The 72,089-nt window shown below is 36.3% G+C and overlaps 2 long non-coding RNA genes across 2 annotated transcripts; one reads left to right on the top strand and one right to left on the bottom strand.

Annotated features, from left to right (window-relative positions):
• Positions 1-36,804: 36,804 nt before the first annotated feature.
• LOC110880817 lies at positions 36,805-38,457 on the bottom strand. The gene is made up of 3 exons (XR_002559466.2): positions 38,416-38,457; positions 37,973-38,064; positions 36,805-36,981 (listed from the first exon to the last, which is right to left on the bottom strand). It is a non-coding gene; the product is annotated as an uncharacterized LOC110880817 (long non-coding RNA).
• Positions 38,458-54,360: 15,903 nt separating this feature from the next.
• LOC110880816 lies at positions 54,361-55,249 on the top strand. The gene is made up of 2 exons (XR_002559465.2): positions 54,361-54,791; positions 54,883-55,249. It is a non-coding gene; the product is annotated as an uncharacterized LOC110880816 (long non-coding RNA).
• Positions 55,250-72,089: the final 16,840 nt, after the last annotated feature.

Below are 72,089 nucleotides of genomic sequence, written 5' to 3' on the forward strand. Positions count from 1 at the left end.
TAGGAGTTCCCCAAGGCGAAAAGCTCGGACGGATGAATCCTTTATCAGACAATTCTTGAAGCTGTTTCGATAACTCTTGCATTTCCGATGGTGCAAGACGATAAGGTGCCTTCGCAACCGGGTTGGCATTGGGTACAAGGTCAATATGAAACTCGACTTGACGAACTAGAGGCAAACCAGGTAGTTCATCGGGAAACACCTCTGGATAATCCCGAACAATCGGAATATCCTGAATACTCTTGCTCTCGCCTTTCTCCTCGGTGATATGTGCCAGGAAAGCGACATATCCTTTTCGCAAATAACTTTGAGCCTTCGTACACGACATAAGCTTCAAACCACCTGATGGCTTCTCTCCACGAACTTCCAGAATATCGCCAGACGGAAGAGGAATACGAACAATCTTATCAAAACAAACCACCTCAGCATGATGTTTGGTTAGCCAATCCATTCCCACGATAATATCGAAACTCCCAAGTTGCATCGGCGTGAGGTCGATGGGAAAAAGATGGTTATCAAGGTTTAACTGACAATCACGAATAACAGAATCGAGCACAAGGGGTTTACCAGTAGCAACTTCGACAGATAAGGGTTTCCTCAGTTTAGTTCTAGGTATCGCAAGCAAAGGCTCAAAAGATAATGAAACAAAACTTCTATCGGCACCAGAATCAAAAAGAATGGATGCAGGTCGATTGTTAACAAGAAACGTACCATTGACGACGAGGTTGTCAGCTCGCGCCTCGTTTGCATTCAGATTGAATACTCGTCCACGAGCGGGATTCGCATTCGCATTGACGTTGACATTCACGTTCGGATTTGCATTCGTATTTGCCAACCTCGGACAGTTGTTGCGGAAATGACCATACTCTCCACAATTGAAGCACGAACCCGGTGGGAATCTAACAGCATTCCCCTGTACTGGAGCTTGATTTTGAACAGTCTGATTCTGACCAAAACGACAGACGTTGGCCAGATGCCCAAGCTTACCACACGTTGCGCATTGCCTACAAGCTTGTTGTGCAACGTGATGACCGTTGCAGCGAGCACAATGGGGTGCGGTACCAGCATATGCTTTCTTTGCAGGAGGTTGAGCTGGTGGGTTCTGAGGGTTCTGAGCAGTTTGTGTAGTTACTGCAAAGTTCAGAGCACCCTTTCGCTTTCTCGACTTCTTCGAAGACTCACCCTTCTTATCCTTACCCTTTTCCTTGTCTTTAACAGAATCAGTTGACTTCAACTTGTCACCCTTGCAGGTAAGTTTACGCTTCCTGACTTGTGACTCAGTCAGGGTAGCAGCCAACTCGATCGCTTGGCGAACAGTAGTAGGATTAACGCCAGTCACAATATCTTGTATGGAGTCGGGTAAACCATCGATATACCTCTCTATCTCTTTCTCCAACGGGGTAACCATAGTAGGGCACAAAAGACTGAGCTCCTCAAATCGATCCGTGTACGCACGGTGTTCTCCCCCATCTTGTTTTAGATCGTCAAACTCTCGTTCCAAAGCTCGAATTTCGTGACGGGGACAAAACTCTCTCATCATGAGAGCTCGAAGCTCTTCCCATGTTTGTGCCAACGCCACTTCGGCACCCCTATCGCGCATCACTCCGTTCCACCAAGTAAGAGCACGCTTCTCGAACACACTTGATGCAAATTCAACCTTACGCCCATTCAGACATTGCACATGTCTGAATGTGTTCTCGATACTTTCGAACCATTGAAGGAGTGCAGTCGCTCCTTGTGTCCCAGAAAACTTTAGCGGCTTAGCAGAGTTGAAACTCTTGAAATTGCATTGTGCATTGTTATTGTTGTTGTACAGCTCGTGGATTTGGGTCACCACGCCTGGAAGCACCACAGTCATTTGCTGAGTGAGAAGGGCTGCGATTTCTTCAGCAGTAAAAGATTGTGCATCACGTCGAGGAGGCATCGTCTAACAGGAAAATATGAGAGACGAGTGAGGTCGACAATAGGGAAAACAAGAGAGGTTTTGAAAATATCGACGAAATATAAGGAAGGCGATCATTTGTTCGTTACCTCAAACAAACAAACAACACGCAGTGACTAATCAAAGTAATGAATCGAAATAATGTATCGCGAAAACATGCTCGCCTATAAGTGAACACTCACCCCAAGAGTTCCCAGGTAAGAGTGACTGGTCCGATTATGTGGATTTGTACGAACACTCTAGCCTTAGACAGAAAACTCAGGGTACAGGCATTCACTCTTCCAGTTTGCACGTGTTCACATTATTTAGACCCAAACTTTGATGAGATTTTGAAAAACTCAGAAGGCACTAAGCCAAAAATGAATCAAACTGAGAGGGTTCAAACCCTAGTAATCAATCATCCTAGAACGGATGATCAATTTTCGAAGCAGATTCGGATTTCATTTTTTTAATCCTAAACGCAAATCAACTTGCGTTGGGGTCCTAGAAAGTTATAGTCTAGGTCGAAATTTTTACTAATAACCTAATTCTCTATAACCATTGGCTCTGATACCAACTCTTCTGTCACACCCCGACCACGTAAAACGACAAATCGTGGCGGAAACGCCGGGGAGTGTTGTAACAGAATTATTGTTTCAAACCAAGGATACGAAGAGTTTCATTTCATTAAATATTAAACATTGTCTTAAGTTAAACAAACAAGTCAAACACAGTCTATTTTCGTTATTAATTTACTAAGGCCTCGTCCGGTCCTAAGTGAGCAAGCTTCCTATTCGCAATCAACACTAAGCAACTTCACCTGAAACATATGTAAAAACAAAGTCAGCAAAGAAATGCTGGCGAGTACATAGGTTTTGCGTGAGTGTTAGATTCATGGCTCGTTTTCATGTCGAAATAACTCGTATAACTTCGTTAATCGACATTAGAAAACCTTGTTTTTGTAAAATATTTGTATTGTAAAATGAATAACCAAGCCAACAGTTTGGTTATAATTTAAACCTCGATGCCATGAATCTTACTCCAAAACATTTGTTTTTGTACACCAAATCGGAGATCGTTCTCGTAATAAAACTCGTATGGTTTATATAGTTTGTAAACATCGTTGTGTGACATTGTTCAACCCGTACTTGTTATAGATCATCGTTCATTTGTTTAAATCATTCGAATCGTGTCAATTGTTCAAATCGTTCTCGTTTTAATTGTGAAAGCTACTTTTGGTCGTCTTGTTAACAACATTCAAACCTTTGTGACTCGTTCATCGTTCCACTTGTTCTCGTATTAACAAACCACCAAAGGGTAAGTTAACAATCATCAGATTCGGTCGTTACCCACCTAACCCACACATAACCATGGGTCCGGTCTGATAACGGGATTTGTCGGATCCTATGGTACCATAACCTAATACTGGTCGGTTTGGCCGAAATTAATGAATGTCATTTGTTATGTAATTACAACCAACAAGCTCGTTCACATTATCGAAATCGTTATTAGTTTAATATAAACCATCGCTAAAACATCGAAATCGTTTTGATACATATGAATCACCCCAAAACATTTGAAATCAGTAAAATAGGGGAACTATGTACTCACCTTTGGGTGCGTTTTTATATGCTAACACAATCCCTCAAATTATTTATTTGTTCTAAATTAAATAAGAATTATTTAATAAACAAAATTCATAAAAATGACGAAGTTTCTCCGATACTTAGAATTTTCACGTAACTTTGAGATTCCTTGAAAAGTTATTATTTTTTATTATTTTGGTATATTCGCGTATATGTACTCAAGCGTAAAACAAATAATCTTGTCATGTATTATCATGTCATCATACGCATATTATAAAACACATAGCACATTGTAACATATAAAATTTTCTCATGAACAACCCATTATAGTTATGTCGAAAAACACTTATTTTAGCGTTTCGGTAACTTTTTTGAGCGTCGGAAGTCACGTATGACTACCAAAAACCAAGTAAACTTAATATAAGTTAAAATACTTATTTTTATACTAAAAATTTCAGTTTGGTTACTGATCTAAAACAGTTTAATAAAAATCCTTCGAAAAGACGATTTTTAACCGTTTTACCGCATAGTTTTGCATCAAACGTTACCCGAACCATCCCTAATCGAAACGACTTGAAATTTTAACATAACCCATGTTATTTACTGAATAAAATAATTGTTTTACTCATGATAGTGCAGGTCTTAAATACAGCATTTAGATCATGCAAATTTCGCATATTTTACCATTATTTAAGAACAAGCAACAATATAAACGAGTATTTAACAACAACCAAACTCAAAACTCATACACACACATATACATACGTATATGTATGGTTATACATGTATATATACACCACCATTTTTTGTAACCAAGACCCATTTCATTTTTAGATTTCAAGTTTAGTGAAAATCCCAAGATTCAAGAGAAACTTTAAATCATCTAAGAACAACTATGAATCAATGGTAAAACATAAGTGTTGTCACACCCCCAAATTACCACATAGGGAGTGTCCCTGTTAGGCGTGTGACATACCAATAATGAGCCACCAATTACATTGAACCCATACAAGTTATAATTAAAATCCCCATTATTATAAAAACATCTTCAACAAGTTTTAAACGAAAATCAACAAGTTCAGCGGAAGCATATAGTAAACGAAATTAAATTGTTTCAAAACCAAAGTATAGTATCAAGAAATCAATCACATAAATCCTTCCTGTCGACCCATGACCACTCCAGCTACTCCAGACAGCAAGTTCCCAAAATCCAAGATACCTAACGACCTGCGAGCATGCAACAAGTGTATCAGACAACGCTGGTGAGTTCATAGTTTTACGAAAACGTTGTTTACCAAGTATGTAGTTAATCCATTGAAGTTAATTCCCGAAGTAATGTCGAAAACAATGTTGATAATACCCCAATACAAGACGGCTTCTGATTATTTTGCCCTTTCTCCAATGCTCCTATCAAAGCATTGGTCATGACTAGGTCATTAGTTCAACACCCGTCCTCCCAGATACGGGGTGAGTTGCCAAACCTAAGTAGCGCTACTAACTAATACCATGTTACCTTCCTGGTAACCAAACAACACGGAGGGACTTTAAAGGTGATAGGAAGAGTATATTATCCATCATTCCCGTTTTTACCCAAAAGACTTATCCCTTCCCGGGATACCCACTGACTGTCCCAACCACTGGGACGCATGCTCAAGAGATGAACTCACCTTTGGTTTGCTCGGTAAGATTAATTACTTGTTCAACAAGACTGGTCAACCAAATCCTAATACGGTTACCGATGACAGTCAGTTTCGTATACATAAATCATACATTTTCAGTATACATACGCAAATAACAAGTAGGGCACATATCATTACTCACGCTACAACAAGTGTTCGAATCATAACTATACTCATGTCATAAGTTTGTATTTCGCCATTGCACATATCCTCTGTTTGATTCTCATTCAAGCAAGTAGGCTAATTCCCATACATGTAATAACCTAATGGTCAGTGCATCACACATTCAAATGCCACTACGACTTAAGTGTGCAGTTCATGAGTTACCCGGCCCCCTTATGGCCCAAATGAAAGAAGAATGCGGCCCAACGTGATGGAGCGGCCCATACTCACTTGTGTAACTCGTTCCATATGTGACCCAGTTTAATGTGAAATCCTAGAACCCATGTGCAACATGTATTAACAATTATACAATTTTCCGTTTCCATTTTATCAACATGAAACATGCGATTTAGCTAGGGTGCAAAATCAATTCATATGAGGGGGCATTATGATATATATGTGTGCATTATAATATACAAGTATGACTGAACTTTATAATATATGTGAGTAGACTTTACATTAGTTAGTGAGTGAATATAATAGTAGATATAGGTGAATCAGCATGTGCAGCTGTTAAATGAAAGACATATTATATGCAACTTTTTACTCCATGTTCTCTAATTAATCAAGTCAAGGTGACCTCGAGCCCACAAAAACACATGTGCTCAAGCTTATGCTTATGATACATAACTGTTTATGCTTAATTAATTGATCCATTACATCTATAATGGAATCGGCCCACTAAGAACAACAGAAAAGAGTTTCGGTCCAATAAACATCACCCAACAGATTTGTCCTTCATGTCATTTAATTTCTCCCACATATGCATATCCAAATTCATTAATTCCAAATACATATGCATGTCAGACTTTATTCAAAATCTAATTGGACCCTTAGAATCACTTAACCATCACTCCATTGGACCCTTAGAATATCATGATTTGATTTTGTTTAATTGTTATTCAAACTTATGTGGCCATCATGCATACGAAATTTTCTAAGTTACTGACAACATGCCAATCTAATTCTTCATTTAAACCGGTTTTAACTTCATTACACCCGCACATCATAGCATGGTTTAATAAACATAATACTCCTTATTATCGATGAACATTTATTAGAGTATCTAGATTATCATTACTATTTACTAATCAAGATGTACCACAACCAAAACAACCTAATAGCAATGAAAGGCACACATCGAATCAGGGAAATTACACTTTGCTTTCATATGCATATCGATATCACACATCATATATATATACATAAGTGAGACAGGGATGAATATACTAACCCGACGAACGAACGAAACAAGAAGATCTAACACCGAAGGGGGGGGGGGGGTTTCTTCAGTCGCACAACCAGGGAAGGGGTAGGGTTTTGTTATGTGGGAAATTGTGATATATAAGGATGTTACGTACATCCAGTTATAATGCCAAATAAAACAAATAGTGGGCCAGTAATCATGTCACGTACAAACTTGGGCCAAGATTACAAGTGTTGGGCCGAAGTCAAAATCTACAAAAATGAGAGCATACAAGAGTGCAATGGGCTCAGGTGACCTATGATGTGGGCTGATACATTGTCGGGTTTTAACGTGTGAAAAGAATACGGCCCAGAAGATGTGCGGCCCAAAATGTCAATACATTATCCACAAGTTATCGTACAAATAGATTTAACGGAATTAGATGAACAGAACGTTTAACACCAAGAAGAGGAATAACTAGGAGTGGAGATCGCAAGATTCAACGCTACTTACCTTGAGAGTTCGGGTTGTCACAAGTGTTATACCTTCAAGTTCAAGTAGGTTGTGGGATGATAGGAAGCTGGTATTCGCTTGACAACACCTTGGGAACACCCTTAGATCTTCACACTAACTTGAAGTTTACTAGAAAGGGTGTTGAATCTTCAAGAACAAGACTTGAAGATATGAAGAAGATTAAGATAGAGAGAGGGAGAGATGGGGACGGTTTTGGGAGGGAGAGAGGGAAGTGAAGATGGAGTGATGGAATGGTGGTATTTATAGACCTTCCATATAGCATATTCCTAGCATATTCCTGGCATATTCCTGGCATATTCCTGGCATATTCCTAGCATATTCCTGGCATATTCCTGGCATATTCTTGGCATATTCCTGGCATATTCATGGCATATTCCTAGCATATTCCTAGCATATTCCTGGCATATTCCTGGCATATTCCTAGCATATTCCTGGCATATTCCTAGCATATTCCAAGATTTGCTGCGTTGTCTGCGTTTTGCAGTATATGCACTGTGTCGCGCAGGAACACACGGTACGCGCTTAAACTTGAAAAATAACGTTTTTAAGCGTTTTAATTTATTTTCCAACACGAACCTGATTAAAATAAAATATTAGTCATAACAGAATATTTGTGGGATTAAATATTATCCGGGCGGTCACCAACGTTTGTTTCGTAATTAGTTCTTTAGTTCAATTAAACATGTTTTCGCCATACCGAATCCTTCGAAACTTATTTCTAAGTTATGTAAGGGATATTTAGGGTATGTTTGGCTTACGTCACAATTCCGGAGTGTACGTCGCGTTAAACTGATTGCGTTTAAGCACCAGTTTGCGTATAACCTTCTAGAAAGTGATTTAAAGCTTGAAATCGTTATCGAATCAAATTGTAAAATTAATAAACACAATTGCACATATAGTAACACCAAAATACACATAATAACACCAAAGCATATTATTTTATTGATAACAGACATTGTTTTACATAATATGATGATTACAGATTGCAGTTGTCACATCCCGGATGAAGATCAAGCTCAATGAAGAACCGAACACGATCAAGATGCAAGATTCCGCACGGTGTTTCGTCGTAACTTTTAAACGATGAACTCAATTACATTACGTTGTATTATTTTTAAATTGTAAAAGTTTTAATAAAACTGTATTTTTATATGGATGTGTACTCGTAAATACACATTTAATTGTCGTTATTTGTACAAAAACCGTTATATAACAGTAAGGGTGTTACATTAAAATCCTTGTGTCCCCAGCAACAGCACCATGAACTTGACGTGCATGCGTATGTATATATTTTTAAGTTATATTTTAGCTCTTTTTACTCACCGATTCAAGTTTTAACTTTATAAAACACGATATTCTACTATCACTCTACACACACGTTAGGGCAAGTGCACTCATCGCAGACGTAATATAGTGATGGCAAGATACCGAGGTCATCCAAGGACACAAGAGCTTTTAATACCGGCTTATCGTTAACTCTATCTAACCAAACTTTGATGAAAAGGTTTTTAAAGCTATAAAAAGATAAACAACAAAAAAAATATATATATATATATATAAGGAAAAACAAATAGATAAGAAGGAATCACTTGGTTCCAACTCCTCTTTTATGTATCCTTTTAATGATTTCCGCACTTTGGACACTTTAAGGGATTATCTTTAAGTTACAGTAGTAAGCTCCCTTCCAGGCAATGTTGTGACACCCCAGGAAAATCAGGAAACCAACGCAACTTAACTAGCTTCCTCAGTAACCGCGTGCTAAATTTCGGGACGAAATTCTCTTAACAGGGGGAGAATGTGACAACCCTCAAAATCCCATGTATTCCGTACAATTTATTAGTGATAATTAAAGTGCTTAATGACTGTGTGGAATTACTTAACTGCTCTCTAATTACTGTGTTATACTTACATGTACTTGTTAACATACTAATAATGTACAGAAAAGTCATTAAATAGTCCGTTATGTTTTCCTGAGTGTTGAAAATTAAAAACGTTACAAAAATATATATGTATGACACTTTACGGATTAATTAAGCGCTTTAATGGAACAACACCGAACCGAACAACCGAACACAAAAATATTGTCAAACACATTATTCCTATTTTTCTGAGCTAGCTAGGTCCCCGAACACCCTAACACACTATATACTATAACCCACCATAACACACTAACTATACCAATTGAAATCTAACTAAAATAGAAACCACCCATTGAAACCCAACCCTATACCCCCCCCCCCACCTCAAAATCGGTCCCCAAGGGTGAGACACACCCTTGTTTCTTTTGATTATTTTATTGTTCATGTTGGTTATCAAGAGGGCATATTACATGGTGGATTTTAGTGGAATTGGTTTATAAAATTACACCTAAGACTACCATCATCTCTCATCACAAACACTCAACACAATTTCTCTCCTCTTCCTCTCCATCACTCACGGCTGCACCCACACTCCACCATATCACCACCATCCAACCTCCACACAAGTGTTTTACATATACTTAAAGGTGCAAGAAATCATACAACCAAGCTCGGTGCTTTCGGAAGTGCAAGAACCTCTCTAGATTTCTTTTATCCACCACATTTACATCTTGATTCTTCCCTAGCCTTGAGCTAGTAGTAAGTGTTCTAAATCACCATCTTGTTCTTGATTTTAGTGGCTAATAGGTGATTTAATGGTTAAAATTATGGAACACTAAAGAACTTGCACTAAAGTCTTGAACATATGGAATAAAAGATGGATAAAGAGAAGATATGTGTGTAAATCATGTAGATCTTGTGTTGTTATGATTGTTGTTGATTTTCTGATGATTTTGCTGGTTAATATTGATGTTTGATGTTGTTGTGATCACTAAACATGTTAACAGAATCAATCGAACTCAAGTTAGAAAGTTAAAAGCTGAAACAGAAAGCTGTTTGGTTTTTACAGCCAACTTCAGTTGGCTGTAACCAGACCGTAACTTAACGAAAAACTGATTTTCTAAAGCCTAGATTTATGTATTATGAAATACAGTTCTAATGGCACTGGAATCATAATTTTTGGACTTTGTTTACTATTTTTAAAGTGATGTTTTGTAACAGCAATTAAAGTTGAGTTTTTACTGCTGAAAATATGCATTCTGTTTTCTCTCATAACTTGAGTTCTGTGTAAAGTTAGATCATGAAATTGGTACTGTAGATGGACACTGATGCCGTAGTAATTGTCCCACTAGAATTTTATCAATCCGATTTACAATGATTTTTTAACGAATTATTCCATGGACTGCAGTTAGAAAAAGATAAATCTGAGTGTAGTCCGGAAAATGATTTTTTATAAAATATTGGCAATGAACTGGACCCCGATATTTTTACACAATAAAATTTGTATCGTTTAGCATCTTCTGTAAAAACTTGGGAATTTTTGAAATAAGATAACATTTTATTAAAATACTCGAAAACAGCCCAGTTTTGGATATTTAAGTTGAAATGGCATAAGTAGTAATTTGCGTGTCTAAATGTCGAGTATGCTATCTATGAATGATCTAACATGTTATGTGTCGATAAAAGTGTTATGTGCAATGTCGTATGTTTATTTGTGAATGGGAATAGATGGGGAGGTTACATGGGCATAAACCGTTAAAGTAATGCATGTTATGTGATAGATACGTGTAGGAACTATGTGCTCTATTTGAAAACCACTAAATGACTAACTGGTAATCATATTAGGACGTGATTGACCGACCTTGACTGTTAGCTATATTTGAGAATCTAACCGAGCAAACCGTGGTGAGTTCACACACTTTCTAAGGCATGGGATTCCCGGTGGTTTGGGAATGGGTTAAAGAATTAAAACGGAATCTACATATCTTGCTTAGGTAGGATATGTACGGCCATCCTCCTCGGGTAGGATGCCAGTATTAATCATGCGTATTCTCCTTGGGAGAACTACGTACGTTCGTCCTCCTTGGGTAGGACAACAACCTTAAGACTTACTAGACAAAACTCTATCATAAGTCCCTCATCTTATATCGACTTAATCGCCAAGGCCAATGGCGAGCGGGTCATTAGTTAATAGCGCTATTAGGTTTAACAAACCTCACACCGTGCCAGTCGGACGGGCGTGTACTAATGGACTATGGCAAACCATCAGTGATGATAGACACTGATGTAGGGCACAACTTACTTGCGTAGTAGTCGATATCATACGGTCTAGTAGTTCACATGGGGAAGCCCCCACTAATCATGGATATGGTTTGGGTAATAAAGAATGAACTGGTTAATCATGCTTTCAACTACGGGGTAACCCCCATGGTAATTACGCCAACAAAAGACAAACCACGTTTTCAGAAACAACTTAAAACTAATCAACCAAACGTGAACTCACTCAACTTTGTTGTTGACTCATTGTTACATGCCTGGCAGTTCGTTAAATGCTTGGAGCTTGTACGAGGGAGGAGTCGTTGTGGAGTACGGACTGTTATGTCCCGTGTTTAATATTTAAATCCTCATGAACTGATTAAACTTACTGTTTGAACTTTAAACTTATAAACTATGGACTTATGTTTTTGGATTTACATTTATGCTTCCGCTGTTTAAACTAAACTTAGATAACTAGCTTTGGTCATCAATCGTATTGTGGTTGATTTCATTTACTTAATTACATGGTTCAATATGATTGGTGGCTCGATCCTGGTCACGTCACGCCTCCAAGCGGTGGTACTCCGCATGGTGGATTTTGGGGGTGTGACAGATTGGTATCAGAGCCATTGGTTATCGTGAACTTGGTTTTAAAAAGGGAAAAGCTTTTTGGTAAAACCAGACTATAACCTGTACAGTGCTCAACGATCCACAACGACGCTTCGCTCCACGTGCAAGACTCGACACAATAGGTGGTATGATCTATGTTATATTGTCGGTTAGATAGTTACACTGTGCATTAGATAATGTGATAATTGCTATTTGAACCTTGTGTGCTTACTCTCTCCTGTCGTCCCACACTTACGCACTTTCGCGACACTTTCCTCATTTACGTTGCTTCGTTATGAAGATCATGAGCAGACGCGGAAGATGTATCAACCTAACTCAAGCCCAGCTGACGGCTTTGATCAACGAACGAGTTGCTGAGGCACTCGCAGCTGTTCCTGCAGGAGGTATAACCTGCCATATCAACCCATCTTAGGATGTTTAGAATCTTACCTTCGCAAACCAACCCTCATGCTTAAGCTTGTCTTTTATTCTCGCGCCACAGGTCAACATGCTCAGCCTCCTGTGTGCACGTTCAAAACCTTCATGGATTGCCGACCTAGTACTTTCAGCGGCACAGAAGGAGTTGTAGGCCTTCTTCACTGGTTCGAGAAGCTTGAGTCTGTTTTTGAGATGTGTGAATGCCCCGAGGATCGTAGGGTGAAATATGCCACTGGAACACTCGAAGGTGCTGCGTTAACCTGGTGGAAAGCGCAGGTTCAACTGCTTGGGTTGGCGGTTGCTAATGCCACCCCATGGAACGGTTTCAAGGAGCTGATCAAAGAAGAGTACTACAGTCGTGACGACATCCACAAGCTGGAGGTGGAATTTTTCAATCTAAATATGACAGGATCTGAGATCGAGGCATACACGAAGAGGTCAAACGAGCTAGCTATCCTGTGTCCCACTATGGTGGACCCTCCCGTCAAGCGAATCGAGCTGTACCTTAAGGGCTTGGTGCCAGAAATTCAAAGCCACGTAACCTCAGCTAATCTTGGCACCATTCAGCAAGTCGTCAAGTTGGCTCATCGTCTCACCGATCAGGCAGTTGAGCAGAACAGGCTGCCCAAGCGTATTAGCGCTACTACTTATGATACTCCCAATGATAATAAGTGCAAGTGGGATGGAAATTTGGGCAAGGGTTCTGCTTCAGCTCAATCCCAGCAGCGAAAGACAGACGAGTACAGGAGCCCCGGTCAGCAGTCTTCTGGGAATCAAGGTCAAGGTGGGTACAAGGGAAACCACCCTAAGTGCAATCGATGTAATTTGAACCACAGCGGGCAGTGCAACAAGGGACGTTGTCAGAGATGTCACAAGCTGGGTCATGAAGCTAAGGATTGCAGGAGCCCACGCCCTGCGAATCAAAATCGCCAACAACAATAAGCTCCACAGAAACACCAGCAGCAACATCAGCAGGGCAATAAAGGATGCTTTCAGTGTGGCGCTGAAGGCCACTTTAAGAGGAACTGCCCCCAGCTGAACCAGAATCAGAACAACAACCAAAGAAACGGGAACCACAATGGAAACAACAATGGAGGTAACAATAATAGTAATGGCGCCCAAGGTCGTGTGTTCGTGATTGGTCAGGGTGAAGCAAGGAACGATCCCAACATTGTGATGGGTAAGTTTCTTCTGGATGATTTCTTTGTTACTGTTTTATTTGATTCGGGTGCCGATACTAGCTACGTGTCCTTAAAAGTTAGTCAGATGCTTAAGCGTACTCCAACACTTCTGAAAACCAAGCACATTGTAGAGTTAGCAAATGGTAAAAGTTTAGAGGTTACACATATAGTTAAGGGTTGCAAGCTTGTCCTTGCTGATCAGACCTTTTCTATCGACCTCATCCCTATCGTTCTGGGTAGTTTTGACTTTGTCAATGGGATGGATTGGTTATCTCAACACCAAGCGGAGATTATGTGCAAGGAGAAAATCGTCCGTGTCCCTCATTCTGATAAAGAACCCCTCGTGATTCATGGCGACAAGAGTGGTGCTGTTGTAGGCATCATCTCTTTCCTTAAGGCCCAGAAGTGTTTGCGAAAGGGCCACACCGCTATTCTAGCCCTCGTTTCTGATACATCCGTGGAAGAAAGGAAGATAGAAGACATTCCTATTGTGCGCGACTTTCCGGAGGTATTTCCTGATGAATTACCTGGTCTTCCGCCTCATCGCCAAGTTGAGTTTCAAATCGAGCTAGCTCCTAGAGCAGCGCCCATAGCTCGAGCACCGTATCGTCTAGCTCCGTCAGAACTTGAAGAACTGTCCATGCAACTACAAGAACTCTTGGAAAAGGGTTTTATACGTCCTAGCTCTTCGCCTTGGGGAGCTCCAGTGTTATTCGTGAAAAAGAAGGACGGTACCTACAGAATGTGTATTGACTACCGCAAACTCAACAAGGTGACCGTGAAGAATCGTTATCCTCTTCCACGCATTGACGATTTGTTCGACCAGTTGCAAGGGTCGAGTTATTACTCTAAGATTGATTTGAGATCGGGCTACCATCAGTTGAGAGTCCGAGAGGAGGACGTCTCCAAAACATCATTTAGAACTCGTTACGGCCATTACGAGTTTCTTGTTATGCCTTTCTGATTAACGAATGCACCTGCAGTCTTCATGGATCTCATGAACCGAGTGTGCAAGCCTTACCTGGATAAGTTTGTCATAGTGTTCATTGACAACATCCTGATCTATTCTAAGAGTCAGGAGGAACACGAGCAACATCTGAGGCTTATTCTGGAACTTCTTCGAAAAGAGCAGTTGTATGCCAAGTTTTTGAAATGTGACTCCTGGCTTCGCGAAGTCCACTTTCTAGGCCACATGGTAAACAAGGAAGGGATTCATGTTGATCCATCCAAGGTTGAATCGATCAAGAACTGGCCTGCACCCCGTACACCAACAGAAATCCGCAATTTTTGGGTTTGGCAGGGTATTACAGAAGGTTTATTAAAGATTTCTCCAAGATTGCGCAATCTCTCACTTCACTGACTCAGAAGGGTGTCACCTATCGTTGGGGTGATGCACAGGAGTCCGCATTTCAGCACTTAAAAGATATACTTTGTAGCGCGCTTATCCTCTATTTGCCTGAGGGCACAGATGATTTTGTGGTCTACTGCGATGCTTCCATCCAAGGACTTAGTTGCGTGTTGATGCAACGTGACAAGTTCATTGCCTACGCATCGCGTCAACTTAAAGTTCACGAAGGGAACTACACTACGCACAACTTGGAATTGGGAGCAGTTGTTTTCGCGCTTAAGATATGGAGACATTACCTGTACGGTAGCAAGTGCACCATTTACACCGATCACAAGAGTCTCGAGCATATCTTCAAGCAAAAGGAGTTAAATATGCGACAACGCTGATGGGTCGAACTCTTGAACAATTATGAATGCGCTATCAAGTACCATCCGGGCAAGGCCAATATTGTGGCTGACGCCCTCAGCCGGAAGGATACTATACCTATGCGTGTACGTGCGTTACAGCTTACCATCCAATCTAACCTTCCCGCTCAGATTCGCGATGCTCAGCTTGAAGCATAGAAGGCAGAGAACATCAGGGATGAGTCATTACGAGGATCGAGGCAGCGGCTAGAACGGAAGGAAAACAGCGCCTACTATGTTAACAGACGCATCTGGGTTCCACTTTATGGAGACTTACACGAGCTTGTTGTTAGGACCGGTTTTGACTACGAAACGATTGCGTAACCGAACGTATGACGTGCGGAATCCGTACACGAATGAGACCGAACACACGAGACGTAATATAATCTGTGATTCTATTAACAGATTTGAAATCGTACAACACCTGAATCATGATGTCACTTTCTCTCTCTAGTTTCTCTCTCTAGCTCCTATCTTCTCCAAAACTCCAAATTACCAAAGTGACAAAAGTTCTAAATCCTAACCCTAAGGGTTCTATTTATAGGCCAAGGTGATAAGGAAGGTTTCCTTATTTACAGAAATCCCACCTTGCCTTTTAGTAACTAGATATTACAATATAAGCACTAAATTTTTACAGTTTCAACTACGGTTTGAATTGACGGAGGCGATAGACATTAATGCACCAACAGACTCCCCCTTGGATATTGCCGCAGTCAATCCATAGATAAACTCGTAGCGACTTTTCTTTCTCTCTCTCTTGAGTCTTCTTGAAGCTTTAACACGTATTCAGTAAACACAGACTCCCTCTTGCTTGAACAGAATCCCGGTGGATCTGTCTTCAGCTTCAGCTCCCCCTTTCGGTAAACTCTCCAGGCTCCCCCTTTCGTCAAGCTTCCGTGCTTTGGGATCGAAACCTGGATTTCCGGTTACAAGCTCTTCCAGGAACGATACCTGGCTCCTTGCACGCTTCCCCTTCCATTGAGCTCGTCTTCAGACTCCCCCTTAGACTCGGTTGTCGGGATCGTAGTCTGGTATCTGCAATTTCTCAACCATTTATAAGTAAAACATTTCAAACATTTTGAAATTGTCCAGAAATCGTATTCTGGTTCTTTTAAACTTTCTAAATCAAGATTCTCGCTTTAAAGATATAATAATATGAATATATCCAGAAATACTTGATTCTCTCTCCCTATCAACAAACTTCATAGATTTGGCAGTTTCAGCATCCAAAATCGAAAACTGGCTCTTTTACAGATTTTAACAATATGAACATCCAAATCCTTCACGGTTAATCATCCAAGTCCAACTTAATGACCTTGGAGATATCACAAACTATTTTTGACTTTTGATTTTAAACTTCAAGTTTCAAATTAATGAACTTGTTTATTTTCAGAAACACAATCAGCATACTTAGATTTTGAAACTCAGCACTCAGACATTAGATGTCAAAAATAAAGCAGAAATCAAAATATTTTTGAATTTTTCTGAAAATATAAAGCAGTAAAGAAATATATACAAACATATTTAAAGACAATATTTTTGTTTGAGTATGCGTCAGAGGATCATATCAGTTTTTGACAAGTCACAAGTATCGTTGAGCTTAGTTACACATTAAGAATTAAACAATTCACTTAGATTGTCGATATACTGATCCACTTAATTTTTCACACAAATTTCAACTGATTCAGGATACGAATTAGGTGTTTTAAGAACTTAAACTCATTCATGTGTCCCACCTCTTGAATATACTCCCGTATCCAGATCCCAATATTCAGTCTTACAGGTGAATATACCTAGATGATATCTGTAAGGGGTTAAATGCGAAACCGTGAGAGCTCAGGTCAGAACTTCCGTTCAGCAGAGAGATGACGGTTCGACTTTAGGTGTGTCCCCTTTAGAGGATCTTTTTTACAATAGCAATGATTATCAATTTTATTGTTTCATCAATTTGCTGAGGGCGATGCTATGTTTCAAGCAATGCGGAAAGTATTATTCGGGGACTAGGTCAGAACTTCCATTCAGCAGAAGTCCCGGAATAATACCCCAGATATGACTAAGCATAAAGACCTAGTATCTCAGAAAGAGGGACCTTTCAAACGAGATTTCAGGGGTTACCTATATATCCAAGTAGTGTTCCCCACGAAATAGGCAAGTTTGAATTTAGGTTTATATCCCGAAAAAAGTTTACTAAATGTATAAAAACCTATCGGCATATCAGCAGTGAGACTGTTTAACGCTATTTAATCATTACATTTCTTTAGCATACTGTAACTGTCTACTGATGTACTATCATTTCCTTTTTTTACACAAAAACTCAATTTTTTAATTTTATCATGTTTTTGGCTTTTTCAAATTTTCTAATGTTTTTGTATTTTCTGAAAATTTTTTTACTCCCCCTAAAATTCAAACATTTAAAGAAAATTTGAAAATCCGATACTGATAGCTGTGTCTCGCCATCAATTTTCTGCTTCTTATGCACTGATTTGTAGAAAATTTAACGTACCCCCATGATTTACAACACATTGATTTTTTACAGTTTGAAAACCGTTTTTCAATCTTGTGAAATTAATCATGTGTGTTCCGCCGTGAGGGTTTCGACATATTCAAGTAACACATATTTTTGTAATTTTCTATTTTTGACAAAATTGAAAACAAACATATTTTTGGTTTTTCAAATTTTAACAAACTAAAAACATATTTTTGTGTTTGTTTTTTTTTTATTTTCAAATTTTTAGAGTTTTGAAAATATTGTTTATTTATGTACAGAAAACAAACAAACTCCCTATTTCAACCAACGCAGGGATCAACAGCCTCCTCTTCCCATGCCAGGCTGCCCCGACATTCTTCTTGTTGACATTCAGATTTCTTGAGCACCTGCACATTCAACTATTCAGTTACTTAAACAATTTAGCCCACGTCTGTTTGACCTTAGGCATTTCAGCACAATATGATTCATTCAACTTCGGAAAATCTTTGTCATTTTTCACAAAGACTTTTTAAATTTTAACTTCAACTTTTTCATCATTACCGAAGTCATTTGTTTCTTAACACTCCATGTTTGACCTTTTGGTGTACCTCGTTTGTAAAAATGTGTCTCTTTTTGATCACTTTGATTTTGAACAACAACTTTTGGTTTCCAAAACTGTTGGGGTTTTGTCATATCAATTGTTGTTTTCCAACTTTGTGTTGTTCTTAATCTGGGTGTGTGAGAATTCCAGGTTTGTCTTGAATCTAACCTGCTTGGGTTTGATTTCCAATTTTGATTTGAAGCAAACTTGTTTGTATTGTACCTCCAAGTTTGTTTCGAATCAAATCTGGTTGACCTTTGTTTCACGTCCTCAGAATTTTGTTTCTCAACATTTTCAGATTTCTTTTTGTCAACATCAACAGGTTTCAGATTTGGACACTTTCGTGCAAGATGTCCTTTTTGATCAATTTGAAACATGTTCTCATGGACACATCTTTGACCTGTGGTTGTTGCTTTTTCTTTTTAGCAAAGAACTCATCATTAGACTGTCTCAATTTGAGTTCTTTTTCTTCTGCTAAATTGTTTCCTTGAACAAAAATCATTTTTGCCTGATAATTTGGCGTTTCATTTTTGTTTTAATTCTTTTTCTTCTTATAACCCAACCCAGCCTTCATGTTTTTCTTCTTGAAACCAGGTTTGTTATAAAAAGTTTTGTGACACTTTACAGCAAACTTTGGAATTTCAGATTTTTCAATTTTAACCATCTTGAAAACTTTATCAACCTTTTCTGAAATCACATTCTGAATCGGGAATACAACATCTAAGAATAATTTGTCCGGTCCAATCATGGTATAAACCAATCCCTTTGAATCATCATTCAAATTTTTCTCAGATTTTGTGTTTTTCAGATATCCATCATGAAAATTACCTTCGTTTTCATCCTATGATTCAGAATTACCTGTATCAACTGACTCTTCTTTCAACACACTTTCAACGACCTTACCTACCACCTCTGAATCACTAGAATCATCAGATTTGGAATAGGTTACGTCAATGGTATCTGGCAATTGATCTACCATGTTGAAAGCCTTTTCGACCTTCTCATCATCATCATAAAACACTAACTTTTCCGGTGATGGAACTTGATGAAACTCTGAGCCAATACCTTTTGTGTTTTGCTCAGACTCTTTCCCATCCGGTTTTATGTTGAAAATACGTTCAAGCACATATAACGACGCGTGATAACTTTTTAATTTGTTGTTATCCTGTTCTAAATCAGCAATCTTACGCTTAATTTTAGCAACATCTTCAATATATGAATTCACAACTTGTTGTTTAATTTCATACATTCGTTTTAGTGCATTTGTTGTTTAGAACAGTATTTCAATCTTGATTGAGCAAGTTTAATTTCACTTTTTATTTTTTCATATGATTTTTTTGTAATGTGATAAGCCAATTTTATTGAATTATATTCCTTTTTCATTTCTTGGCAAATATTTTCTTTTTGTGAACATTCTTCTGTCATTTTAGAAACATTTTCTTTCAAAACTTCATTCTCTTTTTCTAATTTTTTACATTTTTCTGAAAGCATTTCATTATTTTCTTTTAAAATCTTTTCATTTTCAAACATTTCTTTGCACTTGCTCTTGAAAACTTCTTCAAGTTTGTGAAATCAAGATCTCTTATTCTGATCTTTTCATCTTTATCAGTACAATCACTGCACGTTTTCATGCATTTCTTACACTGTTCAACAGTTTCGATTAAGACTTCAGAATCAGATTTTACCTCAGTGATTGGCACTTCGGTGTTGTTTACTTCAGTTTGATCAGCTTCACTCTTCTTCTGTTCTTCTTCATCAACAGCTTCATCAACCTTCACTTTTTCTTCAACCTTTTCTGTCTCAACAACTTTCAAAACTTCCTCTTTCACCTTTTCTTCAACCTTGACCTCCTTAGCAGCTTTCTTCAAATCATCAACCAGATTCCTAATGTTCTTCTTCATTCTTTCTTCATTTCTCTTCCTCAGCTTTGTTGTCATAGCATCTCTGATGATTTTATCCAGCCTTTTCACATAAGTCTTGTCTTTTGCAACATTAGAATAATATTCGCTGGATCGAGGAATTACAAGAAGAACATCATCATGAACTATGTCACGTCTGGGAACAACCGGTTCACCTTGTTTGTTGAAATAACATTCTTGTTTCTTATCCCATCGTTTGTTTGCAACAGCATTCTCATATTCTTCCTGCATTTTCTCAAGTCTGCACCCCACAATGAATCTTTCTCTTTCAGTCTTCTCTTTCAAAATCTCTTCTCAAGTTTTCTCTTTGATCTCAGCAGCAACATTTTCTTCTTTGTTTTCTTCAGGAATTTCAGCAACAAGAACATGATGCTGGGCTTTTGATGCTTTTCTGCCATGAGTTGTTATAGGACGATCTTCATCTGGAAGAATCTGACTCCAATCATATCCTTCATCATCATGGATTACTGCATATGCTCTTGACTTTTCTTTTGGAGTATTTTCAATCATTTTCGGCACTTCTTTGCTACGGTGGTAAATCGCCTTTCGATAATAATCATCATTGAAAGGTCTCTCCGATTCAGCAACTTCAGAGTTTTTGCATTCTCTTTTGAAATGACCTTTTTGCTTACATCTGAAGTAGGTCACTTTGGATTTGTCGAATCCAAGCTTCGTTGACGGACCACCTAACGATTGCTTCCCAGTAATCTCCATATACCTCTGCGCTCTTCGAATGCAACTTGCTAAACACCAACGAATGTCTATAAGCTCCATCTCTTCCGGATCAATCTAGTCGTAGTCTTCTTTGGTCAATTCAGAGTTTCCAATTTTGCCAGCTACTAGACCTTCATACGATTCCAAAACAGATGCTAGAGAACTCATTTGCTGTTTAGCTGCATTGATGCTCATTGACGGAGAATTCTTCAGTTTGAGAGTAATGTTGCACAGTATATCCTCTGATTCTTCAGGACTTGATTTTGAAGATGAATGATATCCAGAATGATAACTTGATGAACTTGTTTGTGGTTCCTTCATCTTCTCACCACTGAATGCTGTCTTTGGTGAACTGACACCTTTCTCCGAAGGTACATTGCCTTTGTAGTATAGACCAACATACTGATGATGGTATGAACCACTCATCTTGTTTTGCTTTTGCAGCTCCAGGTCATGACTCTCAATCTTTTCTAACAACGCATCAAGAGTAATATCATCAAATTTATCATCATTTTTCAAGATAAAAACAAACGTTTGCCACTGATCAGCTCGTGGTAACGCTTCAATCACTTTGTCAATTATCTCTTCTCTTGTTTTCAAAATTTTAAACCTTTCTAGTTCAATCTTTAAATGGCAAAACCTCTCAATCATTTGCCTCACCGTCTCTCCCTTTAAACTGTCAAACAATTCAAATTCTTTTTTCAATAAAGCTATTTTGTTTTTCTGGATTTGTTTACCCCCCTTAGCTTTAACCTTTAAAGCTTTCCATACAGATTTAGATGACCCATCATGAATTAATAATGAAAAGATGTCATCACGAACTGATTGCTGAATCAAAGCAATCATCTTCTGTTTATAAGAAAAATTCTTTCGATCATCTTCTGAATAATCTTTGATCAGAATCTCTTCTCCTTTGTCATTTGTTGGGCTACTGTATCCAAACTTCAAACAAAACCAACTCTCATGTTCATACGCCTTTGCCCAATTGATGAACCTCTCTTTCCACCAGACATAATCTTCAATGTTATCCAGCTTTGGAGGTTTTGAATACGTTCCATAAAAGTTGTCATGTTTGATATTTTCTTTGATCGTCTTGATTATAGCTTTGGGTGTAACCTCTGAAGATTCTACCGTATCCGACGTAAACGCATAGTAGAACATGTTGAAAAATTCTTCAGACGGGAGGTTGATCGATCGGACAGGGTGTTCGATCGGTCAGAGATGCTAGCCGATCGGCTGACTTGTTCGATCGATCGGGGTAGCCGAACGGTTAGGTTGCTCGATCGGTTAGGCTGGCCGAACGGTTAGGCTAGCCGACTGGAAAAACTACACAACAATGAATCTTGAATCGGTTGGCACTTCAAACGACCCTCTGTTCGATCGATCAGCACTACACGACAAATAGGTTGTCTGATCGGCTGACGATATGACTTGAATAGAGTGAGTTGTTCGATCGGCTGGCGCTACACGACAAATATGTTGTCCGATCAGCTTGCACTTCAATCAATGGCACTAAAAGACAAATCTTGACCGATCGGTTGGCACGTTGATGCTGTTCGTTGGATATCACAAAACGACAAAATTAATAACTCAATCGGCTGACATCATTGACATCATGTAATACTCTCATTGGACCCCTTATATCAAGAGTTGATTTTAATTTGACCAAATATCATAAGTGGCCGACAAACTCTATGTCATGCAATTCATGTGACATCTGTGTCACTTCAGCCTTCAAACAAATACCAAACCAATGAAATATTGTATTTCATAGTTGGGATTTGTAAAAATATGTGTATCATTTGCACGTATCAAATCTTGTTCGATTTCGGGCTCTAAATCGCTTTCTGGAAGGTTATACGCGATCTGATGCGTAAATATAACCAGTTTAATGCAACAAACATTCCAGAATAGTGACATAGGCTTAACATACCTTAAATAACCCTTACATAGCTTAAAAATAAGTTTTGGATGGTTTGGTATGCCGAAATCAAGTTTATTCGCTTATAGGGACTAAATTCGACAAACTGCGAAAGTATGTCAATTTGAACTGTAATGAACATTCCGGAACTTGACCATAAGTTAAACATACCCTAAATATCCTTTACATAGCTTAGAAATAGGCTTTGAGAGGTTCGGTATGCTAAAATAAACTTTATTGATCAATAGGGACTAAAAGCGTCAAAAAATGCACAAGTTTTCATTTTCACGCATATTTTACGTTCTGAATATATCCGGATATCCAAAAATTCATGTAATCATTAAAATATTATGTTTTAGTGTGTGGCATGATAAAATTTCATTCGTCGCTTAATTTGGATCGTTTTTGCGTTCGTTACGACTTCCGTCGTAATTAACCGAACAACGCAACCGTACGACCAAACGAACCGACATCTGAGATATTTTTTAGCATGTTTTGAGTTCCCTATACTTTAACTTCATTTTAGAGCCTTGAAATGAGGTTAACGGGGCTTAAACGTGTCAAAAATGAGCCGAAATGCAAGTTTCTGATGTGCAGGGACCTGTTTTGACAATCTTCTAAAGTTGGCCAGGCGGCCCACGTAAGCCAAGCTTAATTCTTACGCAGGGCGCGAGAGCTTGTCAGAAAGAAACTTCAGATTTTGCAATCTGGGTCGAATTCAGGGGTTTTAATACAATTTTTGCAATACCATGGGCTAAATTTGATGGTTTTCTTGTGCCCCATTGTTTAGCAATACCATGGACCCAAGTGGAGGGTCTAGATCGAAGCTCGTTTCCTGATAAACGATCCTAACGGTTCTAGCTCTCCTATAAATACCCACCTTCATTTCATCCATTCCTCATTTGAATTCTGAGATTTTCTCTAAGTTGGAGTGATTATCACTTCATACCTGAGAAATACTTGGAATTCAATCTTGCGGGGACCCTCTATAAGTATTCTTTCGCGTTTTTCATTCGTTTTAGCGTTAAAGTCAAACTGCGTTTGACTTTCTGCATTGACCAATTTATGGTCAACGCGAAGTTCGTTTGAACTTCATAACGTGAGCGTAATCACGATGGTTGTAGTCCCTAGTGACTATACCTACTGATTACCACGTTATCTAGGCTCAGTGACGAGTCGTAGTTTCGGCCAAAATGCGTTTTCTCGCGTATTTTGTAACCAAACTACTCTAGGGTATTAAAACCGTTTGTTTTAATACCAAACCTGTTTTCTAACTTTACTAAACATGTTCTAGCATGTTTAGCTCGTCGCTTTTAAATTTGTGCTTGTTTAGGGTCGTAAAGGTAAGCGATCTAATCAATCGCTTATACTTTCGAACCCGACCCATTTGGTCGATCATTAAGATCCGACCAAACACATTAGGTGACCATAGTTGTATAGGGAATAACCTTCCGAGGTTATAACTTATGGTCACGTCGTTTAAGTAGTTGTATGATAGGTAGTTTATATGCCTTAGATAAATTACCAAAATACCCTTTTTACGCAAAAATTCATTTTAAGCATATGTAACCTAAATTTTGACATCTAAACTGATTAGGTAACTATATTAGACATGTTAAGGCATATTTTACTTGTCATAGGACTAGTTAAGCGGTCCGAACGCGTTTCACGCGAACGGCGCGTTAAAGTAGCATAAGCTACCTAAACGGGTCGTAATGGGTCGTAAGCACTTAGGTTAGGTTTCATTTTAGTATGTAGGCCTTGTTTAACCATATCATATGAGTTCCAATACTCATTTGGTTTACGAAACCTCATACTATCCAATCTCCCGATTTAGGTCCGGTTATTTATGTAGTTATCTATATAGGGTGCCGTTTGATTCCGTGATCCCTTTAGCTTTGCTTGGTAGTTGTTCAAGACTTCTAAGCACCCTCAAGTGAGTACAAAGACCCCTCTTTTACTGTTTTTCAAACGTTTTGGGGTGAAACACATGTGCCTACTTGTTACTTTCGTGCTTTTCATGTTTTCATATCATATACTTGCTATGTTCATTAGTACACTATTAGTACATGATTTCATTATGTTTTTGCTATGTATGTCCATTGTGTGCATACTTAGTACATCGTTTTACATGACATTTTATGCTATGTATGTTCGTTTAGCGCATACTTAGTACATTGGTTTACATTACCTCTTCATGCTATGTATGTTCATCATACTTAGTACATTTGTTTCACATCACATGCTATGTATGTTCATTTGTTGCATACTTAGTACATTGTTTTCACATAACTTGTTTACATTTGGTTTGTTTAACGGTTCTTTATTGCATTCATTAACACCGATCATGCCGCTCGGTAGTAGGTTGTGGTACCATAGGACTTGACAAATCCCGTTCCTAAAATCCTAGGTTTGTTTGGATGGATGGAATGACCGAATCCGAAAACATTTCTTTTTGATAACCTTTACTCTAAGGTTATCCTGCTGTCTCAAGGCTTGGATGTATGCGTTAACTCACCACATAAATGTTTGTATCATTAAAACATGTTTTTACTTTGCAAAGCATAACTTTTTGATTTACTCAAAATACTTTGTTTTGGTTCATTTTTACTTATGGTTTAAGTAGTCTCATTTTTACTTACCATACATAACTTTTGTTTACACATACATAACTACATGACTACATTTTGGACTTTTAAACATTGACAATGATTTATACAAGAGCATTTGATGGTTGGTTTAAACATGAACTTTATACTTTGGTGGTTTGTTTAAAGTGATTTAAGTAACGAGGTGTGTGTAATATGATACAAGCATGGTGGATACGCCGCTGGTACTTCCTATATATAAGTGTTTGTATGATATTACATATCACAGCGTTGTTTAAATCATTTCAGTTTAGACATATTTTTCACAAGACATTGTTTTACAAACAACTTATTTTAAACAAACTCATTTTTACTTGGTTATTCAATTAACCCTACATTACTCTTTTACATATCATCTACCTTATTATCGCTTTTCAAACGTTTTATAAAAGCAAACACTTAAACTGGATTCATGACAAGTTTTTGGTTAAACATTTTCTTAAACCTAAGTCATGAATCCTATTTTTCACAAAACCTATATACTCGCCGGCATTTTTATGCTCATGTATTTTCACATGTGTTTCAGGTACAGTAGTTGATGATATTTGATGATGATATTGATGCATGCTCACATAGGATTGGACGAGGCCTTAGTGACAATAAAAGATGCAAGACTAGTTAAATTTTGTTTTACTTCTTTGTTTGTTAAGACATTGTAACTCTTTTAATCAATAAAACAACATTTTAAATTTTCCATGTGTTATGAAACAATGATTTTGTTACAACACTCCCCGACGTTTCCGCCATGTTTTGTTGTTTTACATGGTCGGGGTGTGACAGAAAAGTTGGTATCAGAGCTCATGGTTATAGGGAATTAGGTTATTAGTAATGCTTTGACCTAGTCTATAACATTCCTAGGACCCTAACGCGAGTTTCCTTGCGTTTAGTCATGAAACAATACCGTCACCTATCCTTAGGCGACAACCACAACAAGAACACAAAATTCAAATCCGCTTTGAAAACTAATCATCTGTTCTAGGATGATTGATTACTAGGTTTTGAACCCTCTAAGTTTTCAAATCTCGTCAAAGTTTGGGTCTTATAATGTCAACACGTCCAAACTGGAAGGGTGAATGCCTGTACTCTGAGTTTTCTGTCTAAGGCTAGAGTGTTCGTACAAATCCGTAGTATCGGACCAGTCACTCTTACCTGGGAACTCTGAGTTTTCAATCTACACGTATACACCTAAACATAGATTAATTCGTTCTATTTATTATCATAAAACCAGATCTGATAGAATTTGCAACCATCCCTATGATCATGTTTCTAACCTAAACATACAACACTTATTCATATATCATGCATGATCAATACAATCCCACTAATATCAATCATATGATGGAAAGAACATACCTATCGAAGAATTACAAGTAAAGGAGAAGGTTACGGGGGGGGGGGGGGGTTTCTCCTGTTGTACGTAAAGTATGGAAGGAGGTAGGGTTTTGTTTTGGATCTTGTGATACACTTTCACATGTCACGTACACGTATCATACAAATTAGGCGGTTCACTATTTGGCCGAGAGAATGGGCTTAAGCCCAAGTGAATGGGCTGCCAAAACCCATTGGCAAAGTAGTCAAGTTTAATGGTCAAGGGACGGGTTCGGACTTATAGTATAGACATGGCCCAACCATATTATCGATACAAAGATCAACCCATTTAGTCCTATGATATGTAACATATACCACCATGTTTTACGTTTTTCGTTTAGGGGATTTATTAGGGTTATGAGTGTTGTGCGTAAAGAATAACCTACTTACATGTAACGAAGTTATAACGCCCTACTACGTTTCACATTGAAAAGAGGAAAGGGAAAGTTAAGGTCAATAGATTAGGCGACACTAACTTCGGAAGTTCGGGTTTTCACAGTATTGACCTTATTTGATGAATTAATTATTTGTATAAGATAGTAATACAAACTTCACCGACAAAAACATATTTAACACATTGTAAATGTGAATCTGATCAACAACATGTCAACTTCATTGGCCGCGGCCCAACGCGCGCAGGTGAATCTTCTAGTATCTATTAATTTCTAACACTCAGAGGAACAGTATTTTGGGTTTTGTCTTTTCTTTCTTTCTTTCTTTATTTCTTCATGTACACTAAAAATTCCTAACATGGTTTTTTTTTGTTTTTTTTTTATTTTATTTTTTTGTGTTTTGTTATTTCTTTCTTTCTTTCTTTTTTTTCTCTACGTACGTTAAACTTTAATATTTTCATTTTTAATAAAATTTTGGTCTTGTTAGATTTATTACGTTTTTCTCGGGTTTGGTTGTCGTCTAGTTGTTACTTACCACGGTATCTGATAGTCACATTTAGCCCCTCATAGTCACTCAATGTTAAAAATTTGTCATTTTGTTTTACACTTTTTCCGATTTTGGCTGCCGTTTGGTTGCTACTTAGCACGGTTTATGCCTTCGTCCGCAACGCGGGGGGTTAAGACTAGTTAATATATATTATTATTACTATTACTATATATTACTATATATTACTAAACGAATTGAAATGAATAGTGATTTTAATATTATAATAACATATAGTTTTTTTAATACTTTTATTATTTTAATATTACTATATGTTACTAAACGAATTGATATGAATAGTGATTTTAATATTTTCCTTTTTTTAATATCAAGGGTTGAGATAAGTTTGGTGTCAACCGGTTCGAACCAGTACTGGTATCGAAAATACAAAAACGGTCCTGTTCGGTATCAATACATGAAGGTAAAAACCGGCACTAATACAGAAAACGCCAAAAGTTGGTGCCGAATTGACACTGGAAATATTTTGGTTCGAGAAATTCAGTGCTGCTACCCGGTACTATTTGCTCATCCTTGATCACGGTTACCGTACGAACAACGGTATCATACAACTTTTTTTGTTGATTTTATTCAACTTTAATTTTTTCTTTCTTTAGTTTCAGGGGTAGGGATGAGCTCGGTGCCAACCGATACAGAACACCGGTTACGGTACCGATATATGAAGGTAAAAAACGGTTGTGAACCGGTACCAGGAACGCCAAAAGGCGGTACCGAATTGGTACTGAAGATCTTTCGGTTCGGCAAATTTGGTACCGGTACCCTGAACAATTTGCTCATCTCTGACCACGTGTTTCATACGAACAACATCGTTACCATACAACTTTTTTGATTTATTTTCTTATGGTTATCTTTTAGTGTTTTTTTCTACATTTCTTTTTATTCTTGTCAGCAGTTCTGTTCGCAACACGCTTGTAGTGATTTCAAAACACATGTAAAAACAGACTAAATAACAAAATAAATTCACCGCAACGCGGAGAACTTCTTTAAACCTAGTTTATATTTTTTTTAATATAAATTTAGTGGTTAGAGATAGTTGCGTCATATAATGTGAAAGCTAAAACATATATACACTTAATAATACTAAGTTATACAACACATTTATTAATTATACAAGTATATCACAAAAATAATTATTTCTCATGTTCCATTATCTAGATGTCTCTTTATATGTGTTTTGAAGGTAACCTCAGGACTACATTTATTCTGTATAATATATATATATATATATATATGTGTATATATATATATATATAGGGAAGGGTTTAAATGAGAACACTAAATATTGCGAGAACCGTGAGAACAAATAAAAAAAACACGAGAAGTTGGTCAAAAACAATTCAAATTCAAAAAATCTTTTTACACTTATCATTATTATTTATTATTATTTGAATATAATATTAGGAATTAAATTTACACCTTCAAATTTACGTGAATTCGTAAATAAAGAAAATTTACACATGTGTAAGTTTGCCATTTACACATGTGTAAATTTGTTATATTTACACATGTGTAAAAAATCTAATAAGAGTGATTTTGAAAGGAGAAATGAACTATTTGATGTTGTTATTTCTTTTTTTGATGTTGTAACTTAATTACAACGAGGGTTGTATTGAAAAAAAAAAACGGTTTTGATTGGTTTTTTCATTCGTTCTCACGCTTCTCGCAATATTTAGCATTCTCAAGATAACCCTCCCCTACATATATACCATCCCCTACATATATACCGTTTGCCATTTACACATGTGTAAATTTGTTATATTTACACATGTGTAAAAAATCTAATAAGAGTGATTTTGAAAGGAGAAATGAACTATTTGATGTTGTTATTTCTTTTTTTGATGTTGTAACTTAATTACAACGAGGGTTGTATTAAAAAAAAAACGGTTTTGGTTGGTTTTTTCATTCGTTCTCACGCTTCTCGCAATATTTAGCATTCTCAAGATAACCCTCCCCTACATATATACCATCCCCTACATATATACCATCCCCTATATATATGTAGGGGGGGTTATCTTAAGAACGCTAAATATTGCGAGAAGCGTAAGAACGAATGAAAAAACCAATCAAAACCGTTTTTTTTTCAATACAACCCTCGTTGTAATTAAGTTACAACAACAAAAAAAGAAATAACAACATCAAATAGTTCATTTCTCCTTTCAAAATCACTCGTATTAGATTTTTTCACATGTTTAAATATAACAGATTTACACATGTGTAAATTTTCTTCTTTTTACGAATTCACGTAAATTTAAACGTGTAAATTAAATTTCTAACATTGTATTCAAATAATAATAATAATAAGTGTAGAAAAAAATTTTGAATTTGAATTGCTTTTGACCAAGTTCTCGCGGTTTTTCATTTGTTCTCACAATATTTAGCGTTCTCATTTAAACCTTCCCCTATATATATATTCGAAACCAACTATTCTGTTTATTTTAACCCAAACCAATTGTTAATCGATCAATGTTTTAGGGATAACTAGTTGTAATTATTTTATTTTTATTTTCTAAAAAATGCATGTTTCTCACTCCATATGTGGTGGAATTTACTAAAATTCAAGGTAAATTGTCAATATTAAGATTACCAATGAAAACAAAAAGATGTGCTTAAAGAATTAAATTATATTGTATGATATCATACAATATGTTATATCACTTATAGGCGTCTTTTATTTACAAAGACATTAACATTTTTAACATAAATTATTGGTCGGTTTACCTTAGACATTATGTCTAAAATACATTTTTTTTGTTAAACCAACTATTCTGTCTATTTTCATCCAATCCAATTGTGAACCAAGTAATGTTTTACCAATATAGTTGTAATTAATAATTTTATTTTGTAATAAATGCATGTTTCTCACTCCATATGTGGTACAAATGGTTAAATTGAGGTACATTTACCAATAATAAGACTACCAATAAATACAAAAAGATGTTTAAAGAGTTAAATCAATTTATATGATATGACACTAAATGTTATATCAGTTGTTGTTGTCTTTCTCAGATAGATGTTTATATTTTTTTTAAAATAAATTTAACGGTTATTTAGAGTGACATTATAATATATGTTATTTAAAACATATATACATATAATACTTTGTCACACATGACATATTTAATAATTATATAAGTATGTCACAAAAATTATTATTTCTAATGTTTCTATATCTAGATATTTATCTTTATGTGTTTTGAATGTTACCTAATAGGACTGCATCTATTCGGTCTAAAGTACATTTTTTTTTGTGAAACCAACTATTCTGTCTATTTTAACCCAAAACAATTATGAACTGAAAAATGTTTTAGGGATAATTGGTTGTGATTAAATTTTTTATTTTCTAGGAAATGCATATTTGTCACTCCATTTGTGGTGGAATTCATTAAAATCCAAGGTAAATTTGCCAATATTAGGATTAATAGTGAACCCAAAAATATGTGCTCAAAGAGTCAAATTATTTTGCATGGTATGACACTAAAAATTCTATCACTTACTGGTGCCATTTATTTATAAAGATGTTTACATTGTTTAACATAAATTAATTGTTGGTTTACCTTAGGAATTACGTCTAAAATGCATTTTTTTTCTCAGAAATGCATGTTTCTCACTCCATATGTGATGGAATTTACAAAAATTCAAGGTGAATTTGCCAATATTAGGATTACCAATAAAAACAAAAAGATGTTGATAAAGAATTAAATTATATTGTTTGATATCACGCAAAATGTTATATCCCTTATAGGTGTCTTTTAACATAAATTATTGGTCGGTTTACCTCAGGTATTATGTCTAAAATACATTTTTTTGTTAAACCAACTATTTTGTCTATTTTCTTCCAAATGAATTCTAAACTAAATAATATTTTAGGAAAAATAATTGTAATTAATATTTAATTTTGTAATAAATGCATATTTCTTACTCCATATGTGGTGCAAATCATTAAAATTCAAGGTAAATTTACCAATAGAGTTAATTACACAAATGGGTCCTGTGGTTTATACATAATTTCGCCTTTGGGTACTAACTTTATTTTTTAACAGATTTAGGTTCTGTGGTTTCAATTTTATAACACCTTTGGGTACTAACACCAAAATTAGTTAATTAATGGCTAAAATACCCCAGCATTTTTTTAAGTTTATGAATGTAACGCATTTGGGTACTAACACCTAATTTTATTTAAACTTAAATCAATTTTACAAAATCTATTTATATGTAGGGGAGGGTTATCTTGAGAACGCTAAATATTGCGAGAAGCGTGAGAACGAATGAAAAAACCAATCAAAACCGTTTTTTTTTTTCAATACAACCCTCGTTGTAATTAAGTGACAACATCAAAAAAAAGAAATAACAACATCAAATAGTTCATTTCTCCTTTCAAAATCACTCGTATTAGATTTTTTCACATGTTTAAATATAACAGATTTACACATGTGTAAATTTTCTTCTTTGTACGAATTCACGTAAATTTAAACGTGTAAATTAAATTTCTAACATTGTATTCAAATAATAATAATAAGTGTAGAAAAAATTTTTGGATTTGAATTGCTTTTGACCAAGTTCTCGCGGTTTTTCATTTGTTCTCACAATATTTAGCGTTCTCACTTAAACCTTCCCCTATATATATATTCGAAACCAACTATTCTGTTTATTTTAACCCGAACCAATTGTTAATCGATCAATGTTTTAGGGATAACTAGTTGTAATTATTTTATTTTTATTTTCTAAAAAATGCATGTTTCTCACTCCATATGTGGTGGAATTTACTAAAATTCAAGGTAAATTGTCAATATTAAGATTACCAATGAAAACAAAAAGATGTGCTTAAAGAATTAAATTATATTGTATGATATCACACAATATGTTATATCACTTATAGGCGTCTTTTATTTACAAAGACATTAACATTTTTAACATAAATTATTGGTCGGTTTACCTTAGGCATTATATATAAAATACATTTTTTTTTGTTAAACCAACTATTCTGTCTAATTTCATCCAATCCAATTGTGAACCAAGTAACGTTTTACCAATATAGTTGTAATTAATAATTTTATTTTGTAATAAATGCATGTTTCTCACTCCATATGTGGTACAAATGGTTAAATTGAGGTACATTTACCAATAATAAGACTACCAACAAATACAAAAAGATGTTTAAAGAGTTAAATCAATTTATATGATATGACACTAAATGTTATATCACTTGTTGTTGTCTTTCTCAGATAGATGTTTATATTTTGTTTAAATAAATTTAACGGTTATTTAGAGTGACATTATAATATATGCTATTTAAAACATATATACATATAATACTTTGTCACACATGACATATTTAATAATTATATAAGTATGTCACAAAAATTATTATTTCTAATGTTTCTATATCTAGATATTTATCTTTATGTGTTTTGAATGTTACCTCATAGGACTGCATCTATTCGGTCTAAAGTACATTTTTTTTGTGAAACCAACTATTCTGTCTATTTTAACCCAAAACAATTATGAACTGAAAAATGTTTTAGGGATAATTGGTTGTGATTAAATTTTTTATTTTCTAGGAAATGCATATTTGTCACTCCATTTGTGGTGGAATTCATTAAAATCCAAGGTAAATTTGCCAATATTAGGATTAATAGTGAACCCAAAAATATGTGCTCAAAGAGTTAAATTATTTTGCATGGTATGACACTAAAAATTATATCACTTACTCGTGCCATTTATTTATAAAGATGTTTACAATGTTTAACGTAAATTAATTGTTGGTTTACCTTAGGAATTACGTCTAAAATGCATTTTTTTTTCTCAGAAATGCATGTTTCTCACTTCATATGTGATGGAATTTACAAAAATTCAAGGTGAATTTGCCAATATTAGGATTACCAATGAAAACAAAAAGATGTGGATAAAGAATTAAATTATATTGTTTGATATCACGCAAAATGTTATATCCCTTATAGGTGTCTTTTAACATAAATTATTGGTCGGTTTACCTTAGGTATTATGTCTAAAATACATTTTTTTGTTAAACCAACTATTTTGTCTATTTTCTTCCAAATGAATTCTAAACTAAATAACATTTTAGGAAAAATAATTGTAATTAATATTTAATTTTGTAATAAATGCATATTTCTTACTCCATATGTGGTGCAAATCATTAAGGGTCTTTATGAATCCGTTACTTTGACCCGTTTAAGGGTCTTTAGTGAAATATTTCACTTTTAGCAACTATTTCTTTTGTTTTCAAATTTATTGATTCGGTTCAGCTATACCGAATCTACCGCTTACTAGCAAACCAAATTTCTTGATTTGAATTGGTGACCTTAACCGGTCTCATTAACTAGTCTTATTAGTTCAGTTACTTTTATCGCTCGCTTGGTTATAACGTGATTTTACTTCACATTACATTTCCTAACCATGATCGTGTCACATCGCGTTTAGTTTACATCAACCTTTTTTTTATTTTGTTTTCAAAAATAACACTTTTCGAATATGTCGTCTTGCGCCTATCAGTGTCAAGACTTGTATTTTTCATGCTTATTATTTAAATTACTATCAGAATTTATGTTTGTAAAACGTTATTTCTTACTAAAACCGAAGTTTTAGTTTTAGGATCTTCTCATTAACCTTTGTTCATTGTCCATACCAGGATATTGACAGTCCATAATTTATTCTTTTACAGTCTTAGTCTTATGCGGGGAATCACAACTAGTTCCCCTTACTTTACACTATTGACCCGTAGATTCTTTCACTTAGCCCCATAGGCTATTTCTTTAAGTTTTTCACCTTCTTAAGGTGAGATATTAACAACTCGTTTCCCTCTCTTTATGACCCGAGGGTCTTTTTTTTTCCGTAGACCTTAACACTGTGTTTAATCCCGTAGGTTATGATGATCCCGTAGATCATCTTTTATTCTTGTCTATATTCAAATGCATATATACACATATAGCTTCCAGGCATTTCTTATTATGTTTGGAATCGTTTATGTTCACCCTTGAACTTCAATTGACCTTGACCGCAGTCTAAGGTTTCATTTGTTTACTTCCGGACTAATCCTTCCGACTTTATGACTTTTGACGTTATTTACGCGTCAGTTTGTTCTTATGCTTACTGTTATTTGATTTGCATATATTCTTATTTGGTTATATCCCATTATCGGGCTTATTATTCTCTTGCATTGAACGCTACCTTTATCTGGCTAACGTTCATTAGTGCCATTCGGCGTTATATTGTATTCAACTTGTTTGACCTATTAATGTGAAATCCATCACTTATAATAATCAACTTTATTCTTTATTCAACCCATTCGACTTCGAATAGTTGAACATATTTACTCACAATTTCTATCTACGAGATTTTATAGTCATAACTCGTAATCCGAGTCTTTTGACTTTAAATTCGTGTTCCCGTTTCTCGGTTTACGCATGTGTTTAAATCCTTACCCATCAACCGGGTACTTTACCGAAGTCATTATTAGTGCAAGCATTCCGGTATACATCAAGTTTTCGTTTTAATTTGTTTGGTTCTCTTAGCGGAAGCCCTCGCTTTTATTCAACCAAACCTTTATTCTTTATTTGACCATCCTTGACAGTCCTTTAAACTATGAATGATGATTATCATCGTCATCATTTCTTTACTACGACCAAAGTCAACGATTTTGATCATTTTTCTCGTGTGGGCAATACCTTTGTTTCTATGACCCCGCGGGTCAGTTATACTTTGGTTTTACAATGCCCCCCCCTTTTTTTTTGTCTACCATGGTTTTTGATCGGTTTTTCCCATGTGGGCAATACCTTTGTTTCTATGGCCCCGCGGGTCATTTATACTATGGTTTTACAATGCCCTTTTTGTCTACCATGGTTGTTTCGTCAAAATGACTTATGTCACGAATTTCCTTGGGTCTTTTATTTCTATGTGCGCCATACATCGTTTTTATGGTTCCCGCGAAAACCATTTATACGAGTATGCCCATAAGATTTCTTGACCCTAAGGATCCTTTAAATTTTCATTCATCTTGACCTTACTACATCGGACATGACTGCGCTCATTATAAGAAGCTCATGCTATCATGTGTTCACTACTTACTTGGCCAGAGTAAGCGATCAACACGTGGTACGCGTGACCTTATTATAATTACCACATCACGTCCCATGTAAGTAACTCCTCAAATTATCTCCATGTTTATGGTTTCATTTGGTAAAACTTTATTTAATTGTTAGTTAACAATTATTAGTTTTAGTCGTTTATCCTTGAACATGTACAATGTCCCTTTTTATAAACATTTATTCACATTCATTGATGTGATCATTACTTTTCTCAATAGGATTTATATTGAGAATACTTACTTGGATGATCACTCTCGTCCAAGTTTCTATATAAACAAGTCTTGTTATTCATTTGTTATTCATCATTGTGAATAACATATTTCCTATTAAATTTCTCTTGGAAATCAGGTTTTCCAAGTTCTATCATATGTGTATGCAACCGTTATTACTTACGTGTTTGTTGCATATAACGACTCGTGCGATTAAATTTAAATGTGTGCACCTGGTAATGCTTGCCCTAACGGGCTTCTCTTGTCATTAGTCTTGTGCGCGACTGTTACGCGATTTTGGTCCTCGGTGAGCATGCTCCTCTCGTCATACTTTGGACCGTTCCATTATCATATCCACAATTCATTTGACTCTCGTCGTCTTCAAACGCGGGTGTCCCTCAATTAAAACATTCACAAAGTTAGTAACGTCAACTTCAATAATCGCCCGTATTATAATACAAGACTTTTTCTACTATACGCGTCAACATGCTTATTTTCGTCAACTATATCAATCATTTTAATTGGGGTAACGTGTATCACACGATAGCCCTATGTGTTGTTTACAACACTTTAGCATGCTAAACTATTAACATACTTGTACTTACCGGATTTGCGATCAAGCCTCGAACCGAACACTTTATTCTTCTAACCTTGAGCTCTGATTACCAACTTGTAACACCCTAGTTATTATTTAACATTTTACGTATAATTTAAACTCATAATCATGTAATTACAATCAAAATTATAATGAAAATACGGGCTTGTTAAAAACTTTTATAATTTAAGCGATATACATAATGTGATTTAATTCGCCGTTTAGAATAACGACACAACAACGTTGCGGAAGCTTTATTAAACATGTGTTCGGTTCCTCATCGAGCTTGACGCTTGATCTTCATCCGGGCTCTCAGCATACACCTGTGTTCAAAACCAACTCAACAGTTAGTTTTGATACTTTAAATAACGGTACCAATCAAGATAAATGATAATGGAAAGAAATCCCAAGGATAATCTCTTGATCCAAAACATTGCATTTCAAGTTTGCCTCCACCGTAACTTACGGTGGCACCGTAAGTTACGGTGGTCTCTGTTTAAGACTTTCCCCACCGTAACTCAGGGGGAGACTGCCGTAAAGAGTTCAACTCCACCGTAACTTACGGTGACACCGTAAGTTACGGTGGTCCCTGTATTCAGCCTTTTCCATTTGCCGCTTAATGACACGAAAACTTCCGTAGCTTTCTAATCGTTAGTCTGTTTGACCTACCGTTTCTTCCTACGTGTTTGTAATTTGATTCTCCATCATATGGAGTTAAAATCCGACATTCGGCATAGCAAAACTTAAGACTTTTAAGTCTTCAGCTTATTACCCTTTTTACCAAATATTAACCCGTTCATGATTTTATCACACCAACTTGCTTATTTGATCTTTAAAATCATGAGGTTCATTATATCAGTATCTCCTATCATATTACTCTCAAACCCCGGGTTTCTTATATAATAAAATCCCGTTTACACTTAATTGCTTATTTTGACCCATTAAGAGTATTTAAGCACTTTTAGGCTCACAATCGCTTTTATTCTATTCTAGCATTGTAACCTATATTTCTTATATAGTATTCTTCCATCACAACTAATTGTGTGTTGGATTTAAAGTAGATATCTATGTGTTCCGAATTATACCTCTTGGAATATCATTTTACGGCAAAGACTCATGAGGAGTCTTTCGACCCAAGATTTCTAAGCTTTTGTTTAATCATAAGACTCGTTTCCAAACAACCTCTAAGGGTTGTTTGTTCAATTTAGCCTACAAGGGCGTTTTGGTCGATTTTGGTCCTTCTTTTACAATGAAGGACTCGCACCAAATATTCGACCAAAATATCACTTTTAACTACAACATAAATATGCGTACCTGGCTCGGATCAACGAATAGACCCGATTTATGCCTCGCTTTTATTATCACACCATCAATGATGACGCAACTATCCGATTTGCTAATTAGTCCTGTTAACATAAGACTTGACGACCACATTAGTCGATATTGTCAAATGGTGTTATCACCACCATTCGACCCGTTTGGACTATATGCCCAACATTGTCTATTTAAATCAAAACACCGTTTTTGATTTCCAATTTGTACATCATCCCATCCCGGGTTTTATAACCATACCCTTTTTCTTTTACACTCTTTTCTTGCAGTTTCAACCCATTTCGGCTTACGCCATGGGTATCCTTTTAACCATGATTTACATAAGTCAACACTTGACAATTTTCCAAATTTCCAATATTATTTTTTTCACGTTTATAAGTATCGAAATAACAAGCATTTTACATAAGTGTGTAAATTACACTTACCTTGCATCCGAGCTACGCTTTTCTTCTATGCTTGACTCGTTTGACCCGCTTTCACTCCAAGCTTCACCTAGCTTGTTTAAGCGCCAACTATTGTTCATCATTTACAAGGTGGTTCGATTAGTCATTAACAATCACGACTATACCACTTTACTTATTTTCTTAGCCGAAACCACTTATTCGACTTCATCACTAGTTAGTTTGACTTTCTAAAGTCAACTACATTTAATCATATAATATGCACGATTAAGGCAAATCAACATTATGATTAGAACCCGTTTTATCCCATGTCTCATGTAATTAGTCAAGCTTGTCAATTACGCGTTTCACTTGAATTTCAATACTTTACTTCTCATTTAGGCATTTTAACAAACACCTAATGGGCATCATTCTACACTTTTGCTAACTAGTCCGTAATTAGTCATTTTTAGCAATATTAACATCAAATTTCAACCCTCTATATCTAGTGTTCATGAACTACATCAAGAACTTATATCATAACTGTCACACCCCCAAATTTCCACCTAGGGCATGTCCCTAATGGAGATGCAACGATCCAACAAAGAGCCACCAATCATATCAAACACAAGTTATAATGTATTGAAATACCCAATTGAAAGAAATGTATCGTTTAAAAAGTTAAACCAAAACCAAAGTATTGAGCGGAAGCATAAATGTATAAGCGTATAAATGTATGAAAACCAAATCAATATAATTGTTTATTATGACCACAACCACTCCAGCAGCATCAGACGGCAAGCTCCCAAGTTCCTTCAATAATTACCTACAAGCATGTAAACAAGTGTGTCAGACTACGCTGGTGAGTTCAAGTTTTGTGTTTGTTTACCAAGTTGTGTTACCGATCATGTGAGTAAAACAGTTTACAAGACGATATGTTGTTTGTTGTTATGATGTTTGATGTTTCGATGTTGTTATTACTCGATTACCGAATGGCCATATGATATGTGATTGCCAACCCCAATGCCTCTATCAAAGCATTGGTCATGTTTTAAGGTAATTAGTTCACGCCCGTTTTCCTTGAACGTCGTGAGGGTGCCAAACCTAATAGCGCTATCAACTAATAACCCCCGTTGCCCTACAAGCAACGTGCCGGTAGATATTGTGGTCTTACAATGATAGAAAACTGAGTACGATAACCAACATCCCATTACACATGCATTCCCCCTCGGAACGTTACCCATTATCCCTTCCCTGGGATCCATGCTTGAGAAAGAGCAATGAACTCACCTTTGGTTTGCTCGGTAAGACTTAGTTAATTGTTTGTCAAAGGATTACACACGTCCTACCACAGTTACCAACATAATCAGTTTTGGGTGCCCAAAATCCTCATGTTACACGTACAAATAGTTCATGCATTCCTTATTCACATAATGTACCATTATATTACATATAGCACGCACGTGTAACTCATGTCATACTAGTTAACCTATCAACCCAGTGTCACCAACTATTTACTTAGTAGGAACTCAGTTCATAAGGGGATTCATCTCCTAGTTTTATATTTACAAAACATTTAGCACTTAACTCCACAACACAAGAACATGCCAATTAATAAGATTAATAACTTCCAGATTACTATGCCATTTAGGCTTGGTACAGCCCACTTAACAAATGAGACCCAATAACAAATGAGACCCAATGTCCATTTAATTAAAAGAAACAATGAAATCAAGTAATTCAAAATAAAAAAACGAAACAGTTTAGTTTTGTTCGTGTATTTGTGGCCCAAACGACCAGGCCTGCTATAGCATCTAGTAACCTGTTCGTCCCATTCCTAAATCAGTTAGACTCCTTTTGCTTATTAGACACAAAGTTCAAATAGAAGTCTAAAGGAGTATAGCTATAAAGCCTTATGGTAGTTCAAAACTGGAAGCATCTAGTAATGTATTTAACCAGATAGTGTTCTATACTGACTTGTTAATGTATCAAAATAATGAAATTCGATACATTACTGATATTCGATCCCGGGCACCCCAATACCCGGCCCACCTGCTGTACAGCCCAACAAAATAGAGAAAAAAATAAAGTGCACTAAATCATTTGTTCTAATTGGACCCCTTAAATGGCAGATTATCCTTATGTTATTGGACCTTTGTTTTAATTGGACCACTCAACTAATTTATTCATTAAATTATCATCTATTGATGCAGCATGATAATATTACTAGATTGTAGGAAGTCAATTAATATTCTACCTATTTGTGTTTAACCAGAACTAGTTATCAAGTTCAACAAATAATCGCCAATCAATCATTCGTACAATCATATACCCACAATACTCATCGCATCTATGGTTATATCAACAACAATACATCATCATTTAATGCCTTTTCTATTAATATCTTGGACTACTTCTGACACACACATGGCCGTCACGTTCAATGCCAAACATATCCATCCTAACCAAACCATTATTCTACAAATCCAATGAACCGACATAATCTGACAACATGCAATATTAACAAGAAGAATATTCAACCATCATATTCAACAACAAGAATATTAACACTAACCGATATATTGACGAATCAAGGTGCTATCTCGATCGGGGGGGGGGGGGGTCTTCTACCAAGATCGTGCGATCAGGTAAGCAACAGGGTTTGTTCGTTGGTTATAAGTTAATCCAATTATAAGGGAGTAGGTTACGTATACTTGTTAGTCAAGGAAGTCTAATAGCCAAAGTTTTGGGGCGGTTTAGGTTGCTAGCCGAAGGGATGAGCAAGTAATGGGCTCAAGCCCAATCCATTTAATCCATCGAGGAATCAGGGAGGGAAGTTGTGTGATGCTTGGGAATTATGAAGTTATAAATAAAATGCACATGCTATCAAGTTACAATTCAAGGCACATGGTTGTTCGATTCTAAAATACAATCCGAAGCTCAGGTTGTCTAGTGATCGACTACAGGTGCGGCCCTAGATTAGTGGCCCAATACTAACAACGTTATTATGTGTTACCTAGCCAAGTCATTCTATAATTAGCTTAACGAAGTTATCATAAATTAGAATATTAACGCGAAGAAGAGAGATAATAAAGAGTTAAGATCACAGTATTCAACGTTGCTAACCTCAAGGGTTCGAGTTGTCACATCATCCCCAACTTGAAAGAAATTTCGTCCCGAAATTTGGCAAGTAAGCACAGAGAAATGAGGTGAGAAATCAGGATTGTTGCGGGTTCTGCTCGGTTGTGACATCATCCCCAACTTGAAGAGGAATCTCGCCCCGAGATTCACCAGTTTTGCTTGACTCGGCTTTGTCTTTGGGAAAAAGGTGGGGATACTTGAGCTTCATCTGATCCTCGCGCTCCCACGTGAACTCCGGTCCACGTCTTGAGTTCCAACGAACTCTAACGATGGGAATACGACTGTGTTTACGCACTTTGACCTCACGGTCCATGATCTCGATGGGTTCTTCAACAAACTGTAACTTGTCGTCGATTTTTAACTCTTGAAAAGGTACCGCTAATGGGTCGTCAGCATAACACTTCTTTAACTGTGATACATGAAATACGTCGTGAACATTACCCAGCTCAGTAGGTAACTCCAACCTATAAGCCACCTTACCGATACGCTCAAGAACTTTAAACGGCCCAACATAACGTGGGTTCAGCTTGCCACGCTTCCCAAAGCGTACAACCCCTTTCCACGGTGAGACTTTCAGCATGACGAGGTCATTTACTTCGAACACTACCTCTTTGGCACGCTTGTCCGCATAGGCCTTCTGGCGGTCACGAGCAGCTGCCATACGTTCTCTGATTTTCACGATCATAACTGAAGTTTCGAGTACCATCTCAGGACCTGTGATCTGACTATCACCCACCTCAGCCCAGCAGAGGGGTGAACGACACTTCCTCCCATACAGTGCCTCAAATGGTGCCGCTTTGATACTGGTGTGGTAGCTGTTATTGTAGGAAAACTCTACCAACGGCAAGTGCTTCTCCCATCCTTTCCCAAAATCAATAATGCATGCCCGCAGCATATCTTCTAGTGTCTGAATAGTGCGCTCACTCTGACCATCCGTTTGTGGATGATAAGCCGTGCTCATATCGAGACGTGAGCCGAATGACTTATGCATGGCCTGCCATAACTCTGAAGTAAAACGAGGATCTCGATCAGAAATAATAGAACTCGGCACCCCGTGCCTAGAAACCACCTCTTTAAGGTACACTGCTGCGAGCTGCGAATACTTATCTGTCTCCTTGATTGCTAGGAAATGTGCTGACTTTGTGAGACGGTCGACAATCACCCATATAGTATCGTTCCCTGCCTGTGTTCTAGGTAACCCCGTAACAAAATCCATAGCGATCTGTTCCCATTTCCACATAGGTATCTCCGGCTGCTGAAGTGGTCCCGAAGGCTTCTGGTACTCTGCCTTGACCCTAGCACAGGTCAAACACTTACTCACGTAGGTGGCAATAATAGCTTTCATGTTCGGCCACCAATACAAAACCTTGAGGTCCTGGTACATCTTATCAGACCCTGGATGAATAGAATATCGTGACTTGTGTGCTTGGTCCATCACAAGTTCCCGAAGATCACCAAATGAAGGAACCCATATCCGTTCCATGAAGTAGTAGATATTGTCAGACCGTTGCTTGAACTTCTTCTTGTGTAGCCCTCGTAATCCTTCGGCTTCGATATTTTCTTCCTTTAACGCTTCAATCTGAGCTGAACGAATCCGGGCAGGTAAATCAGAGTGAATAGTAAGCTGTAGGGCACGAACACGCTTCTGTTTCGGTTCCTTGCGACTAAGGGCATCAGCTACAACATTAGCTTTACCCGGATGATACTTGATAGCACACTCATAATCACTAAAAAGCTCGACCCAACGACGTTGCCGCATATTCAATTCCTTCTGGTCGAAGATATGTTGAAGACTCCTGTGATCGGTATAGATGGTACACTTGGTACCGTACAGGTAATGCCTCCAAATCTTCAAAGCAAAGACTACGGCTCCTAACTCCAGGTCGTGTGTCGTATAGTTCTTCTCGTGTACCTTCAACTGTCGAGAAGCATAAGCTATCACCTTGTCTCGCTGCATCAACACGCAGCCGAGACCCTGAATAGACGCATCGCAATAAACCACAAAATCTTCAGTACCCTCTGGTAGAGATAAAATCGGCGCGCTGCAACTTCTGCTTTAAGAGCTGAAAAGCTTCTTCCTGGTTCGATCCCCAAGAATAAACAACTTTCTTTTGAGTCAGGGCGGTGAGGGGTTGAGCAATCTTAGAAAAATCTCGAATAAACTGACGATAATATCCCGCAAGACCAAGAAATTGACGCACCTCCGAAGGATTCTTTGGTGCCGCCCAATTTCGAATAGCATCGATCTTGGCAGGATCCACATGAATACCCATTTCGTTAACGATGTGCCCGAGAAAGTGTACTTCCCGAATTCAGAAGTCACACTTAGAAAACTTTGCGTACAACTGCTCCTTCCTCAGGAGCTCCAAAATAAGACGAAGATGGCGCTCGTGGTCTTCCTTGTTCTTGGAGTAGATCAATATGTCGTCAATGAAAACGATAACGAAGTCGTCAAGGTAAGGTTTGCACACGCGGTTCATGAGATCCATGAAGACCGCTGGTGCGTTGGTCATCCCAAATGGCATAACCAGAAATTCATAGTGGCCATACCGCGTTCGAAAAGCTGTTCGAGGCACATCCTCCTCTCTAACCCGTACCTGATGATATCCTGACCTCAAGTCAATCTTGGAATAGAAACTTGACCCTTGCAGCTTGATCGTCACCTTGTTGAGCTCGCGATAGTCGATGCACATACGAAAAGACCCGTCCTTCTTCTTCACAAATAATACAGGGGCTCCCCAAGGAGAAGAGCTAGGACGAATGAAACCCCTGTCTAGTAACTCTTGAAGTTGATTCGATAATTCTTGCAACTCTCCTGGTGCAAGACGGTATGGAGCACGAGCAATCGGTGCTGCTCCTGGCTGGAGTTCAATCTGAAATTCTACCTGACGATGTGGAGGTAAACCAGGGAGCTCTTCAGGAAAAACATCAGGAAACTCTCGAACAACCGAAAGGTCTTCGAGTTTCCTCTCGTCAGTCTGGGAGTCAGTAATAAGGGCCAAGAGGGAAGGATAGCCTTTACGTAGACAACTTAGAGCCTTCATGGCTGAGATAATACCTACTGTAGCACCGCTACGATGACCCTGAACCGATAAAGATTCACCACTAGCAAGGGGAATACGAACGACTTTCTCCTTGCAGAGAATTTCCGCCTGATATTTGGATAACCAATCCATTCCAACAACTACATCGAAGCTTCCGAGAGTGACAGGAAGTAGGTCAATGTCAAATACTTGACCTAAGAGATCTAATTTGCAACCCATGAGGACATGAGACGCTTCAATAGTTTTACCATTTGCTATTTCCACTACATGCTTAACAACAAGAGGTGTAGGACTCAATCCTAGACGACTACTGAACCCCGTAGACACATAACTCCAATCGGCACCCAAATTAAATAAAATAGAAGCAAAAACACCATTCACAGAGAACGTACCAGTAACTACATTGCCGTCGTTCCGAGCTTCACCAGCTCCAATAGTAAATCCACGCCCACGCGCCACGTTGCCCCCATTGTTCCCATCATTGTTCCCCGCGTTGTTACCACCTGTATTCTGTTTCAATTGTGGGCAATCCCGCTTCATATGTCCCTCAGCCCCACACTGATAACATCCTTTTCTAAACCCCTGACCCTGCTGAGATTGCTGCCCTTGCTGTCTCTGGTTCGGCTGAGTCCGTTGCTGCTGCTGTTTTGGCTAAGGAGCCCTACAATCCTTGGCCTCATGGCCTACCTTGTCGCACCTGCGACAAACTCGAGCACACTGCCCATAATGATGAAACCCACATTTGCTACACTGAGGCTTCTTTCCCACATAAGAACTCTGATCTTGATTCACTGAGGATGTTTGGCTAAAGCTGCGAGTACTGCCAGTGTCTGTCTTCTTTTGGGGCTGAATCGAGTGGGACGCCTTGTCCATGTCACCCCACTTGCGTTTACTATCAGTGACAAGAGTAGTGGCTGTGGTGGTGGCAGCAGTAGCTTTAGAAACACGCGGTGGTAGCGAGTTGCTTTCCACCTCCTGATCAATAATCTTGTGAGTCAACCGGACAATCTGGGTTAAGTTATTGAGGTTTGCAGCAGTAACCAAACCCTTCACTCGTGGAGGCAACCCCTTGATGAATAATTCAATTCTTCGAGACATAGGTCGAGACAAATTCGGACACAAGTCAGCCAACTCATACGACCGCTTCACATATGCTTCAACCTCAGATCCCACCAGTTTCAGATCGTAATACTCGTTTTCTAACTTCTTTATCTCATCACGAGGACAGTACTCCTCCCTCATCAATTCTTTAAAGTCGTCCCAAGTAGTAGCGTTTGCCGCCTCGATACCCAACAGCTGAACCTGGGCATTCCACCAGGTCAGGGCACCATCCTCGAGAGTGCCTGTAGCATATTTCACGCGGTCTCCCACGGGACAGTTGCACATAGCGAACACTGACTCAGCTTTCTCGAACCACCTCAATAGTCCCACAGCCCCTTCAGTCCCACTGAAGGTCTGTGGCTTACAATCCATGAATGTCTTGAACGTGCAGGCAGGCTGGTTGTTCGGGTGCGCTGGGTGAAAGAAGATACAATACAGGAGTAAGAGTTGTGTACACGATACAGGATTAAAAGTGTTTGGTACAGTTCATACCAGCTTGGTAGGCTGCCAGAGCCTCAGCCACACGTGTGTTTATCAGATTTGTTAACGCAGCCTGAGTCATGTTGATGCTACCACGTCCGTGTCCTCGTCCACTCATGTTTCTATATATGGAAATGAACTAATTTAGGAGTCGAAAACGAGGAAAGTGTTCAGGTTTATCACGTTAGGAACGATTAACTACCATGTTCATACACAAGCAGGGAAGAACCCCTCTTACACTCGTTAAGCCTCATTAGGATTTGCATGCACCACGCGTTATTATTATGTGTGCACCCATGATAATAAGGCGGTTTGCATGCTCCTCTCGATGCTTCTTAACTTATGTTTGAAGTTTCTCCCACCCCAATCAACACAAAATATGCACTACCAACAAGATTAGGATTTACTAGATGCAAGTGTTATGTTACACTATCAATGTGTCATGATGCCTACCATGCCGTATCGTGTATGCTATAAATATAGTTACGTTTACTAGGCATATAATGCGTAAACTAATGAGGAACGAACCTTGCAATCTGAAGCTGAGTGTCATGGTCATCGTTTGGATCAATTAGGTTATAGTCTGGTTTTATGAAAACATTTTAAAACCGAGTTCTCTATAACCAGTGGCTCTAATACCAAACTGTCACACCCCCAAATTTCCACCTAGGGCATGTCCCTAATGGAGATGCAACGATCCAACAAAGAGCCACCAATCATATCAAACACAAGTTATAATGTATTGAAATACCCAATTGAAAGAAATGTATCGTTTGAAAAGTTAAACCAAAACCAAAGTATTGAGCGGAAGCATAAATGTATAAGCGTATAAATGTATGAAAACCAAATCAATATAATTGTTTATTATGACCACAACCACTCCAGCAGCATCAGACGGCAAGCTCCCAAGTTCCTTCAATAATTACCTACAAGCATGTAAACAAGTGTGTCAGACTACGCTGGTGAGTTCAAGGTTTGTGTTTGTTTACCAAGTTGTGTTACCGATCATGTGAGTAAAACAGTTTACAAGACGATATGTTGTTTGTTGTTATGATGTTTGATGTTTCGATGTTGTTATTACTCGATTACCGAATGGCCATATGATATGCGATTGCCAACCCCAATGCCTCTATCAAAGCATTGGTCATGTTTTAAGGTAATTAGTTCACGCCCGTTCTCCTCGAACGTCGTGAGGGTGCCAAACCTAATAGCGCTATCAACTAATAACCCCCGTTGCCCTACAAGCAACGTGCCGGTAGATATTGTGGTCTTACAATGATAGAAAACTGAGTACGATAACCAACATCCCATTACACATGCATTCCCCCTCGGAACGTTACCCATTATCACTTCCTTGGGATCCATGCTTGAGAAAGAGCAATGAACTCACCTTTGGTTTGCTCGGTAAGACTTAGTTAATTGTTTGTCAAAGGATTACACACGTCCTACCACAGTTACCAACATAATCAGTTTTGGGTGCCCAAAATCCTCATGTTACACGTACAAATAGTTCATGCATTCCTTATTCACATAATGTACCATTATATTACATATAGCACGCACGTGTAACTCATGTCATACTAGTTAACCTATCAACCCAGTGTCACCAACTATTTACTTAGTAGGAACTCAGTTCATAAGGGGATTCATCTCCTAGTTTTATATTTACAAAACATTTAGCACTTAACTCCACAACACAAGAACATGCCAATTAATAAGATTAATAACTTGCAGATTACTATGCCATTTAGGCTTGGTACAGCCCACTTAACAAATGAGACCCAATAACAAATGAGACCCAATGTCCATTTAATTAAAAGAAACAATGAAATCAAGTAATTCAAAATAAAAAAAACGAAACAGTTTAGTTTTGTTCGTGTATTTGTGGCCCAAACGACCAGGCCTGCTATAGCATCTAGTAACCTGTTCGTCCCATTCCTAAATCAGTTAGACTCCTTTTGCTTATTAGACACAAAGTTCAAATAGAAGTCTAAAGGAGTATAGCTATAAAGCCTTATGGTAGTTCAAAACTGGAAGCATCTAGTAATGTATTTAACCAGATAGTGTTCTATACTGACTTGTTAATGTATCAAAATAATGAAATTCGATACATTACTGATATTCGATCCCGGGCACCCCAATACCCGGCCCACCTGCTGTACAGCCCAACAAAACAGAGAAAAAAATAAAGTGCACTAAATCATTTGTTCTAATTGGACCCCTTAAATGGCAGATTATCCTTATGTTATTGGACCTTTGTTTTAATTGGACCACTCAACTAATTTATTCATTAAATTATCATCTATCGATGCAGCATGATAATATTACTAGATTGTAGGAAGTCAATTAATATTCTACCTATTTGTGTTTAACCAGAACTAGTTATCAAGTTCAACAAATAATCGCCAATCAATCATTCGTACAATCATATACCCACAATACTCATCGCATCTATGGTTATATCAACAACAATACATCATCATTTAATGCCTTTTCTATTAATATCTTGGACTACTTCTGACACACACATGGCCGTCACGTTCAATGCCAAACATATCCATCCTAACCAAACCATTATTCTACAAATCCAATGAACCGACATAATCTGACAACATGCAATATTAACAAGAAGAATATTCAACCATCATATTCAACAACAAGAATATTAACACTAACCGATATATTGACGAATCAAGGTGCTATCTCGATCGGGGGGGGGGGGGGTCTTCTACCAAGATCGTGCGATCAGGTAAGCAACAGGGTTTGTTCGTTGGTTATAAGTTAATCCAATTATAAGGGAGTAGGTTACGTATACTTGTTAGTCAAGGAAGTCTAATAGCCAAAGTTTTGGGGCGGTTTAGGTTGCTAGCCGAAGGGATGAGCAAGTAATGGGCTCAAGCCCAATCCATTTAATCCATCGAGGAATCAGGGAGGGAAGTTGTGTGATGCTTGGGAATTATGAAGTTATAAATAAAATGCACATGCTATCAAGTTGCAATAAAAGGCACATGGTTGTTCGATTCTAAAATACAATCCGAAGCTCAGGTTGTCTAGTGATCGACTACAGGTGCGGCCCTAGATTAGTGGCCCAATACTAACAACGTTATTATGTGTTACCTAGCCAAGTCATTCTATAATTAGCTTAACGAATTATCATAAATTAGAATATTAACGCGAAGAAGAGAGATAATAAAGAGTTAAGATCACAGTATTCAACGTTGCTAACCTCAAGGGTTCGAGTTGTCACAATAACAATCAATATTCATCAAATTAACACTCCGATCCGAGTGTTCATCATAACATACAAAAACCCATTTAGCACATAATAGGGTAATTATCAAATCCATAGTTTTGACAACAATTCATCAAATTTTCTACTAGGGTTTGTTTCTAAACCAAGATATAATCATAATAACACTCATAGAATCAATATTCATTCCAGAATTTCGATTATGATTATTCATCATAATCTCAAAGTATCACCAAATCATAATTTTTAACATACCTTGTAATCCCCATGACTAGGTGATCACGAATTTGTGTTCATGCAATGATTTGGCTCTTGATTTGGGCTTCAATTTGAGAGATTCTTGAGGGATTAGGGTTTTGAGCAAGAGAGCCCTTCTTGGCTCTGGTTGAAGTCGCAGACACACACACGTATGTGTGTGTTTTGTTTATTAATTTGTTTAATTGAAACTTTAATTCAATTGTCCATGTCTAGTCCCTTCACTTTACACAAGTTATTTAAAGGGTAGCTTAACCACATTAGTTCTATTTTGTCAAGACATTAACTAACTAGGTTAATACTCCTAGTTACTTGGTGGGTTCCGGGAGCTAAAAACCCGTTTTATTTTAAGTCCCATTGACTCGGGTTCTTATAAACTCAATTCCTTAATTCTTTGATTCGCTTGTATTTAAATTATTAGGATTTCTTATTAAATCCAAATATTTACCGGGTTATCTTTACTGCTAACGGTTCTTTACCCGTCTTTTGGTATTAACGGGTATGATTACCAAACTCGTTTTAGGGGTGTTACAGGTATTATGTCTAAAATACATTTTTTTTGTTAAACCAACTATTTTGTCTATTTTCTTCCAAATGAATTCTAAACTAAATAATATTTTAGGAAAAATAATTGTAATTAATATTTAATTTTGTAATAAATGCATATTTCTTACTCCATATGTGGTGCAAATCATTAAAATTCAAGGTAAATTTACCAATAGAGTTAATTACACAAATGGGTCCTGTGGTTTATACATAATTTCGCCTTTGGGTACTAACTTTATTTTTTAACAGATTTAGGTTCTATGGTTTCAATTTTATAACACCTTTGGGTACTAACAACAAAATTAGTTAATTAATGACTAAAATACCCCAGCATTTTTTTAAGTTTATGAATGTAACACATTTGGGTACTAACACCTAATTTTATTTAAGCTTAAATCAATTTTACAAAATCTATTTATATGTAGGGGAGGGTTATCTTGAGAACGCTAAATATTGCAAGAAGCGTGAGAACGAATGAAAAAACCAATCAAAACCGTTTTTTTTTTCAATACAACCCTTGTTGTAATTAAGTTACAACATCAAAAAAAGAAATAACAACATCAAATAGTTCATTTCTCCTTTCAAAATCACTCGTATTAGATTTTTTCACATGTTTAAATATAACAGATTTACACATGTGTAAATTTTCTTCTTTTTACGAATTCACGTAAATTTAAACGTGTAAATTAAATTTCTAACATTGTATTTAAATAATAATAATAAGTGTAGAAAAAATTTTTGAATTTGAATTGCTTTTGACCAAGTTCTCGCGGTTTTTCATTTGTTCTCACAATATTTAGCGTTCTCATTAAAACCTTCCCCTATATATATATTCGAATCCAACTATTCTGTTTATTTTAACCCGAACCAATTGTTAATCGATCAATGTTTTAGGGATAACTAGTTGTAATTATTTTATTTTTATTTTCTAAAAAATGCATGTTTCTCACTCCATATGTGGTGGAATTTACTAAAATTCAAGGTAAATTGTCAATATTAAGATTACTAATGAAAACAAACAGATGTGCTTAAAGAATAAAATTATGTTGTATGATATCACACAATATGTTATATCACTTATAGGCGTCTTTTATTTATAAAGACATTAACATTTTTAACATAAATTATTGGTCGGTTTACCTTAGGCATTATGTCTAAAATACATTTTTTTTGTTAAAGCAACTATTCTGTCTATTTTCATCCAATCCAATTGTGAACCAAGTAATGTTTTACCAATATAATTGTAATTAATAATTTTATTTTGTAATAAATGCATGTTTCTCACTCCATATGTGGTACAAATGGTTAAATTGAGGTACATTTACCAATAATAAGACTACCAATAAATACAAAAAGTTGTTTGAAGAGTTAAATCAATTTATATGATATGACACTAAATGTTATATCAGTTGTTGTTGTCTTTCTCAGATAGATGTTTATATTTTTTTTAAATAAATTTAACGGTTATTTAGAGTGACATTATAATATATGTTATTTAAAACATATATACATATAATACTTTGTCACACATGACATATTTAATAATTATATAAGTATGTCACAAAAATTATTATTTCTAATGTTTCTATATCTAGATATTTATCTTTATGTGTTTTGAATGTTACCTCATAGGACTGCATCTATTCGGTCTAAAGTACATTTTTTTTGTGAAACCAACTATTCTGTCTATTTTAACCCAAAACAATTATGAACTGAAAAATGTTTTAGGGATAATTGGTTGTGATTAAATTTTTTATTTTCTAGGAAATGCATATTTGTCACTCCATTTGTGGTGGAATTCATTAAAATCCAAGGTAAATTTGCCAATATTAGGATTAATAGTGAACCCAAAAATATGTGCTCAAAGAGTTAAATTATTTTGCATGGTATGACACTAAAAATTCTATCACTTACTGGTGCCATTTATTTATAAAGATGTTTACATTGTTTAACATAAATTAATTGTTGGTTTACCTTAGGAATTACGTCTAAAATGCATTTTTTTTCTCAGAAATGCATGTTTCTCACTCCATATGTGATGGAATTTACAAAAATTCAAGGTGAATTTGCCAATATTAGGATTACCAATGAAAACAAAAAGATGTGGATAAAGAATTAAATTATATTGTTTGATATCACGCAAAATGTTATATCCCTTATAGGTGTCTTTTAAGATAAATTATTGGTCGGTTTACCTTAGGTATTATGTCTAAAATACATTTTTTTGTTAAACCAACTATTTTGTCTATTTTCTTCCAAATGAATTCTAAACTAAATAACATTTTAGGAAAAATAATTGTAATTAATATTTAATTTTGTAATAAATGCATATTTCTTACTCCATATGTGGTGCAAATCATTAAAATTCAAGGTAAATTTACCAATAGAGTTAATTACACAAATGGGTCCTGTGGTTTATACATAATTTCGCCTTTGGGTACTAACTTTATTTTTTAACAGATTTAGGTTCTATGGTTTCAATTTTATAACACCTTTGGGTACTAACACCAAAATTAGTTAATTAATGACTAAAATACCCCAGCATTTTTTTAAGTTTATGAATGTAACACATTTGGGTACTAACACATTTGGGACCCATTTGCGTAATTAACTCTTTACCAATAATAAGATTACGAGTTAATACAAAATGATGTATTCAAAGAGTTAAATTGAGTTAAATTATATCGTAGTATGATATGACATTAAATGCTATATAAGTTATTGATTTCTTTATCTATATAGATGTGTGTGTATATATATATAACATATATTTAACGGTTAGTGAGAGCCAAATCATATTATACGATAGGTAAAACATATATACATATAATACTTTGTCACACGTGACATATTTAATATTAGTACAACTGTATAAAAAATAATTATTTATATATCTATATTTATGTGTTTTAAAGCTTACCTCTGGACTACACCCTATTCTGTCTAAATACAATTATTTTATTTGTGAATCAACTATTTTGTCTAGTTTGACCCAAACCAATTGTGAACCGAACAATGTTACATGGATAATTACCAATAGAGTTAATTACACAAATGGGTCCTGTGGTTTATACATAATTTCGCCTTTGGGTACTAACTTTATTTTTTAACAGATTTAGGTTCTATGGTTTCAATTTTATAACACCTTTGGGTACTAACACCAAAATTAGTTAATTAATGACTAAAATACCCCAGCATTTTTTTAAGTTTATGAATGTAACACATTTGAGTACTAACGCCTAATTTTATTTAAGCTTAAATCAATTTTACAAAATCTATTTATATGTAGGGGAGGGTTATCTTGAGAACGCTAAATATTGCGAGAAGCGTGAGAACGAATGAAAAAACCAATCAAATCGTTTTTTTTTTCAATACAACCCTCGTTGTAATTAAGTTACAACATCAAAAAAAGAAATAACAACATCAAATAGTTCATTTCTCCTTTCAAAATCACTCGTAGTAGATTTTTTCACATGTTTAAATATAACAGATTTACACATGTGTAATTTTTCTTCTTTTTACGAATTCACGTAAATTTAAACGTGTAAATTAAATTTCTAACATTGTATTCAAATAATAATAATAAGTGTAGATAAAATTTTGAATTTGAATTGCTTTTGACCAAGTTCTCGCGGTTTTTCATTTGTTCTCACAATATTTAGCGTTCTCATTTAAACCTTCCCCTATATATATATTCGAAACCAACTATTCTGTTTATTTTAACCCGAACCAATTGTTAATCGATCAATGTTTTAGGGATAACTAGTTGTAATTATTTTATTTTTATTTTCTAAAAAATGCATGTTTCTCACTCCATATGTGGTGGAATTTACTAAAATTCAAGGTAAATTGTCAATATTAAGATTACCAATGAAAACAAAAAGATGTGCTTAAAGAATTAAATTATATTGTATGATATCACACAATATGTTATATCACTTATAGGCGTCTTTTATTTACAAAGACATTAACATTTTTAACATAAATTATTGGTCGGTTTACCTTAGGCATTATGTCTAAAATACATTTTTTTTGTTTAACCAACTATTCTGTCTATTTTCATCCAATCCAATTGTGAACCAAGTAATGTTTTACCAATATAGTTGTAATTAATAATTTTATTTTGTAATAAATGCATGTTTCTCACTCCATATGTGGTACAAATGGTTAAATTATATACTAATACAATTAGCAACTTAAGCTGCCATTACCGAACCATCGCATCATTTCGTTGGAACGCACCCTCCCATTTAAAAAAGAATACCAACATCATGCATATCCCCACTTCAAAATTAATTAAAATACCCTACTGATATTAATTGTATATAATACTATTATTTCCTGAACGTTCCTTTCCTACTAAAATGTATCAGCCGCATCTTTTCCCTAACCGGCACAACTTTCGGTTCTTCAAAATCCTTTTTATTCCTTCAACCGCCATATCATTCAAATCTCCAAATCTTAAACGTTCGTCAACTGAAACGAAATTTATATCCCATTACTATCTCCTAATTTCGTTCTCTGTTGTTCAAATTCATTCTGATATTGCAGCCCTTCACTCACGCTCGAATTCGACATCGCTTCACTCACGCTCGACATCAAACGTAACATTTTAATATTGTGTTTCATTACGGTTTTTGATAGTGATTATTAAAGAAAATGCATTTGATAGAATTTATTTAACATTAATTGCAGAAATTAGAACACAATTGATTGCGATTTGCATATGGCGATATCAGAGGCCAATTTTACGGCGATTCACGTAGATCAATTGATGGCGATTCGAAGAGAAAACAGGGCAATGTTCCTAATGGTTTGTAGAGGCGAATTTGTTTTTAACGAATTCGAAGAAGAATGAAGAATGATCAATATGCTTCAACTATCGATGGTATATGAAGTTGATCTAATTATAAATCCATGATTCAATCTACAATGGTAGACTATTAAATCATCTGCGTTTTCTGTTTTCTATAATCCCCGTTCTTTTTCTCTTGAGTTGCAATTAGTGTAACAATTTCACGATTCAGACGATTGAATTCTATGCAGAAAATTTCAATTGAAATCAAGTAAGAATCAAATTTTCAATTGAAATGAACTCTTTTTTGAATGATTAAAATAATAGTTAGAATCAAGATCTAAAATTTTAAAGAAACCAAACACATTGAGATATATACATGCGTAACATCATGTTTAAAATCTGACATTTATACATGCACAAGATATGTTTAAATCTGGAAATAATTGAGTTTAAAATTCATATGTATATCTTTAAACTCTTTGATAAATGTATTAGACTTGGATAAGAAAAAATGAAGATGAGTATATTCCAACAAATAATCATTAAATGAGGAAGAAGAAAGATGGAATTGTAAGGTTGTGAATATGATTACATGACTTGAGGGAGAAAAATGAAGACGAGTAAACAAAAAGTAGATTTTGAAAGGATTTTGGTTGCAACATATTATTATCAATGAGTAAGTAGGTGTTATTATCCATATATTATATTAGAAACTATAAATAAACATGTCTTTCTGATTATTGTATTCAAAGAAAATCTTAGTGTGAAGATTACCGTATTCAAAGAAAATGTTAGTATTAAGTGTGAATGGACTTGGAAAAAGGGGCATGAAATATCATGTGACGGTCATACATCGCCATATCATCAACAACGTTTGCCCCACGCCATGAAGCCCATGACTCTTGCCCCACGCCACCTCATGAAACATAATCATGTGACGCTCATAATCAAAATCCCGCCGCAACGCGCGGGTAATATTAACTCGTTGAGGTACATTTACCAATAATAAGACTACCAATAAATACAAAAAGATGTTTAAAGAGTTAAATCAATTTATATGATATGACACTAAATGTTATATCAGTTGTTGTTGTCTTTCTCAGATAGATGTTTATATTTTTTAAAATAAATTTAACGGTTATTTAGAGTGACATTATAATATATGTTATTTAAAACATATATACATATAATACTTTGTCACACATGACATATTTAATAATTATATAAGTATGTCACAAAAATTATTATTTCTAATGTTTCTATATCTAGATATTTATCTTTATGTGTTTTGAATGTTACCTCATAGGACTGCATCTATTCGGTCTAAAGTACATTTTTTTGTGAAACCAACTATTCTGTCTATTTTAACCCAAAACAATTATGAACTGAAAAATGTTTTAGGGATAATTGGTTGTGATTAAATTTTTTATTTTCTAGGAAATGCATATTTGTCACTCCATTTGTGGTGGAATTCATTAAAATCCAAGGTAAATTTGCCAATATTAGGATTAATAGTGAACCCAAAAATATGTGCTCAAAGAGTTAAATTATTTTGCATGGTATGACACTAAAAATTATATCACTTACTCGTGCCATTTATTTATAAAGATGTTTACATTGTTTAACATAAATTAATTGTTGGTTTACCTTAGGAATTACGTCTAAAATGCATTTTTTTCTCAGAAATGCATGTTTCTCACTCCATATGTGATGGAATTTACAAAAATTCAAGGTGAATTTGCCAATATTAGGATTACCAATGAAAACAAAAAGATGTGGATAAAGAATTAAATTATATTGTTTGATATCACGCAAAATGTTATATCCCTTATAGGTGTCTTTTAACATAAATTATTGGTCGGTTTACCTCAGGTATTATGTCTAAAATTCATTTTTTTGTTAAACCAACTTATTGTCTATTTTCTTCCAAATGAATTCTAAACTAAATAATATTTTAGGAAAAATAATTGTAATTAATATTTAATTTTGTAATAAATGCATATTTCTTACTCCATATGTGGTGCAAATCATTAAAATTCAAGGTAAATTTACCAATAGAGTTAATTACACAAATGGGTCCTGTGGTTTATACATAATTTCGCCTTTGGGTACTAACTTTATTTTTTAACAGATTTAGGTTCTATGGTTTCAATTTTATAACACCTTTGGGTACTAACACCAAAATTAGTTAATTAATGACTAAAATACCCCAGCATTTTTTTAAGTTTATGAATGTAACACATTTGGGTACTAACACATTTGGGACCCATTTGCGTAATTAACTCTTTACCAATAATAAGATTACGAGTTAATACAAAATGATGTATTCAAAGAGTTAAATTGAGTTAAATTATATCGTAGTATGATATGACATTAAATGCTATATAAGTTATTGATTTCTTTATCTATATAGATGTGTGTGTATATATATATAACATATATTTAACGGTTAGTGAGAGCCAAATCATATTATACGATAGGTAAAACATATATACATATAATACTTTGTCACACGTGACATATTTAATATTAGTACAACTGTATAAAAAATAATTATTTATATATCTATATTTATGTGTTTTAAAGCTTACCTCTGGACTACACCCTATTCTGTCTAAATACAATTATTTTATTTGTGAATCAACTATTTTGTCTAGTTTGACCCAAACCAATTGTGAACCGAACAATGTTACATGGATAATTACTAGTAACTAATTTTTTTTTTTGTAATAAATGCATGTTTCTTACTTCATTTGTGATGCAAATCATTAAAATTAATGGTAAATTTGCCAATTATAAGATTACCCGTGAATACAAAAGTTGTGTTTAAAGAGTCAAATTATAGTGTATGATATGACACAAAATGTTATATCAGTTGTTGGCGTCTTATATATATATATATATATATGTATATATATATATATATATATATTCTAACATAAATTGACAGTGAGTGATAACCATATCGTATTATATATGGTAGCTAAGACATATATACACGTAATACCTAGTCGCACGTGACATGTTTAATAATTATGCAAGAATATAACAAAAATAATTATTTCTCATGTTTCATTACCTAAATATCTATCTTTATATGTTTTGAAGGTTACCTCAGGACTCCACCCTATTATGTCTAGACTCCACCCTATTATGTCTGATATACAATTGTTTGTGTGAAACTAACTATGTTATCTCTTTTCACACAAACCAAATGTAAACCGAACAACGTTTTAAGGATAATTATTTGTAATTAATTTTTTATAATATATGCATTTTCTCACTCCATATGTGATGTAAATCATTAAAATTCATGGTAAAATTGCTAATAACAAGATTAACGATGAATACAAAAAAATGTGTTCAAAGAGTTAAATTATGTTATATGATATGACACAGTGTCATATCAGTTATTGGCGTCTTTTTATATATAGGATTATATATTTTTAACATACATTAACGGTTAGTGATAGGCACCTCACATTATATATATATATATATATATATATATTATATGATAACTAAAAGCCTTAAACATATATACACATAATACTTAGTCACACATGACATATTTAATAGTTATATGAGTATATCACAAAAATAATTACCTCTCATGTTTCATTATCTAGATATCTATCTTTATGTGTTTTGAAGGTTACCTCTTGATTGCACCTTGTTCTTTCTAAAATACATTTTTTTTGAATCCAACTATTCTGTCTATTTTCACGCAAACCAATTGTGAAGCGATCAACGTTTTAGGGATAATAAGATGTAATTAACTTTTTATTTTTTAGTAAATGCATGTTTCTTACTCTATCTGTGGTAGAACTCATTAAAATCCAAGGTAAATTTGCCAATATTAAGATTACCAATAAGATGTGTTCAAAGAGTTAAGTTATATTGTATGAGATGACATTAAATGTTATATCGGTTATTGGCCTTTATATATATATATATATATATATATATATATATATATATATATATATATATATATATATATATATATAACAAGAGTTAATAGTTAGTGATAGCCACATCATAGTATATGATTGCTAAAAATTATTTTACACTACTACCCAAATATTAGTATTGTGGAGAATTCACAAACATAACATTAATATAACTTTATTGCTGTCATGAAACAATTAACATGGTCAAATTTCTTATTCCCATGCTCCTCTATACGCCCATGATGGATCATCATATGGTCTAACTTCTTTTGATAAATAATACCCATCTTGTTTTAATAGCCAATAAACATTTGTTATATCAGCAAAAGCCTCGTCATAAACATATTGTGCAACATCATTGTCATAAACATGAAAATGTGCCGATCTTGAATTATCGGCAAAATCTCCTATGAAAAGAGTATTTCCAAAAATATTTGCACAAAAATGAAAATGATACGCAAGATTGAAAGTGATGTTGTGATGGCCGAGATCGTCGTCTCCGGATTTCACATGAACATCGATTGTTGAAGTTGGGATTCCGTTGAATATATAAACAGTAACAGAACTAGTGAAATAACAATCGGCAATGACAAAGCACGTGAAATAGCTCAATACAATGAAAAGGGAAAAAAGCTTCTTTGTAACGGAAATGCTCATTTTTTCAAGTTTCGAAAAGTGAGTATTCTAATGTGTTGCTCTACACATGCATTTATATAGAATTCATGGATAAAAAAATGTATTTTATTCTAAAATGTATTTTAGTCTAAAAATGTATTTAGACCAATGGGGTGGTGGTCCATTGGCAAAGACAAAACCTTTAAAACACCTAGATTGGGAAGGGGAAGGTTTTGGGTTCAAGTCTCACAGACGACGGGGAATTAAAGAAATTAGCCTTTCAAAAAAAAAAAGATCCTTGATCACATCATTTAATGATTAATATTAATTTGGTAGCATTTCAATAATTAAAAATTAAATGGTAGTTTGTAAAAGGCAAAAGGAAAACCATAGATTTGACCTCTTGTGTTGACTTTTTTTTTTTGAAAAATTAAATACTAATTTTACTAATATTTAAAACTCAAATAACTTTTATATACTTCACTTTATTTTTATTAATTATACCATAAATCAAGCGTGTTTTGTTCTTTTTAATATATGAATAATATTGATTTACTTTTTATAAAGAAATTATTTATTTTTAAAATGCAACACACTACACGAATAATTATGTTGTTATACCATTTTATACGATGTTGTTACGTACAAAGGTCCATTTATGAATGCATATTTTTTTTGACAACATAAAAGCACAATGTAAAATGGGATAATAGCACCATATTTATCGTAATTAAAAAATGCATTCAAAACCTGGGCACGTAACATCACAACGTAAAATGGTATAACAACAAAAAAAAAAACTTACTTTTTATAAAAATATTATATCAATATTATTATACATATATCAAAGAGCAAAAGAAAATGTTCGATTTTATGGTATATGTATATATGTTAAAACAGTGAATTAGTTAATTGAGATTTAAAAAAAAATGTAGACATGTAAATGAGCACAAATATCCTTACCCATATAAAACCTTCATAAGTATACGTGTTGGCTCCTATTGCTACTTACGCTATATAAAAGGATTCGTTCATATGTGTGTGTGAGAGGGAGATTTACAAGCTTTGAGTATCATGTTTTCGTTAAATTACCTATCATATATCATTATTAAAAAACATATAATAATTTTGAATATGATTTTCTATACTAAGTGAGTTATATTTGCTTTTCAATAAATCAAAATGTTTATTTCAACTGGTCAATGATCATTAAGTTTTTTTACAATAAAGCTATAAATAGTTAATGAATGCATGTGTAAAGTTAATTTATTTATTTGTATCTCTTCAAGATATTTTGTAGAACGAAAATACTCACTGCTCTCTACATCTATATTAAACTACAACCTTTTTGTCCACCACGGGAATTGAACCCTTACAACTTAGAAAGGTAAAAACCTTATCCAACATCATGGCATCGTCAGACCAAAAGCGCTTTGATATTTAATCAATATTAAAAAAAATACTTGACCAGACTGGAAATACCCCAAACCTGGGGTCTCAATATTTTAATCTTTGGCACATTGTTCTTAAACAAGAATTTCATAAATAAGCAATGGAAACATCCAAGACAAAACAAGTCTTGACATCCAAAACTGTTGTTGGTGCATATCATATGACAACAACTTTGTGAAAAGGTCTTTGGATATCTTGTGAACATTGGCAAGTTTAGATAACTTGAAGGCTTAGTTAGCTAGTGGCCTAAGCAGATTAGCATGGTTAGCTAGTTAGCGGGTTTAGCTAACTAACGGCTTTAGCTAACGAGCAGGTTTAGCTGGTTAGCAGTGTTAACATGTTAGCGGGTTTAGCAGGTAAGTGGCCTTAGCAGGCTTAACTTGTATAGCAGGTTTAGCGATCTGATGTATGGGCCAAGCCCACTCTGCCAACGTGTGTGATATATAAACATGTTTGCATGTCGGGTTTTGGCTAGGTTCCAGAATCGCTAGTCAGAGAATGTGTGAGTGGTTTTATGTTCTTGAGAGTCTTGAATTGATTGTAAACTTGTTTCTAGATAATAAATAGAAGAATAGTTTACAATGATATCGTATTTGCTTGTTTGATAAACTTGTTTTACAATGATCTCGTATTTGCTTGTTTAATAAACTTGTTTACTGTTATCATTTGATCTACTAATAGGATTCCACACTCCTAGTTGAGTATGAGTCTCGTTAGGATCCGTCTAAGGGAACTACAATTTGTATCAAAGCAATAGGCTCTATAGTGTCTGGTTTAAGATTGGTTTTCTACAAAAATAAGTGTTTTTTTTTATTTTGTTTCACGTATTAAACAAGTATTTCTTAGGTTGTTCTTGTTTGATAATCTGTTCTTTGGGATTCTTGAACTGTTCTGAGTTGTATTAATCAGTTTTCGAATTCGTTTGAGGTTACTAAATTCTACAGTTTCATCAGAATTAACAGGTTTATCGCTTATGGTTTCAGCATTATCAACGGGCTTAACCTTTAGCGGGTTTACCCCAAATAACGTGGTTATCCTTTAGTGTGTTTAGCCTATTAGAGGGTTTACTCTATTAGCAGGGTTACGTTGTTTACCATGTTTGCAGACTTAGCGGGTTTGTTGGCCCCAATTGATCTTTGATCTCTAGAACGTGAATCGAATTTGAATATAACTTGAATCTTTGAATACATGTATGTTTTACAATTGAAATCTAAAGCCCTATTTATAAGTAACTAAACGGTGCGATTGTAGAGACGTGTCTCCTCACGAACGGGTGCGTCACTTAATCTTGTGGATGTGATTGTACTTGAAGAGGTGCGCCCCTTTCTTTTCCTTTGAAGCCCTCGATCAAAGGGTGTATCCAAGGGACACGTCGATTCCTTTAGGGAGTTGGTTGGGAGTTGGTTATCAACTTCTGTTTTGTCACATATAGTCCCCGTACTTCATAACTACCCCAATACTATCTTTATACTATATACATGATAACCCTTGAAATTTAGGATGTGTAGGGATTAATGATTTCATTCACCCCCTAATCACGAACATCCTTGAGTTGTTGTAGATCTTGAACTCCAAGCAGTTTTATGTTCTCGAATCTCCTTGGTATCCAACACTTCACATGTATCTTCTTATTCACGAACCTTGCTCCTCACGAACCATGTTCCTCACGAACCATGCTTCACACGAACATTTTGCTTCATACTTGTCTTGGTCGTACTTGATTTGTATCACGCGAACCTTTTCTTGTGTAGTTGCTCAACAAGAACTTCACCCGATGTTGATAAACTTGCCCACCATATCACATGATTTGAATCCATCCCTTATAGATTTTAGATAAACTGACTCACTCATATTTCTCTTACAGTTGTATCACACATCAACGCCTTCTTTTAACTAGTCACATGATTACTTGTTTCCTTCACACGCGTGCCTTCTCCTTGGCCTATCACATATTTAATCTCCTCATCACGGTTGTCTCACACAAAGAGTTCTTTTATCATTGATTGCTTCCCTCACAGATTCTTAACTTTTACCTAATCTAGTCCACTCACTGGATTACTTATTGTATCTTTCACAGGTTATCTTCCTTCCCGCATCACACGGCTTTTCTGCTTTGATCGTTTCACACGACCAAATTTCCTATTTTACTTTTCTTCATCGTCTAGGCACATCAGAAGTGCCGGTTCATCATCATCTTCTATTTCGACCAAGAGTGTCTCATTTTCCTTGATTTTCTTAGTTGGGCATTCGTAGGTGACGTACATGCGTGTGTATATATTTTTTAGTTATATCTTAGCTCTTTTTACTCGCTGATTCAAGTTTTAAATTTATAAAACATGATATTCTATTATCACTCTGCACACATGTTAGGGCAAGTGCACCCATCGCGGACGTAGTATAGTGATGGCAAGATACCGAGGTCATCCAAGGACACATGAGCTTTTAATACCGGCTTATCGTTAACGTTTAATCTAACCGAACTTTGATGAAAAGGTTTTTAAAGCTATAAAAAGATAAACAACAAAAAAAAATAAATAAAATATAAGGAAAAACAAATAGACAAGAAGGAATCACTTGGTTCCAACTCCTCTTTTATGTATCCTTTTAATGATTTCCGCACTTTGGGCATTTTAAGAGATTATCTTTAGGTTACAGTAGTAGGCCCCCTTCCAGGCAACGTTACCCTCAACCTATAGGTCTGAGTCAGCAAGAATACAGTCCCGTAAGGTCGGATTATTGAAAGATAATTAAGTACGTTATTATTGCAAAAAGTGGAAGGCCCCCTTCCAGGCAGCGTTACCCTCAACCCCTTGGTCTGAGTCAGCAGGGATACAGTCCTCGCAGGGTTGGTTTAAAGTTTTAATAGTAGTTTATAGATAAGGGATTCAAGCGGTTCTTACTTCTCCTGTGGGGATTAAGACCGTCCGCTCGTGAAGTCCTACTAAGCATAAAAATAGGTTCTCGCTGGATATATACACTGAACGAGACATAGAATTTACCCAACCACCCATCTAACCCATTTCCAAGTAGTTAACGTGCTTTATATAGACAGTAAAGACACAAATATGTGCATCAACAACATATGAAGAATGATTAGATAAATTTGCCTACAATATAAAAAACTAGTTATTAAAGTCATTAACCCATACCCGATTAAAAAGTAGCCAACGATTGGAATGAAAAAAGTAATACATAAAAGATTTGTTTTCATTGAGTGATGTAAGAGTTTAGCCAAGCATGGCCTTTGTATGACAAAGACTCTTACGATCGATCTTGGATCCCGAGACTACTACACACTCTAAATGATGGAAGATGAATGATGGTGGTGGATGATGGTGTTGTAGTGGTGGTGGAGTGGTGGCAAGTGAGAGAGAAATGGTTTGGCAAGGGATGGATTGGAATGGAACCAAGCACCCCTATTTATAGGCTGAAGATAGACGTTGACCACGGCCCGTGCCCACCTGGCACGGCCCCGTGGCCATCTCTCTCTCTCTTCCTCATTAACTGCAGTGTTAGGTCTTGTACTAACACGGCCCTGTGTGTCAACGGCATGGCCTGTGGCCAATGTACTTGCTGTACTACCTCAGATTCTGCAAAAATCTTAGAGTTGACCAAGCCCCGTGTTGCCTTAGCACGGCCCCGTATTGGTTGTCTATTTTGTCCTTTGCGGTTGTCTTTTCTTCTGTAGAGATTCCAGTCTTGGGCACGGCCCGTGTCTGGTGGACACGGCCCCGTGTCATGTCTTTTGATCTTGCTATTTTCTTGGTTTAGATGTAGATTGGTGTCACACCCCGACCACGTAAAACAACAAATTGCGGCGGAATCGTCGGGGAGTGTTGTAACAGAATCATAGTTTCATAGCACATGGAATTTGAAGTTTTGTTTTATTGAATTGAAAGAGGTTACAATGTCTTAAAAACAAAGAAACATATCATAATTAACTAATCTTTCATCTTTTATTCTCACCAAGGCCCAAGTCTGCCTAAGTATATCTTGATCAATCATATGCAACATCTCCTGAAAACACATGTGAAAATAGGTATGTCAGCATAAAAATGCCTGTGAGATACATAGGTTTTATTGATTTAGGATTCATGGCTTGTATGTTTAAAGAAAATGTTTAACAAAAGTTAGTCATGAAACTTGTAAAATGTTTTCTTTTATAAATCATAGAAATAGTGATAAGAAATCAGATGATATAAAAAAAAGTTGCACAGATAAATAAATGACCAAGTAAAATGAGCTTGTATAAAATATGTTGTTTGTAAAACAATGTTTCATGAAGATGTGATACAAGTGTAAATTGTATTATGTTTAACTTGAGATGGTTTAAGTAACGCTACCATATGTAATAACATAAAAGCACTTATATATAGGAAGTACCAACGGTGTATCCACCATGCTTTTATCATATTACACACGCCTCGTTACTTAAATCACTAACCCAAACAAACCACAAAAAATGTCTTGTTTAAACCAATTGTCAAATGTTTATGTGTAAACCTTGTCTATTGTCAAATGCAAATCATGTAATGTGTAAACAAATGTCATGTATGACAAGTAACAGGTGACTACTTAATCATATGTAAAATGCACAAAACAAAGTATTTAAACAAATCAAAAAGTTATGTTTTGTAAAATAATGCATGCTTTACTGATACAAACATCTATGCGGTAATGTTAAACGCCTACATTTAAGCCTTGAGACTGTTAGATAAACCTAGAACAATGTCTGTGACAACCCGAACTTCCGAGGTTAGTTTGTAATCTCGATTCCGCGCTATTTCTCTTTCATGATCTTTGCTTTGTTAAACGGGTTAAACATGTAACCTAGTCCGGCTCATACGAATCAAATCATATAAGTTGTTTGGGCTTATCTTCGGCCCACGCGACTTGACAACAAACTATCGGCCCATTTGTGTAGGTGTTACTTAATTCGGCCCACATGATTATGTTTACTTAATGTATCAGCCCACATGATTAGGTGTATTAACTAACAATCTAACAGCCCACTTAAAGTACATATGTATCGCATATATATATTTGGGCTTAAGCCCATAATCGATCATGTTTCTCTAGCCCATATCGATCATGTTTCTCTAGCCCATATCGGTCATGTTTGTTAGTTTGAGTAATCAGCCCAGGTACCATAAGCCATATAAGCATACGTATTATATTCCAAATAGAATTCGATCTAGTTTAAATCCATAACAAACTCCACCCTTCTCTCTCTCAATATCACGCACGGCTGTAGGCTACCCCCTTTGATATCTCATCCTGTTCGATCAAGACTAACGGTTAGTCAACCCGTATCTATGATAATTATTCCTGTTCTTGCATGATCTCGACTTGATAAACTGTTGATTGTATCTATGATAATTATTCCTGTTCTTGCATGATCTCGACTGAATAAACTGTTGGTTGTATGGATTTATATATGTCCGGTATGATCCGTAGGAGGTAATTTGCTGTGCATGATTCAATAAAAGTAGATGCGAATTCGTTATATGTTGTATGTTGTGATGTATTGATACGTCTTAATTCGCGAATTCGTAGGGGTAATTATATGTCTTGATACGTATTATAATCGGTGCTTGATAAGGTAAATAGTTATATGTTGTGATGTTTAATCGGTAACTTAGTATATGTCTTAATAGTAGATGCGAGATAGGGTGTTTAAGTTGTCTGTGATCGATTTTGTCAAACCAAAATCTGAATCAATTGGAATGGTGCTTAACTGGGAAGAACAAGGGTGTATAATATGATGAACAGGTTGTTAATAGGCCGGTCAAGTGGGGGAAAATTGATTAATTAGATGGGCCAAATAAAATAACTAACTATATACGTGATGAATTATAAATTGGGCTGCCATGTGCGAGTGGGTTGAGTATTGTAATGATTGTAAACTGGCTGGGGTTTCAAGGGTTTAATGTATGGGCCGGGGCATCAATATTTAACGACTTGGGCTGTTTAAGTTATGGGCCACTTCTTTATCGGGTTATTCATGTATGGGCTGGTACTTATGTGGCTCAACTAGACATAGGTTCGGATACTAGGTTGTTTAGGTAGATTGGGCCGCATGATGTGGGGTCATGATAAATGGCATCATGGGCTGAATGATAAGAGTGGGCCGTATTTTAATGTCATATGTTCTCGGGACTTTATTGTACACGCGAATTGGGCCCTAGGGCCTTACTGGGTCGTGCATGGTTGATGAGTTATTACATGTTGATACGTATTGAGGACTTAATTAAGGACTAATAAATGTGAATTGTATGTTAACAGTATATGAAGCATGACTACGATTTACAAAGTGGTTAGCACATGTGTGATAATTATATGATAGTGTAGTGTATGTTACTGCTGAATCTCATGACTGTTCCTATGATGATGTGTGAACTCTACTTGTGCAATGTGAATGTTGAATGTGGGATTTACGTGCATGTAAACTGACTGTCTTCGTAACCACGATAGGGTTTGATTAATCAACTGTTAAACAAGCACTTAATCTTACCAAGCAACCCTAAGGTGAGTTCATTGCATTTTCTCAAGCATGCGTCCCGGTGGTTTGGGACAACTGGTAAACATTTGGAAGGGAAAACATTGGGTAAATAACTTAATCGGTTTTGGTTAATGCCTGGAGGGCAATGGGGGTGATTAGTTGATAGCGCTATTAGGTACTAATTATCTGGGTTTCACTATGGTTGTTTAGAGGCACACTCCTCGGTTACGTAAGGGCGGTTCCCCTAGGGTAACTAACTGAACAACATAGTGGGTTGCTAAGAGGCACACTCCTCGGTTACGTAAGGGCGTAGTCCCTAGGGTAACTAACTTGAGCAACATCGTAACGCAACATTGAATCGCATTAACATATATCTGGTAATACAACACGTAAGCAACACTTTGAACTCACCAGCGTAGTCTGACACACTTGTTTGCATGCTTGTAGGTCGTTAACGTTTGGAACATGGACTTGCTATCTGAGAGTGCTGGAGTGGTCATGGATCGAGACTCTTGGGTGACTTATAAACGTTACATTGATTTTGAATGTTATCATGAAACTATTACTAAACGAATTAATACATGCTTCCGCTACACAACTTTTGAGAATTGATAACATGTTGACATTTTATATTAGTAGTTAACGTCATGACTTATTAAATATCTATCATTGGTTCAATGTGATTGGTGGCTCGAACTCTGATGCGTAACACGCCTCGCGGGGTTTCTGCAGGTGGAATTTTGGGGGTGTTACAGTTGGTATCAGAGCCACTGGTTATAGTGAACTAGGTTTTAAAACGTTTTGTAAAACCAGACTATAACCGAACAACTTCGAAAACCGATCATGACACTCAGCTCCAGATTGCAAGGTTCGTCTCTCTCTCACTTTATGCATTACTTGCTTAGCAGTCACACACTCACAGCATACATGAACTGAAACATTTAACACCATAGTGACTCGATAGTGTGACACTACTCTTTGACTCGTGTAAACCATAAAACTGTGATATCATCTTTTGTGTTGTTTGAACGAGGGGAAGCTTTGAGCGTAAGCTAAGAGGCACTGAGATAAGCATGCAAATTGCCTTATTATTATGGGTGCACACTTAATAATAACGCGGGGTGCATGCAAGTCCCAGTGAGGCTTATCGAGCGTGAGAAGGGTTCTGCCTTACTATGTGTGAACTTGGTAGTACGTAAATATCAGTATGATACTTGACTCCTATCTCGTTTCGATTCCTAAATCGGTTTATTCCCAACTATAGAAACATGAGTGGACGAGGACACGGACGTGGTAACGTCACCATGACTTAGGCTGAGTTGACTACCCTAATCAATACTCGCGTGGCTGAGGCTTTAGCAGCCTATCAAGCTGGTCAACAAGCGCAACCTCAACCTAACCAGCCTGCGTGCACATTCAAAATGTTTATGGACTGTAAGCCACAGACCTTCACCGGGACTGAAGGGGCTGTGGGACTCCTAAGATGGTTCGAGAAAGCAGAGTCTGTGTTTGCTATCTGTAACTGTCCCGCTGGGGACAGGGTGAAATATGCTGCGGGTACCTTGGCAGATGGTGCCCTAACGTGGTGGAACGCCCAGGTACAGTTATTGGGCATCGAGGCAGCGAATGCGACAACCTGGGAAGACTTTAAAGAACTGATCAGGGAGGAGTACTGTCCTCGGGATGAAGTTCAGAAGTTGGAAAACGAGTACTACGACTTGAAGATGGTTGGATCTGAAGTCGAAGCGTATATGAAGCGATCGTATGAACTGGCCGACATGTGCCCGAACTTGTCCCGGCCTATGTCTCGGAGGATTGAGTTATTCATCAAAGGGTTGCCTCCGCGTGTGAAGAGCTTGGTCACTGCAGCCCATCTCAATGATCTGACACAGATCGTTCGTCTGACTCATAAGATTGTGGACCAAGAAGTAGAAAGCGAATCGTTACCCCCGCGTATTTCGGCCGCTACTGCTGCTGCACCCACTGCCACTGCGTCCGCTAATGTTAACAAGCGGAAGTGGAGTGATCATGACAAAGCATCTAGTGCTGGCCAGACTCAGAAAAGGCCAGACAACAGCAGCCGCAACATCAGCCAGTCGTCTTCTGTCAATCCAGGCCATGGAAGCGACCACAGCCAGGGTTCGTATGCAGGGAGGAAGCCACGATGCAACAGGTGTGGCTATCATCATTGGGGGTCGTGTGGTCGGACGTGTAACAAATGTGGTAAGTCAGGCCATGAGGCCAGGGATTGTAGGACCTCACAACCCAAACACCAGCAACAACAGAACCAGCAAAACCAAGGACAACAGGGGCAACCACCCCAGCAGAACCAGGGCTTCAGGAAGGGGTGCTATCAGTGTGGTGATGAGGGTCACTTTAAACGGGATTGCCCTCAGTTAAACCAGAACGCCAACAACAACAACCGCCAGAATAACGACAATGCTGGAAACAACAACAATGGCAACGAGGCAAGAGGTCGAGCTTTCGTGTTAGGACAAGGGGACGCGATGAACGATATTTGAACTTATAACTTATTTTGGGTTTTCATTATTATGTTTTCGCTACTCAAACAAAGTTTGGTTTGAACATCAATCGTATTGGGTTTTATGAATTATTTTAACTACTATACTTTATGTTTGATATGATGGATGGTTTGATATTATTGAACGCACCTGCCGTATTTATGGACCTTACGAACAGGGTGTGCAAACCCTAACTAGACAAGTTCTTCATTGTCTTCATCGACGACATTTCCAATCTACTCCAAGAGTCAGGAGGAACACGAGCAGCATCTACGACTTATTTTGGAGCTTCTTCGAAAGGAACAGCCGTACGTCAAGTTTTCGAAATGTGACTTCCGGCTTTGTGAAGTCCACTTCTTAGGCCACGTAGCGAAAAAGGATGGGATCCATGTCGATCCATCCAAGGTAGACTCGATCAGGAACTGGCCTGCACCATGTACGCCAACGGAGATACGCCAATTCTTGGGTTTGGCAGGTTACTACAGACGGTTTATCTTATCAAGGATTTCTCGAAGATTGCGCAGCCACTTACACTACTGGCCTAGAAGGGTGTCACCTATCGTTGGGGAGAGCCCCAGGAGACTGCTCTTCAGCACCGGAAGGATAGGCTTTGCAGCGCACTTATTCTCTCTTTGCCAGAGGGCACAAACGATTTCGTAGTATATTGTGACGCATCCATCCAAGGTCTCGGATGTGTATTAATGCGGTGTGACAAGGTCATTGCTTACGCTCCGCGCCAACTTAAGAATCACGAACGGAACTACACGACACACGACTTAGAGCTGGGAGCTGCAGTTTTCGCGCTTAGGATATGGCGACACTACCTGTACGGTACCCGGTGCACGATTACACCGATCACAGGAGTCTCGAGTATATTCTTAAGCAGAAGGATTCAAACATGCGTCAACGACGATGGGTTGAACTACTGAACGATTACGAATGCGTTATCAAGTACCATCCAGGCAAGGCCAATGTTGTGGCTGACGCCCTCAGTCGGAAGGACACTTTACCTCGGCACGTGCGAGTGCTACAGCTTACGATTCAGCCTAGCCTTCCAGCACAAATACGAAATGCTCAGGTGGAAGCATTGAAACCCGAAAATGTCAAAGCCGAAGCCATACGTGGCTCACGACAGCGATTAGAACAGAAGGCAGACGACGCTTACTACATAACTGGACACATTTGGGTCCCATTCTTTGGCAACCTTACTTTACGACGCGTGAGACATTCGGATTACTGGAACAAACGGTGACTTGGCTCACAAACTCAGGCTAATTGATGAAACGGAATATCTATTGTAATGGTATGTACACCCTAGGTTTAAGGCAGTGGTGGCCCGGTGAAACCTTGGAGATAGCCTTACCGGAATTTGAGGTCATCGGATCAGTTGTATATGTCAGGGAATCTATCGAAAGCATGCACTAAGAAGTCAAGGTTCGTTAGCAGGAGTCTTATAACAATCGTGAGGGCTTGTTAAACTCCAATACGTGGACAGAAGTTCGCGTAGGAACGGAAGGATATGTTAAAACTTCAATGTTCTCAATTGTTTAAGGGATTGAACCAACTCTTGTTACCGCTGGTGAATTTCGGGACGAAATTTCCTTCAAGTTGGGGATGATGTCACAACTGAGCAGAACCCGCAACAACTCTGATTTCTCACTTCGTTTCTCTCACACTTGACGCTTGCCAATTTCGGGACGAAATTTCCTTCAAGTTGGGGATGATGTGACAACCCGAACTTCCGAGGTTAGTTTGTAATCTCGATTCCGCGCTATTTCTCTTTCATGATCTTTGCTTTGTTAAACGGGTTAAACATGTAACCTAGTCCGGCTCATACGAATCAAATCATATAAGTTGTTTGGGCTTATCTTCGGCCCACGCGACTTGACAACAAACTATCGGCCCATTTGTGTAGGTGTTACTTAATTCGGCCCACATGATTATGTTTACTTAATGTATCAGCCCACATGATTAGGTGTATTAACTAACAATCTAACAGCCCACTTAAAGTACATATGTATCGCATATATATATTTGGGCTTAAGCCCATAATCGATCAT

This window comes from Helianthus annuus, chromosome 10 (genome assembly GCF_002127325.2).
Source record: "Helianthus annuus cultivar XRQ/B chromosome 10, HanXRQr2.0-SUNRISE, whole genome shotgun sequence".
Lineage (NCBI taxonomy): Eukaryota > Viridiplantae > Streptophyta > Magnoliopsida > Asterales > Asteraceae > Helianthus > Helianthus annuus.